Here is a 72089-nt window from a genome sequence, read left to right on the forward strand (position 1 = left end):
GGTGCTGCCATCTTCAGCTCTTCAAAAGAAAAAAGGACATCTGTCGCGTACACAGTTGAATAGTGAGAAGTGGCAGGCCAGTAGTCATTACGGATCAGGTCATCCACTCCAGGACTCCAAGTGGCTTCACATGCCTTGCATCTAATCTGAGGCAATCTGAGATCATATCGCCCTGGAAAAAGAAGGAAATATACACTCACAGTTAATTCTGACAGACGCAAACTGTGTCGTTCTGACAACTGATATGGGAACCTTTGACTAAGGATGGATCAGGAGGACACTTCTACAAACATTTTGTAAGGCACTCTATTGGAAGTCACACTTTTGTCAGGCAAATTAACTATCCCCATTCAAACAAAGGTTACTTGTTTTCGTCCACATAGGTGGGCCCAGCCAATCTAATCAACACACAACCTATAGACACCTCTGGATTTCCAGCCATGATAAAGACAATTTCTGGATATGTGTTCCACAATGTAACATGTACTGTATGAATGTAACATAATCATGATTCGTATATGTGCATAGTTGTGACAGAAAGTGAGAGGGAGTATATGCGAGGTGTGATCAGCAAATAGCTGTGGGTGAAATTCTGCAGCCACTTCTACAGAAGTGACCCCCACCCCACCCATAAAGTTCTTCTTACCATTCATTGTAACCACAACTATGGACTGTCCTGCGATGACACTGGACGATCCTCGTAGACAACCGCATATTGTCTTTGGCATCTCCAAAGGTACAAGACGCTCTGGAAAACAACAACAACAACAACAACAACAAATGGATGAGAATTAAAGAATAACATATTTATTTACTGGCAACTATTTTTAAACGAGATGTACTTGACGGCTTCATCGACCTATCAGAAAACAGTATTTAGTTTTTCAGGTGATAACTGGAATTAACAAGTCTGAGAATGTGACTTTCAAAAACTACAACTTATCACACTGGGTCATCGAATCCCTGTTGTGGAACACTTGACCTCGGTGGACCCTGACATCACACTGGCCACAGAGGAACGGGTGTGGTCGGCAGTTACAACAACAGATAACGGCTGGACTGTTTCCACAATGTTGGCAGATCCGAGCTGCCGCATGTTGTCGATCCACCATGGTGTTGACCAGGGGTCTCTCTTTCTCCCACCACCCTGATATGAGGCTCTTTCGGGTCGACCAGTCCGTTGAGGATTGAGGTGGTGTTTCATCTTCATGTATGTCCTCACCCAGTGAGCGTTTAAGCTCTTGAAGGAAGGACTCTGTTAAAACAATGCACAATATTGAAAAACAGTAGTTTATTATAACAAAAGAGAATGGCATTGAACAATGGCCATTTTATAGTAAATTAACATTCTGTTTTGAACCAGTGCAGTCAAAATAAAGAACGCACCTGCAGTAATGGAAGCAAAAACACTGGTCACTTCCCCACTGGTTTCCGGAGCCCTGACATGAGAGACACCAGTCCTCCGACTCTGGCTGTGACTGGGATCTGCTGTAGCAAAAAAGCTGTTGCTGTAGTAGGGAGAGAGGGAGAGGGAGAGGGGGGGGGGGGAGGGAGGGAGAGAGGGGAAAGACAGCAAGAGAGAGAGAGAGAGAGAGAGAGCACAATACAACAGTAGAGAGAGTAACAAGATACAAGACAAATGTGGCTTTTAAAAGTGCATTTTTAAGTAATAAGATGCTGCTAATAGGTATTAGGAAAGGACAGGGATTAAGGAACCTGCAGAGAAAGAGAAGAACAAATCAAAAAAGAACAGATCACCAAACTACATATTTCAATATGAATAACTACTAGGCTAAGAAGTTAAGTAAATGCTGCTCTTGTTCATTCATGCAATCACAATATCATAAAAAAGGTGACTTTAAAAAGAAGTCATTGTGTGAGCAAGGGTTCTATCATGATATTTTAATACAACAGGAATAACATGATCAGGGTACTTTGCCTTGCCAGACTTAAAACCGTTATATATATATATATATATAGCCCCTGCTATATAAACGTGTTACACATATATGTAACTTGTCGCAAATATCTGCCAATGCCAAAAGTACATGTCTAAATCAATATCAATAAACCAGCACCAAGAGCTCCGAGTTAGCTAATCTAGCTAGCTAGCAGGGGCTCTGGCTAGTTACTTTGCATCTCATTGTGATGCAACAAACAGTTGTATTATGTCACTCTCTTTCTAATACAGCTCTTACAGAGGGGTTCGAAATCAACAAATACAACAACAAGTTTTTTTGGCCATAACTTCTTCATTTTGGACGTGTAAATGCTTATTCATTTTCTTGCTTATTTGACTGTTGTAGGCTACTTTCCGTGGTGAAATGGTTTCTGGGATCATCGCACACAGTGACACATTGCACAAAATTGCGCCAAAATATGTCAATCAGAATGAAAAAGTACAGTCTTAATATTTTATATCCTTGCTCAAAAATTTGAACGAATCAGCATAAATATCTGAGTGAAGGAAACATGGGTATATGTAGCCATTACATTGAAACACATCACTTCCCAGAATGCATCCATCTCTTTGCCAAAGAATGTTATTTCACCTGGACAGGCTGGGGATGGCCATATTAAGCAATTTAAACATTTCTGCATATAAACTTTATAATCAGTATTGAGATGAAAGATCTATAAAAGTAGGCCATTCTTTTTTTCTGGACCAGACAATACAGAATTCTAGGACAGAGTCCTGGTGTTGTTTACCCATGGCGACGGTTGCTATGCGTCGCTGGTTGAAATGGATGAGAGACACAACCAAGTAAAGTAGTAGGCTCACTATTAGCCATTGTAAATTGAAATACCATCGACAATTATAAAATATCTCACCTAAATTAAGGCATGTTTTGCCTACTGCAAATATGCAGTCCTGTAACTCCTGTAATTATGTCATTTTAATGTAAACGTGTCAGTTTTAATGTAACACGTGTCACGACCTACTCATTGTCGTAATCATACTCTAGATCTAATATTATCACACGGAATAAATGTTGATGCCATTAAAATTCTGCAGCAGAGCGATGACATCTCAGATCATTATCTAATCTCGTGTAAATTACATTTAGCCAAGGCTGCAAAGCCGACTCCGTGTTACAAATATGTTAGACCTATCACTTCTGCCACTAAAGATTGCTTTATTAATAATCTTCCTCATCAGATCAGATCAAGCTGCTAGATCTGCTTATTTTTCAACCCTATTAGAAGAAAATAAACAAAACCCTAGGTATTTATTTGAAACAGTGGCTAAACTAACGAAAAAGAAAGCTTCAAGCCCAGAAGTTTCCAAGCAGCACAGCAGTAATGACTTTATGAACTTCTTCACTTATAAGATTGATAATATCAGGGACAAAATTATAACTATGCAACCGTCTACTACAGTATCGCATCAGGGAATGCATTGTAGTCTCCCGAAGGAAAAATTCGATTAATTTATTGCTATAGGAGAAGAGAAGGAGAAGAATTCGCTAAACTCATTAAATCATCTAAACCGACAACATGTATGTTAGACCCTATACCGACTAAGCTACTGAAAGAGATGCTTCCAGAGGTCATAGATCCTCTTCTTACAATCATTAATTCATCTTTGTCATTAGGATACGTACCAAAAACCTTTAAGCTGGCCATGATTAAACCGCTTGTTAAAAAAAATGCAACTTGATCTCGAATCTACCTTTTCTGTCAAAGATACTAGAAAAGGCGGTATCCTCACAACTATGTTCCTTTTTAGAAAGAAATGAAATCTGCGAGGATTTTCAGTCAGGATTTAGACCGTACCATAGTACCGAGACAGCTCTCATTAGAGTCACAAATGATTTGCTCTTATCATCCGATCGTGGTTGTATCTCTCTATTGGTGTTACTCGATCTCAGTGCTGCATTTGACACCATTGACCACAACATTCTTTTACATAGACTCGAAAATGATGTTGGCATTAGTGGAATTGCATTAGCATGGTTTAAATCATACTTATCCGACCGTTATCAGTTTGTAGCAGTAAATTAAGAGATGTCTCATTGATCACAAGTTCAGTATGGCGTACCACAAGGCACAGTACTAGGACTGTTGCTGTTCACTCTGTACATGCTACCCTTAGGAGATATCATTAGGAAACATGGCATTAGTTTTCACTGTTATGCTGATGATACTCAGCTCTATATTTCTTCACACCCCGACAAAACTTACCAATTCACAAAATTAACGGAATGCATATGTAATGGTCACCAGCTGGAGTGCCCTTGAGAGCCACCAGAGGGCACTCCACACCAGACTATTATGTTTCGCTCACAAACTACATTTCCCAGAACTCACTGCCCGGACTCATCATCACTGATTGCATTCACCTGTATCTCATTACCTTGTTAGTTTCAGCCTATTTATTCCATGTTCACTCATTCACTCACTGCGAAGTTTTGTTTTAGTGTCACACTGCAATTCCGAGCATTCTCCTGGTTTTCATGTCTCTTGGTTTTGGATTTCTTGCCCTGTTCCCTGGATTACTCTTTTGCCTCTGACCCCTGCCTGTTTTGTTTGTTTGTTTGTTTGTTTGTTTGTATGGACTGCCTGCCTGTGTTTGACCTTGCCTGTTCTTTGGATTACCCCTTAAATAAAGCTGCGTTTGGATCTTAACGTTCATGTCTCGGAGCAATTCGTGACAGCATACCTGATATAAAAAATTGGATGACTAGTAATTTCCTACTACTTAATTCTGAAAAAACAGAGATTCTAATTATTGGACAAAAAACTTCCACACGTAATAACCTAGAATACTGTCTAACACTTGATGGCTGCTCTGTCAAGTCTTCGTCGTCAGTTAGGAACCTGGATGTGCTCTTTGATATCAATCTTTCATTTGAAAGTCACGTGTCTAGTATCTGTAAAACCGCATTTTTCCATCTTAAAAATATATATCTAAATTACGTCACATGCTCTCATTGACAAATGCGGAACAATTAGTTAATTTCGTTCATGACATCAAGGTTAGATTATTGTAATGCTCTTATGGGTGGTTGCCCTGCACGCTTAATAAACAAATTACAGCTGGTCCAAAACGCAGCAGCTCGAGTTCTTACCAGAACCAGGAAGAATGACCATATTAGCCCCGTTCTGTCAACACTGCACTGGCTCCCTATTAAACATTGTATACATTTTTAAATATTGCTGATTACTTACAAAGCATTAAATGGTTTAGCTCCGCAGTACTTGAGCGAGCTCTTAACGCATTATAGTCCTTCACGTCTATTGCGATCTCAAAATTCCGGCCAGTTGATAATACCTAGAATATCAAAATCGATAATATGTATTTTAGTATTATATTAGACCCTATACCAGCTAAGCTATTGAAAGAGATGCTTCCAGAGGTCACAGATCCTCTTCTTAATATCATTAATTCATCTTTCTCACTAGGATATGTACCGAAAACTTTTAGGCTGGCTATGATTAAACCGCTTGTTATAAAACCGCAACTTGATCCTACAGAATTATTCAATTATAGGCCGATCTCGAATCTACCTTTTCTGTCAAAGATACTAGAAAAGGCAGTATCCTCACAACTATGTAACTTTTTATAAAGAAATGATATCTGTAAGGATTTCCAGTCTGGATTTAGACCGTACCATAGTACTGAGACAGCTCTCATTAGAGTCACAAATGATTTGCTTTTATCATCCGATCGTGGTTGTATCTCTCTATTGGTGTTACTCGATCTCAGTGCTGCATTTGATACTATTGACCACAACATTCTTTTAAATAGACTCGAAAATTATGTTGGCATTAGTGGAATTGCATTAGCATGGTTTAAATCATACTTATCCGACCGTTATCAGTTTGTAGCAGTAAATGAAGAGATGTCTCATCGATCACAAGTTCAGTATGGCGTACCACAAGGCTCAGTACTAGGACTGTTGCTGTTCACTCTGTACATGCTACCCTTAGGAGATATCATTAGGAAGCATGGCATTAGTTTTCACTGTTATGCTGATGATACTCAGCTCTATATTTCTTCGCGCCCCGACGAAACTTGCCAATTCAAGAAATTAACGGAATGCATAGCTGATATAAAAATTTGGATGACTAGTAATTTCCTACTTCTTAACTCTAAAAAAACAGAGATTCTAATTATTGGACAAAAAACTTCCACACGTAATAACCTAAAATACTGTCTAACACTTGATGGCTGCTCTGTCAAGTCTTCGTCGTCGGTTAGGAACCTGGATGTGCTCTTTGATACCAATCTTTCATTTGAAAGTCACGTGTCTAGTATCTGTAAAACCGCATTTTTCCATCTTAAAAATATATCTAAATTACGCCATATGCTCTCATTGACAAATGCGGAACAATTAGTTAATGCGTTCATGACCTCAAGGCTAGCTTATTGTAATGCTCTACTGGATGGTTGCCCTGCACGCTTAATAAACAAACCACAGCTAGTTCAAAACGCAGCAGCTCGAGTTCTTACTAGAAAAGACCAAACTGATATCAAAAAGATCACCAAACTACATATTTCAATATGAATAACTACTAGGCTAAGAAGTTAAGTAAATGCTGCTCTTGTTCATTCATGCAATCACAATATCATAAAAAAGGTGACTTTAAAAAGAAGTCATTGTGTGAGCAAGGGTTCTATCATGATATTTTAATACAACAGGAATAACATGATCAGGGTACTTTGCCTTGCCAGACTTAAAACCGTTATATTGCTTTATTAATTATCTTCCTCATCAGATCAGATCAAGCTGCTAGATCTGCTTATTTTTCAACCCTATTAGAAGAAAATAAACAAAACCCTAGGTATTTATTTGAAACAGTGGCTAAACTAACGAAAAATAAAGCTTCAAGCCCAGAAGTTTCCAAGCAGCACAGCAGTAATGACTTTATGAACTTCTTCACTTATAAGATTGATAATATCAGGGACAAAATTATAACTATGCAACCGTCTACTACAGTATCGCATCAGGGAATGCATTGTAGTCTCCCTAAGGAAAAATTCGATTAATTTTTTGCTATAGAAGAGAAGGAGAAGAATTCGCTAAACTCATTAAATCATCTAAACCGACAACATGTATGTTAGACCCTATACCGACTAAGCTACTGAAAGAGATGCTTCCAGAGGTCATAGATCCTCTTCTTACAATCATTAATTCATCTTTGTCATTAGGATACGTACCAAAAACCTTTAAGCTGGCTATTATTAAACCGCTTGTTAAAAAAAAAAGCAACTTGATCGTACAGAATTAGTCAATTACAGGCCGATCTCGAATCTACCTTTTCTGTCAAAGATACTAGAAAAGGCAGTATCCTCACAGCTATGTTCCTTTTTAGAAAGAAATGAAATCTGCGAGGATTTTCAGTCAGGATTTAGACCGTACCATAGTACCGAGACAGCTCTCATTAGAGTCACAAATGATTTGCTCTTATCATCCGATCGTGGTTGTATCTCTCTATTGGTGTTACTCGATCTCAGTGCTGCATTTGACACTATTGACCACAACATTCTTTTAAATAGACTCGAAAATGATGTTGGCATTAGTGGAATTGCATTAGCATGGTTTAAATCATACTTATCCGACCGTTATCAGTTTGTAGCAGTAAATTAAGAGATGTCTCATCGATCACAAGTTCAGAATGGCGTACCACAAGGCTCAGTACTAGGACTGTTGCTGGTCACTCTGTACATGCTACCCTTAGGAGATATCATTAGGATCATTAGCATGGAATTAGTTTTCACTGTTATGCTGATGATACTCAGCTCTATATTTCTTCACGCCCTGACAAAACTTACCAATTCACAAAATCAACGGAATGCATATGTAATGGACACCAGCTGGAGTGCCCTTGAGAGCCACCAGAGGGCACTCCACACCAGACGGCACTCCACACCAGACTATCATGTTTCACTCACAAACTACATTTCCCAGAACTCACTGCCCGGACTCATCATCACTGATTGCATTCACCTGTATCTCATTACCTTGTTAGTTTCAGCCTATTTATTCCATGTTCACTCATTCACTCACTGCGAAGTTTTGTTTTAGTGTCACACTGCAATTCCGAGCATTCTCCTGGTTTTCATGTCTCTTGGTTTTGGATTTCTTGCCCTGTTCCCTGGATTACTCTTTTGCCTCTGACCCCTGCCTGTTTTGTTTGTTTGTTTGTTTATTTGTTTGTATGGACTGCCTGCCTGTGTTTGACCTTGCCTGTTCTTTGGATTACCCCTTAAATAAAGCTGCGTTTGGATCTTAACGTTCATGTCTCGGAGCAATTCGTGACAGCATACCTGATATAAAAAATTGGATGACTAGTAATTTCCTACTACTTAATTCTGAAAAAACAGAGATTCTAATTATTGGACAAAAAACTTCCACACGTAATAACCTAGAATACTGTCTAATACTTGATGGCTGCTCTGTCAAGTCTTCGTCGTGTGTTAGGAACCTGGATGTGCTCTTTGATATCAATCTTTCATTTGAAAGTCACGTGTCTAGTATCTGTAAAACCGCATTTTTCCATCTTAAAAATATATATCTAAATTACGTCACATGCTCTCATTGACAAATGCGGAACAATTAGTTAATTTCGTTCATGACATAAAGGTTAGATTATTGTAATGCTCTACTGGGTGGTTGCCCTGCACGCTTAATAAACAAATTACAGCTGGTCCAAAACGCAGCAGCTCGAGTTCTTACCAGAACCAGGAAGTATGACCATATTAGCCCCGTTCTGTCAACACTGCACTGGCTCCCTATTAAACATTGTATACATTTTTAAATATTGCTGATTACTTACAAAGCATTAAATGGTTTAGCTCCGCAGTACTTGAGCGAGCTCTTAACGCATTATAATCCTTCACGTCTATTGCGATCTCAAAATTCCGGCCAGTTGATAATACCTAGAATATCAAAATCGATAACATGTATATTAGTCTTATATTAGACCCTATACCAGCTAAGCTATTGAAAGAGATGCTTCCAGAGGTCACAGATCCTCTTCTTAATATCATTAATTCATCTTTGTCACTAGGATATGTACCGAAAACTTTTAGGCTGGCTATGATTAAACCGCTTGTTATAAAACCGCAACTTGATCCTACAGAATTATTCAATTATAGGCCGATCTCGAATCTACCTTTTCTGTCAAAGATACTAGAAAAGGCAGTATCCTCACAACTATGTTCCTTTTTAGAAAGAAATGATATCTGTAAGGATTTCCAGTCTGGATTTAGACCGTACCATAGTACTGAGACAGCTCTCATTAGAGTCACAAAATGATTTGCTCTTATCATCCGATCGTGGTTGTATCTCTCTATTAGTGTTACTCGATCTCAGTGCTGCATTTGATACTGTTGACCACAACATTCTTTTAAATAGACTCGAAAATTATGTTGGCATTAGTGGAATTGCATTAGCATGGTTTAAAATCATACTTATCTGACTGTTATCAGTTTGTAGCAGTAAATGAAGAGATGTCTCATTGATCACAAGTTCAGTATGGCGTACCACAAGGCTCAGTACTAGGACTGTCGCTGTTCACTCTGTACATGCTACCCTTAGGAGATATCATTAGGAAGCATGGCATTAGTTTTCACTGTTATGCTGATGATACTCAGCTCTATATTTCTTCACGCCCCGACGAAACTTGCCAATTCAAGAAATTAATGGAATGCATAGCTGATATAAAAATTTGGATGACTAGTAATTTCCTACTTCTTAACTCTGAAAAAACAGAGATTCTAATTATTGGACAAAAAACGTCCTCACGTAATAACCTAGAATACTGTCTAACACTTGATGGCTGCTCTGTCAAGTCTTCGTCGTCGGTTAGGAACCTGGATGTGCTCTTTGATACCAATCTTTTTTATTTGAAAGTCACGTGTCTAGTATCTGTAAAACCGCATTTTTCCATCTTAAAAATATATCTAAATTACGCCATATGCTCTCATTGACAAATGCGGAACAATTAGTTAATGCGTTCATGACCTCAAGGCTAGCTTATTGTAATGCTCTACTGGATGGTTGCCCTGCACGCTTAATAAACAAACTACAGCTGGTCCAAAACGCAGCAGCTCGAGTTCTTACTAGAATAGACCAAACTGATATCAAAAAGATCACCAAACTACATATTTCAAAATGAATAACTACTAGGCTAAGAAGTTAAGTAAGTGCTGCTCTTGTTCATTCATGCAATCACAATATCATAAAAAAGGTGACTTTAAAAAGAAGTCATTGTGTGAGCAAGGGTTCTATCATGATATTTTAATACAACAGGAATAACATGATCAGGGTACTTTGCCTTGCCAGACTTAAAACCGTTATATTGCTTTATTAATTATCTTCCTCATCAGATCAGATCAAGCTGCTAGATCTGCTTATTTTTCAACCCTATTAGAAGAAAATAAACAAAACCCTAGGTATTTATTTGAAACAGTGGCTAAACTAACGAAAAATAAAGCTTCAAGCCCAGAAGTTTCCAAGCAGCACAGCAGTAATGACTTTATGAACTTCTTCACTTATAAGATTGATAATATCAGGGACAAAATTATAACTATGCAACCGTCTACTACAGTATCGCATCAGGGAATGCATTGTAGTCTCCCTAAGGAAAAATTCGATTAATTTATTGCTATAGGAGAAGAGAAGGAGAAGAATTCGCTAAACTCATTAAATCATCTAAACCGACAACATGTATGTTAGACCCTATACCGACTAAGCTACTGAAAGAGATGCTTCCAGAGGTCATAGATCCTCTTCTTACAATCATTAATTCATCTTTGTCATTAGGATACGTACCAAAAACCTTTAAGCTGGCTATTATTAAACCGCTTGTTAAAAAAAATGCAACTTGATCGTACAGAATTAGTCAATTACAGGCCGATCTCGAATCTACCTTTTCTGTCAAAGATACTAGAAAAGGCAGTATCCTCACAACTATGTTCCTTTTTAGAAAGAAATGAAATCTGCGAGGATTTTCAGTCAGGATTTAGACCGTACCATAGTACCGAGACAGCTCTCATTAGAGTCACAAATGATTTGCTCTTATCATCCGATCGTGGTTGTATCTCTCTATTGGTGTTACTCGATCTCAGTGCTGCATTTGACACTATTGACCACAACATTCTTTTAAATAGACTCGAAAATGATGTTGGCATTAGTGGAATTGCATTAGCATGGTTTAAATCATACTTATCCGACCGTTATCAGTTTGTAGCAGTAAATTAAGAGATGTCTCATCGATCACAAGTTCAGTATGGCGTACCACAAGGCTCAGTACTAGGACTGTTGCTGTTCACTCTGTACATGCTACCCTTAGGAGATATCATTAGGATCATTAGCATGGAATTAGTTTTCACTGTTATGCTGATGATACTCAGCTCTATATTTCTTCACGCCCTGACAAAACTTACCAATTCACAAAATTAACGGAATGCATATGTAATGGTCACCAGCTGGAGTGCCCTTGAGAGCCACCAGAGGGCACTCCACACCAGACGGCACTCCACACCAGACTATCATGTTTCACTCACAAACTACATTTCCCAGAACTCACTGCCCGGACTCATCATCACTGATTGCATTCACCTGTATCTCATTACCTTGTTAGTTTCAGACTATTTATTCCATGTTCACTCATTCACTCACTGCGAAGTTTTGTTTTAGTGTCACACTGCAATTCCGAGCATTCTCCTGGTTTTGGATTTCTTGCCCTGTTCCCTGGATTACTCTTTTGCCTCTGACCCCTGCCTGTTTTGTTTGTTTGTTTGTTTATTTGTTTGTATGGACTGCCTGCCTGTGTTTGACCTTGCCTGTTCTTTGGATTACCCCTTAAATAAAGCTGCGTTTGGATCTTAACGTTCATGTCTCGGAGCAATTCGTGACAGCATACCTGATATAAAAAATTGGATGACTAGTAATTTCCTACTACTTAATTCTGAAAAAACAGAGATTCTAATTATTGGACAAAAAACTTCCACACGTAATAACCTAGAATACTGTCTAACACTTGATGGCTGCTCTGTCAAGTCTTCGTCGTCAGTTAGGAAGCTGAGTGTGCTCTTTGATATCAATCTTTCATTTGAAAGTTACGTGTCTAGTATCTGTTAAACCGCATTTTTCCATCTTAACAATATATATATCTAAATTACGTCACATGCTCTCATTGACAAATGCGGAACAATTAGTTAATTTCGTTCATGACATCAAGGTTAGATTATTGTAATGCTCTTATGGGTGGTTGCCCTGCACGCTTAATAAACAAATTACAGCTGGTCCAAAACGCAGCAGCTCGAGTTCTTACCAGAACCAAGAAGTATGACCATATTAGCCCCGTTCTGTCAACACTGCACTGGCTCCCTATTAAACATTGTATACATTTTTAAATATTGCTGATTACTTATAATCCTTCACGTCAATTGCGATCTCAAAATTCCGGCCAGTTGATAATACCTAGAATATCAAAATCGATAACATGTATATTAGTCTTATATTAGACCCTATACCAGCTAAGCTATTGAAAGAGATGCTTCCAGAGGTCACAGATCCTCTTCTTAATATCATTAATTCATCTTTGTCACTAGGATATGTACCGAAAACTTTTAGGCTGGCTATGATGAAACCGCTTGTTATAAAACCGCAACTTGATCCTACAGAATTATTCAATTATAGGCCGATCTCGAATCTACCTTTTCTGTCAAAGATACTAGAAAAGGCAGTATCCTCACAACTACTGTATGTTCCTTTTTAGAAAGAAATGATATCTGTAAGGATTTCCAGTCTGGATTTAGACCGTACCATAGTACTGAGACAGCTCTCATTAGAGTCACAAAATGATTTGCTCTTATCATCCGATCGTGGTTGTATCTCTCTATTAGTGTTACTCGATCTCAGTGCTGCATTTGATACTATTGACCACAACATTCTTTTAAATAGACTCGAAAATTATGTTGGCATTAGTGGAATTGCATTAGCATGGTTTAAATCATACTTATCTGACTGTTATCAGTTTGTAGCAGTAAATTAAGAGATGTCTCATTGATCACAAGTTCAGTATGTTCACTCTGTACATGCTACCCTTAGGAGATATCATTAGGAAGCATGGCATTAGTTTTCACTGTTATGCTGATGATACTCAGCTCTATATTTCTTCACGCCCCGACGAAACTTGCCAATTCAAGAAATTAATGGAATGCATAGCTGATATAAAAATTTGGATGACTAGTAATTTCCTACTTCTTAACTCTGAAAAAACAGAGATTCTAATTATTGGACAAAAAACGTCCTCACGTAATAACCTAGAATACTGTCTAACACTTGATGGCTGCTCTGTCAAGTCTTCGTCGTCGGTTAGGAACCTGAGTGTGCTCTTTGATACCAATCTTTCATTTGAAAGTCACGTGTCTAGTATCTGTAAAACCGCATTTTTCCATCTTAAAAATATATCTAAATTACGCCATATGCTCTCATTGACAAATGCGGAACAATTAGTTCATGCGTTCATGACCTCAAGGCTAGATTATTGTAATGCTCTACTGGATGGTTGCCCTGCACGCTTAATAAACAAACTACAGCTAGTTCAAAACGCAGCAGCTAGAGTTCTTACTAGAACCAGGAAGTATGACCATATTAGCCCGGTTCTGTCAACACTGCATTGGCTGCCTATTAAAACATCGCATACATTTTAAAATATTGCTGATTACTTACAAAGCACTAAATGGTTTAGCTCCGCAGTACTTGAGCGAGCTCTTAACGCATTATAGTCCTTCACGTCTATTGCGATCTCAAAATTCCGGCCAGTTAACAATACCTAGAATATCAAAATCGACCGCTGGCGGTAGATCCTTTTCCTATTTAGCACCAAAACTTTAGAACAGTCTTCCTACCAATGTCCGGGAAGCAGACACACTCTGTCAGTTCAAAGCCAGATTAAAGACACATCTCTTTGACCTAGCATTCACATAATACATTATAGACTTCTATAATTCAATGTTAGGCTGCATAGATTAGATCAGCCGGAACCGGGAACACTTCCCATAAATCCTGATGTACTCGTTACATCATAAGAAGAATGGCATCTACGCTAATTTTAGTGTCTTTGTTTATCCCGAGGTTTTCCCGCAGCCTGCCGGATCCAGGCCATATCCAGATCTGACGAAGGATTTTCGCCTGGACCCGATGACAACGCAGTGCTGAAGTGCTAACTAGCCTCTCCCTATGGATGATCCCTTTACCTACAGATAAAGCGTTGTCGGGAAATTCGTTTCGCGTACCTACCCCGAAGTGACAAAATAAAATTAAATTCTGTATCAAAATTTATAAGGAAAGACCAGTACTTTGTTTAGGCTTGGTTTGTAGGGAATTACAAACCTGTGCACATATATTCAAACGCACATAACTATAGAACCAATTCTTAATGCGCATGTGAACACCATCTGTTTAAAGTCTGTGTAGAGAGAATGGTGTCATCTTAGCGGCTCCTAATTTAATAACAAATGATCGTTGCGACGGAAGCGAATCAATCAAAACTAACTTTAGCTGAAAAATAACTTTATTAAAGAACCGCTATACAGCCAAAAAAATATCTGTTACCATAAATTATACGTTTATCTCTGTAAAGCTGCTTTGAAACAATCTACATTGTTAAAAGCGCTATATAAATGAGGATGACTTTACTTGACATTGAATTATAGAAGTCTATAACCACTCCCCGCTGCTCTCCCCACGATGAGCAGCACCCTAGTTTGGTCAAAGAAAGAACTGACACACCCATCTCTGAGCACACAGAGTTCTCGGATGACAGTGCACACCGCTCACGAGCCTCGCCACTCTCGAGCCTCGCCACTCTCGTCCCCCTCTGTCGCCAGACCCCTGTCAGAGCACGCCCCCGTGGAACGCTGGTCCTTCCCTGGCCTCCTCTGGCAGGACGCGGCTAATGACCATGCCCCCGCACCGGGCCGCTATACCACCCACACCTGGGCCAGTCATTCCGCCTCGCTGCACCACCGAGGGTACGTCTGTGGTTTGCATGACCCCGCTGGTACAGTTTCTGGGAGCCTGGCTAGAGCTTCCCAGACTGTCCCGCTGGGTCGCGAGAACCATCAGGCTCGGCTACGCGATTCAGTTCGCGCGGTCTCCTCCCCGCTTCAGGCGAGTCCACTATGGTCGGTGGCAATGCCCCTGTCATGAGAGCGGAGGTCGCCACCCTACTGGCGAAGGGTGCGATCGAGATTGTCCCTCCAGCCGAAATGAAGTCCGGCTTCTACAGCCCCTACTTCATTGTACCCAAGAAATCCAATGGGTTACGACCAATCCTGGACCTGCGCGTCTTGAACTGCTCCCTTCACAGGCTGCCGTTCAAGATGCTCACGGCCAAATGCATCTTCGAATGTGTGTGCCGCCGGATTGGTTTGCAGCGATCGACCTGAAGGACGCCAACTTTCATGTCTCCATTCTACCTCGACACAGACCGTTCCTACGGTTTGCTTTCGAGGGGTGGGCATACCAGTACGCGGTTCTCCCATTCGGGCTAGCCCTGTCTCCTCGCGTCCCCTCCGGGAACACGGGGTTCGCATCCTGAACTCTCTCGCCGACTGGCTGATCCTAGCTCACTCTCGAGACCAGGTTTGCGAACACAGGGACCTAGTGCTCCGGCACCTAGCTTGTCTGGGCCTTCGGGTCAACTGGGAGAAGAGCAAACTCTGCTGAGTGCAGAGGATCTCTTTTCTCGGTATGGAAATCGACTCGGTCGCCACTTGCCTCCGTCAATTCGAGGGCAAGAGTGCGGTTCCACTGAAATGATTTCAGAGGCTCCTGGGGCATATGGCATCCGCAGCCGCAGTAACACCGCTCGGATTGCTTCATATGAGACCGCTTCAGCTTTGGTTTCGCGATCAAATCCCGAGGTGGGCATGCCAACACGGCACGCTCCAAGTTAAAGTGACTCCGACCTGCCGTCAGACCTTCACCCCGTGGACAAACCTCAGTTTTCTACAGGCCGGGGTGCCCTTAGAACGAGTTTATCGGCATGTTGTTGTATCAACAGATGCCTCCACCACGGGCTGGGACGCCATGTGCAATGGACATGCTGCCGCAGGCTCCTGGACAGGACCCTAGTGCCTTTGGCATGTCAATTGCCTCGAGTTGCTCCACTTCCGTGCGCTGCTCAGGGATCAGCACATACTAGTCCGATCAGACAATACCGCGACAGTAGCGTACATCAACCGACTAAGTGGTCTACGCTCCCGCTGTATGTCGCAACTCGCCCACCACCTCCTCATATGGAGTTAGAAGCATCTGAGGTCGCTTCGAGCCATTTATATCCTGGGAGACCTGAACCGTGCGGCCGACGAGCTGTCTCGGCTTCGGCCTCTCCCTGGAGAATGGAGACTCCATCCCCAGTCGGTTCAGCTGATTTGGGATCAGTTCGGGGACGCACAGGTAGATCTGTTTGCCTCCCACGACTCGTCCCACTGCGACCTGTTTTATTCCCTGACCGAGGGCACGCTTGGCACGGATGCACTGGTGCACAGCTGGCCGCGGGGCCTCCGCAAGTATGCGTTTCCCCCAGTGAGCCTTCTTGCGCAGACCCTGCACAAGATCAGGAGCAGGTAATTTTGGTTGCCCCGTTTTGGGACAACCGGACCTGGTTCCCCGAATTTGTACTCCTCGCGACAGCACCTCCCTGGCCAATCCCTCTGAGGAAGGACCTCCTTTCTCAGGGACGGGGCACCCTATGGCACCCTCGTCCCGATCTTTGGTACCTCCACGTGTGGCTCCTGGATGGGACGAGGCAGGTTTGAGTACCCTACCATCAGTGGTGGTGGCTACCATCACTTCCGCTAGAGCATCGTCCACGAGACATGCCTATGCGTTGAAGTGGAACCTCTTCGTCAACTGGTGGTCTTCCCGACATGAAGACCCCACGAAATGCCCGATCAGTGTCGTGCTTTCCTTCCTGCAAGAAGGGTTGGAGCGAAGGCTGTCTCCCTCCACCCAGAAAGTGTATGTTGCCGCCATTGCCGCACATCACGATACACTTGAAGATAAGTCTCTGGGAAAGCACGACCTGATCATCAGGTTCCTGAGAGGAGCAAGGAGACTGAATCCTCCTCACCGTCCTCTCGTTCCCTCTTGGGACCTCTCAGTGGTGCTAACTGCCCTGCAGAGTGCTCCCTTTGAGCCTCTGCAATCAGTGGAGCTTAAGTTCCTGTCAATTAAGACAGCGCTCCTGGTTGCATTGGCCTCCATCAAGAGGGTAGGGGACCTGCAGGCATTTTCGGTTGACGAAGCGTGCCTGGAATTTGGGCCAGCTAACTCTCACGTTATCCTGAGACCCCGGCCTGGAAATGTGCCCAAGGTTCCCACCACTCCCTTTCGAGATCAGGTGGTGAACCTACAAGCGCTGCCCTTGGAGGAGGCAGACCCAGCCTTGGCACTGCTCTGTCCAGTACGCGCCCTCCGTGCTTACGTAGACAGAACGCAGAGTTTCAGGACCTCAGACCAGCTCTTTGTCTGTTATGGTGGGAAGCTGAAGGGAAAGGCTCTCTCCAAGCAAAGGTTGTCTCACTGGATAGTGGACGCCATTGCTTTGGCATACCAGCAGCAAGGTCGACAGTGCCCCCTTAGTGTGAAGGCCCACTCCACTCGGAGTGTGGCCTCCTCTTGGGCTCTAGCGCATGGCGCCTCGCTAACAGACATCTGCAGAGCTGCAGGCTGGGCGACACCCAACACATTTGCGAGATTCTACAATCTCCGAGTGGAGCCAGTTTCTTCTCATGTACCCGCTTCAACCAGCCGGTACTAGATTCTGCTCAGGTGTCTTCACTTGCTCGCCATTCCTCTCCACGGACGGGATATGTGCGATATTCTCCTCAGGTGAGCCTCTCCACAGGCCCTGAGTTCCTCCAGCACTGTCGACGTCAACGCCAGAGTTATGTCACCGGAAGCTTTCGCGTTTGGCTAGGTGCCTCCATGTGCATGGTTCCCCCTCTGGGCGACCCCCACATGTGTATTTCCACTGCAAGCCTCTCTGAGCATGTGTCTTTCCCTCGGCAAGCCACCTTGCCAACCCTGGGGTTGAAATATTCCACCTGCGGCTGGACACCCCAGTGATACTCCATATGCAGCCACCCCGGGCCATATGTGTATTCTTAAGTCCCCCCCCCTTCGGGCTGGCACTGATTGCATATTTCTGCTGAGATATGCTTCCCAGTGTACCTTGGTATTCCTGTGTTAAGTAGGAGTCCTTCGTCCGTGCCAGTCTCATGACAGGGAGCTCAGACTTACGCAGGGCACTGGAAGACAGCCATGGTGGGGTGATTAGACTGGGAACCCCATTCGTCGTCACTGATGTAACTCATAGTGACCACGAAAGGGAACGTCTCGGTTACGTATGTAACCCTCGATATACAGAATACACATATGAGGCTGCATATGGAGAAACACTGGGGTGTCCAGCCCGCAGGGTGGAATGTTTCAACCCCAGGGGGGGCAAGGTGGCTTGCCAAGGTAAAGACACATGCTCGGAGAGGCTTACAGTGGAAATACACATGTGGGGGTCGCCCAGAGGGGGAACCATGCACATGGTGGCACCTAGCCAATCGCGAAAGCTGCCGGTGGCATAACTCTGGCATTGACGTCAACAGTGCTGGAGGAACTCAGGGCTTCTCGGGGAGGCTCACCTGAGGAGAATATCGCACGTATCCAGTCCGTGGGGTGGAATGGCGAGGAAGCGAAGACACCTGAGCCGATCCTAGTACCAGCTGGTTGAAGCGAGCACATGAGAGGACACTGGCTCCACTCGGGAGATTGTAGAATCTCGCAAATGTGTTGAATGTCGCCCAGCCTGCAGTTTTGCAGATGTCTGTTAGCGAGGCGCCATGCGCTAGAGCCCAAGAGAAGGCCACACTCCGGGTGGGGTGGGCCTTCACACCAAGGAGGCACGGTCGACCTTGCTGCTGGTATGCCAAAGCAACGGTGCCCACTATCCAATGAGACAACCTTTGCTTGGAGAGAGCCTTTCCCTTCAGCTTCCCACCATAACAGACAAAGAGCAGGTCTGTGGTCCTGAAACACTGCGTTCTGTCTACGTAAGCACGGAGGGCGCGTACTGGACAGAGCAGTGCCAAGGCTGGGTCTGCCTCCTCCAAGGGCAGCGCTTGCAGGTTCACCACCTGATCTCGAAAGGGAGTGGTGGGAACCTTGGGCACATATCCAGGCCGGGGTCTCAGGATCATGTGAGAGCAGGCCGGCCCGAATTCCAGGCACGCTTTGTCAACCGAAAATGCCTGCAGGTCCCCTACCCTCTTAATGGAAGCCAATGCAACCAGAAGCGCTGTCTTAATTGACAAGAACTTAAGCTCCACTGATTGCAGAGGCTCAAAGGGAGCACTCTGCAGGGCAGTTAAAACCACTGAGGGGTCCCAAGAGGGAACAAGAGGAGGGCGAGAAGGATTCAGTCTCCTCGCTCCTCTCAAGAACCTGATGACCAGGTCGTGCTTTCCCACGGACTTACCCTCGACTGGGTCGTGATGTGCGACGATAGCGGCAACATACACTTTCAGGGTGAAGGGAGACAGCCTTAGCTCCAACCCTTCTTGCAGGAAGGAAAGCACGGCACTGATCGAGCATTTTCTGGGGGCTTCTCGGCAAGAAGAGCACCAGGTGACGAAGAGGTTCCACTTCAACGCGTAGGCATGTCTCGTGGACGATGCTCTAGCGGAAGTGATGGTAGCCACCACCGCTGGTGGTAGGGTACTCAAACCTGCCTCGTCCCATCCAGGTGCCACACGTGGAGGTTCCAAAGATCGGGACAAGGGTGCCATAGGGTGCCCCGTCTCTGAGAAAGGAGGTCCTGAAATTGGCCAGGGAGGTGCTGTCGCGAGGAGTACAAATTCGGAGAACCAGGTCCGGTTGTGCCAATGAGGGGCAACCAAAATGACCTGCTCTTCGTCCTCCCTGATCTTGCACAGGGTCTGTGCAAGAAGGCTCAATGCATGTGGGGGAAACGCATACTTGCGGCACCAGTGTGTCCGTGCCGAGCGTGCCCTTGGTCAGGAAGTAAAACAGGTCGCAATGGGACGAGTCATGGGAGGCAAACAGGTCTACCTGCACGTCCCCGAATTGATCCCAAATCAGCTGAACCATCTGGGGATGGAGTCTTCATTCTCCAGGGAGAGGCTGAAGCCATGAGAGCTCGTCGGCTGCACAGTTCAGGTCTCCTGGGATATAAATGGCTCGAAGCGACCTCAGATGCTTCTGACTCCATAGGAGGAGGTGGCGAGTGAGTTGCGACATACGGCGGGAACGTAGACCACCTTGTGGGTTGATGTACGCTACTGTCGCGGTATTGTCTGATCGGACTAGTATGTGCTGGTTCTTGAGCAACGCATGGAAGTGGTGCAGAGCGAGACACACAGCCAGCAACTCGAGGCAATTGACATGCCAAAGGCGCTGGGGTCCTGTCCAGGAGCCCGCGGCAGCATGTCCATTGCACATGGCATCCCAGCCCGTGGTGGAGGCATCTGTTGAGACAACAACATGCCTGGAAACTCATTCTAAGGGCACTCCGGCCCGTAGAAAGCTGAGGTTCGACCACGGGGTGAAGGTCTGACGGCAGGTCAGTAACTGGTGTAACAGAGTAACTGGTACTCAAAGCGTGCTGTGTTGCCATGCCCACCTCGGGACTCGATCGCAAAGCTGAAGCGGTCTCATATGAAGCAGTCCGAGTGGCGTTACTGCGGCTGCCATATGCCCCAGGAGCCTCTGAAATAACTTCAGTGGAACCGTACTCTTGCCCTTGAACTGTCTCAGGCAAGTCAGCAGTGACTGCGTGCGCGCGCTCGCTCATAAGCTGCACGCACATGGCGACCGATTTTCTATACAGAGAAAAGAGATCCTCTGCACAAGGCAAAGTTTGCTCTTCTCCCGGTTGACCCGAAGGCCTCCGGGCTAGGTGCCGGAGCACTAGGTCCCTGTGTTCGCAAACCTAGTCTCGAGAGTGAGCTAGGATCAGCCAGTCGTCGAGATAAATCAGGATGCGAACCCCGTGTTGCCAAAGCGGAAAGAGGGCTGCCTCGACGACCTTCGTGAAGACGCGAGGAGACAGGGCTAGACCGAATGGGAGAACCACGTACTGATATGCCTGCCCCTCGAAAGCAAACCGTAGGAATGGTCTGTGTTGAGGAAGAAAGGAGACATGAAAGTAGGTGTCCTTCAGGTCGATCGCTGCAAACCAATCCTGTGGTCGCACACATTCGAGAATGCGTTTGGTCGTGAGCATCTTGAACGGAAGCCTGTGAAGGGTTTGGTTCAAGACGTGCAAGTCCAGGATTGGCCGTAACCCACTGGTTTTCTTCGGTACAATGAAGTAGGGGCTGTAGAACCCGGACTTCATTTTGGCTGGAGGGACAATCTCGACTGCACCTTTCGCCAGTAAGGTAGCGACCTCCGCACACATGACAGGGGCATTGCCACCCCACCATAGTGTAACGGACTCCCCGGAAGCAGGGAGGAGATCGTGCGAACTGAATCACATATCCGAGCCTGATGGTTCTCTCGACCCAGCGGGACAGGTCGGGAAGCTCTAGCCAGGCTCCCAAGAACTGAACCAGGGTCATGGGAACCACAGACGTACCCTCGGTGGGGCAGCGAAGCGGAATGACCGGCCCGGACGTGGGCGGCGTAGCGACCCGGTGTGGGGGCATGGTCATTTATTGCATCCTGAAAGAGGAGGCCAGGGAAGGACCAACGTTCCACGGGGACCTGCTCTGCCAGGGGTCAAGCGACAGAGGAAGACGAGAGTGGCGAGGCTCGTGAGCGGCGTGCACTGTCATCCGAGAACTCTGTGTGCTCAGAGATGGGTGTGTCAGTTCTTTCTTTAACCTCATTAGGGTGCTGCCCGCCGTGGGGAGAGCAGCGGGGAGTGGTTATAGACTTCTATAATTCAATGTTAGGCTGCAGAGATTAGTTCACTTCCCATACACTTCCCATAAATCCTGATGTACTAGTTACATCATAAAAAGAATGGCGTCTACGCTAATATTAGTCACTCTGTTTATCCCGAGGTTTACCGCAGTCTGCCGGATCCAGGGCGTATTCAGATCTGATGAAGGACCTGCGCCTGGACGCGATGACAACGCAGTCCTTAAGTGTCAACTAGTCTCTCCCCTGTGAAGGCCTCCCTCCCGTCCCTTTACCTCTCTACAGATAAAGCGTTGTCGGGATAATTCCGGTTCGCGTGGCTACGCGGAAGCGATAAAAATTCTGTTTTATAAATTTTAAGGCCAGACAAGTAGTTTGTTGAGGGTTGGTTTGTAGGGAAGGACTACACGCCTGCGCACATATATTCAAACACGCATACCTATAGACTGAACTCGTAATACGCATGTGCACGCCATCTGCGTTATCACAGGTTAGCGTTTTTTAATGTTTGCGCAGAAAGAACTTAAGAGTTTTCTGTTAAAACGGTGTCGTGTTAGCGACCCCTAAGTTCATAACTAATGATCGCTGCGACGGAAGTGAATCAATCAAAACTACCTTTAGATGGACAATAACTTTATTCTATAGCTGCTATAAAGCCAAAACAATCTCTGTTACTTTATTTTCATATTATCACTAAAGCCACTTTGGAACAATCTACATTGTTAAAAGCACTATATAAATGAAGATGACTTGACTTAACTTGACTCGACTTGTTATAAACATGAACCTCGTCTGAAAGGTAAAGGGGGAGGTGTTGTAATTTATTGTAATATTTTCAAAATTACTAAGAAGTCTAGTTTCAAATATAATTCTTTTGAAGTGTTGGTGCTTAATGTAACAATATATAGTGTAAATGATAAACTACGTTTGAGATTTGTGCTGGCTACTGTATACAGGCCACCAGGGCACCATACAGACTTTTTCAAAGAATTTGCTGATTTTCTATCAGAGTTAGTACTGGCAGCAGATAAAGACCTAATTGTTGGTGATTTAAATATACATGTAGATAACGAAAAAGATGCATTGGGATTGGCATTTCAAGATTTTAACTCTATTGGAGTTAGACAACACGTGTCACGACCTACTCATTGTCGTAATCATACTCTAGATCTAATATTATCACATGGAATCAATGTTGATGCCGTTGAAATTCTGCAGCAGAGCGATGACATCTCAGATCATTATCTAGTCTGGTGTAAACTTCATTTAGCCAAGGCTGCAAAGCCGACTCCGTGTTACAAATATGTTAGACCTATCACTTCTGCCACTAAAGTTTGCTTTATTAATTATCTTCCTGATCAGTTTAATCATCTCAGCATCCCAGATAGCTTAGAAGAACTCGATATTGCGACAGAAACTTTTAACTCTCTCTTTTCCAGCACTTAAGACACAATTGCTCTTTTGCGTTTAAAGAAGATTAAAGAAAATAGTCCAACGCCGTGGTACAACGAGCACACTCGGGCCCTTAAGAGAGCAGCCAGAAAAATGGAGCGCAACTGGAAGAAAACAAAACTAGAGGTATTTCGCATTTCATGGAGAGAGGGCACGATTGTATACAGAGAGGCCTTAAAAGCTGCTATATCTGCTTATTTTTCAACCCTATTAGAAGAAAATAAACAAAACCCTAGGTATTTATTTGAAACAGTGGCTAAACTAACGAAATATAAAGCTTCAAGCCCAGAAGTTTCCAAACAGTACAGCAGTAATGACTTTATGAACATCTTCACTTACAAGATTGATAACATCAGGGAGAAAATGATAACTATGCAACCGTCTACTACAGTATCGCATCAGGCAGTGCATTGTAGTCTCCGTAAGGAAAAAGTTCATTCATTCATTGCTATAGAAGAGGAAGAATTTGCTAAACTCATTAAATCATCTAAATCGACAACATGTATGTTAGACCCAATACCGACTAAGCTAGTGAAAGAGATGCTTCTAGAGGTCACAGATCCTCTTCTTAATATCATTAATTCATCTTTGTCATTAGGATATGTACCAAAAACTTTTAAGCTGGCCATGATTAAACCGCTTGTTAAAAAAAAATGCAACTTGATCGTACAGAATTAGTCAATTATAGGCCGATCTCGAAACTACCTTTTCTGTCAAAGATACTAGAAAAGGCGGTATCCTCACAACTATGTTCCTTTTTAGAAAGAAATGAAATCTGCGAGGATTTTCAGTCAGGATTTAGACCGTACCATAGTACTGAGACTGCTCTCGTTAGAGTCACAAATGATTTGCTCTTATCATCCGATCGTGGTTGTATCTCTCTATTAGTGTTACTCGATCTCAGTGCTGCATTTGACACTATTGACCACAACATTATTTTAAATAGACTCGAAAATGATGTTGGCATTAGTGTAATTGCATTAGCATGGTTTAAATCATACTTATCCGACCGTTATCAGTTTGTAGCAGTAAATGAAGAGATGTCTCATCGATCACAAGTTCAGTATGGCGTACCACAAGACTCAGTACTAGGACTGTTGCTGTTCACTCTGTACGTGCTACCCTTGGGAGATATCATTAGGAAGCATGGAATTAGTTTTCACTGTTATGCTGATGATACTCAGCTTTATATTTCTTCACACCCTGACGAAACTTAGCAATGCACAAAATTAACAGAATGCATATCCGATATAAAAAATTGGATGACTAGTCATTTCCTACTACTTAATTCTGAAAAAACAGAGATTCTAATTATTGGACAAAAAACTTCCACACGTAATAACCTAGAATACTGTCTAATACTTGATGGCTGCTCTGTTAAGTCTTCGTCGTCGGTTAGGAACCTGGGTGTGCTCTTTGATACTAATCTTTCATTTGAAAGTCACGTGTCTAGTATCTGTAAAACCGCATTTTTCCATCTTAAAAATATATATCTAAATTATGTCATATGCTCTCATTGACAAATGCAGAACAATTAGTTCATGCGTTCATGACATCAAGGCTAGATTATTGTAATGCTCTTATGGGTGGTTGCCCTGTACGCTTAATAAACAAACTACAGCTAGTCCAAAACGCAGCAGCTCGAGTTCTTACCAGAACCAGGAAGTATGACCATATTAGCCCGGTTCTGTCAACACTGCACTGGCTCCCTATTAAACATTGTATACATTTTTAAATATTGCTGATTACTTACAAAGCACTAAATGGTTTTGCTCCGCAGTACTTGAGCGAGCTCTTAACGCATTATAGTCCTTCACGTCTATTGCGATCTCAAAATTCCGGCCAGTTGATAATACCTAGAATATCAAAATCGACTGCTGGCGGTAGATCCTTCTCCTATTTAGCACCAAAACTTTGGAACAGTCTTCCTAACATTGTCTGGGAAGAACTCTTGTCAGTTCAAAGCTAGACTAAAAACACATCTCTTTGACCTAGCATACACATAACACATTATCGACTTCTATAATTCAATGTTAGGCTGCATAGATTAGGTCAGCCGGAACCGGGAACACTTCCCATAAATCCTGATGTACTAGTTACAGTACATCATAAGAAGAATGGCGTCTACGCTATTATTAGCCACTCTGTTTAACCAGGGCACCATACAGACTTTATCAAAGAATTTGTACTGAGTTAGTACTGGCTGCAGATAAAGTCATAATTGTTGGTGATTTTAATATACATGTAGATAACGAAAAAGATGCATTAGGATTGGCATTTCAAGATTTTAACTCTATTGGAGTTAGACAACACGTGTCAGGACCTACTCATATCGTAATCATACTCTAGATCTAATATTATCACATGGAATCAATGTTGATGCCGTTGAAATTCTGCAGCAGAGCGATGACATCTCACTTCATTTAGCCAAGGCTGCAAAGCCGACTCCGTGTTACAAATATGTTAGACCTATCACTTCTGCCACTAAAGATTGCTTTATTAATAATCTTCCTGATCAGTTTCATCATCTCAGCATCCCAGATAGCTTAGAAGAAGAACTCGATATTGCGACAGAAACGTTTAACTCTCTCTTTTCCAGCACTTTAGACACAGTTGCTCTTTTGCGTTTAAAGAAGATTAAAGAAAATAGTCCAACGCCGTGGTACAACGAGCACACTCGGGCCCTTAAGAGAGCAGCCAGAAAAATGGAGCACAACTGGAAGAAAACAAAACTAGAGGTATTTCGCATTTCATGGAGAGAGAGCTCGATTACATACAGAGAGGCTTTAAAAGCTGCTAGATCTGCTTATTTTTCAACCCTATTAGAAGAAAATAAACAAAATCCTAGGTATTTATTTGAAACAGTGGCTAAACTAATGAAATATAAAGCTTCAAGCCCAGAAGTTTCCAAACAGTACAGCAGTAATGACTTTATGAACTTCTTCACTTATAAGATTGATAATATCAGGGAGAAAATAATAACTATGTAACCGTCTACTACAGTATCGCATCAGGCAGTGCATTGTAGTCTCCGTAAGGAAAAAGTTGATTCATTCATTGCTATAGAAGAGGAAGAATTTGCTAAACTCGTTAAATCATCTAAATCGACAACATAGTATGTTAGACCCTATACCAGCTAAGCTATTGAAAGAGATGCTTCCAGAGGTCATAGATCCTCTTCTTAAAATCATTAATTCATCTTTGTCATTAGGATACGTAACAAAAACCTTTAAGCTGGCTATTATTAAACCGCTTGTTAAAAAAAATGCAACTTGATCGTACAGAATTAGTCAATTACAATATCCAAGACTGTTCCAGAGTTCCGGTGCTAAATAGGAGAAGGATCTACCACCAGCAGTCGATTTTGATATTCTAGGTATTATCAACTGGCCAGAGTTTTGAGTTTGCAATAGACGCAAAGGACTATAACGCGTTAAGAGCTCGCTCAAGTACTGACTAGACTAGTCAGCAGACTAGATGGTGAAGCAATTCTTGTAATGGTCTGTTTCCACCCAGTCTCTCTTTCATCAGTAAGTTATGATATTTATAGTAGGACCAGAATATTAAAGTGGCCTCCAGTCAGTTTAGTACTGTTCAATAGCTGCATTGTTAGCCTAAACATAATTCAGAATAAAAAAAAATATGACAGTACTTTTCAAAAAAATTAAAATGACATGTGAAGGCCAAGTACGGTAACCCACACCCCCATACCCATGGACACTGACTCTCTAACCATTAGCCCACGACTGCCCTAATGGACTAGAATGATTGCAAATGTAGTTTCTGGCTCTGTTGTGCTACTATACGTCTGACCTCAATAATAGACGGGACAGCCCGCCTGCCTTCATTCTGGCATTGAACCACTCATGCTGTAAGATCTGCTCTAACGTCGGGCGTTTCGCTGGACGGAGATTCAGACACTGGCTAAACAGATCACGGCATGCTGTTCAAGTTTGGAGGAGAGAGAAGGTTAGTCAAGACCTTGTTACACACCAAAGCTGACATGTGAGAAAATGTCTTCTGAAATATGTGATGAATATAAGCTATATGTAAATGTAAGGTATATGGAGACATTAGCGTAAAAATTTGATTTCATTCCTCTAGTAAACATTCATGGGTGTTTTTGACTTTTTTTTTCTGTTAAACAACATTTGGTCAAAGACTTTGTGCATTTATGAATGTCTATTCTCTCACCGCTGGATAAGACAACATTCCAAACAGGACAGGCTTTTACTATGTCCCTTGTATGACGAAATGGCATACATCCTTTCACCATCAAATGCAGCACAATGCCTAGAGCCCAGACGTTTGTTGGGACGGCGTGGTATATGGGGTCTTTGAAGACCTCTGGTGGGCAGAAATCTTTTGCTCCTGTAAGCAAGACATTTCATTACCAATACATTTCCACAAAAAAAACAAAACTAAAAAAAACATAATACAAAATGCCAGCTCACCACAATATGCAGCACTGATGTAGCCGTCTTCATCCAGTAGGTGAGCGAGGCCAAAGTCAATCAACTTGAGCTCCATACTGCGTGTGTTCACCAGGATATTGTCTATATGGACGTCATTATGAAACACGCCATGGTCTATGCAGTGTTGCACTGCCAGGACTAACTGGCGCATTAAGCCACATGCGACCTCTTCACTCAGTGTGTCACAATCACTGATGACCTCTCGCAAGACTGTGCACGGTTGAGGGAACTCCAAAACGAGTGAGATTAAATTGGGCCGATCAAACCACTCATACATTTCTATTACGTAGGGGCTTACTGGAGGACGCCTCAACAGTAGCATCACCGCCACTTCTGAAACCAGAGGTCTGGAACAACCAGGCTAGAGAAAAAGAGAACAAGACAGCAAAAGGTTAGTTGGCTATAGATTTAAAGAACACATGTAGTTAGTATTTAAATTACTTTACATTGCTTTTTTTTTATTTTAGTTATAAATATGGATATTTTTCTTACAAAAGCGCATGGCTTCGCTTCAGAAGGCCTTTATTAACCCCCTGGAGCCGTATGGAGCACTTTTATGATGGATGGATACGCTTTTTTGGGCTTCAAACTAAAAAAAATGGTACCATTCACTCCCATTATAAAGCTTGGAAGAGCCAGGAATTTTTTTTTTATATAACTCCGATTGTGTTTTGCTGAAAGGATAAAGTCATAAACACCTAGGAATGCTTGAGGGTGAGTAAATTATGGGATCATTTTTGGGTGAACCAACACTTTAAAGGCACACTATGTAATTTTTCGCAGCTTGATGACGCCTTGATTTCGCAGAATCATGGGAGTTGTTGTCTTCACCTCTACAGCCGGCGGAGAATACGACGCGACTAAAATGGTAAATATGCTACTTGCGGTAATTCAAGAAAACGAGATTTAAACAAAAAGACTGTGTAGAGCTGTATAACAATGATTAGTTTTCTGTCGATGACTGTATCCAAACAGCTGCTCACCTGACTAATAAAACACATCATATATTAAAGCGTCTTTGGTGTTTCCGTGGTTTCTACAGGATAAAACCGGAAATCGAGGGAAACGCGGGGTATGATGGCATTGACAGATGACGCACAGGCACTGTCCGTGTCCCGGTTAAAACTGCTTATTTCTCTGGATTTAAACATTCTTAGAGTCATTTGGGATGATGTAAGTACACAAATCAACAAAATATATAACATTGTTCTAGTGGTTTTTGTATATTTTAATCCAAAAATCTTACATAGTGTGCCTTTAAAGGAACAGTTCACTTCAAAATGAAAACTCTGTCATCGTTTACTCTCCCTCACGTTGTTTCAAACCTGTGTGAGTTTCTTTCTTCTGCTGAACACGAAAGAAGATATTTTGAAGAATGTTGGTAACCAGACAGTTGATGGACCCCATTGACTTCCATAGTTGTTGGCTTCCATAAATACTACTATGAAAGTCAATGGGGCCCATCAACCGTTTGGTTACCGACATTCTTCAAAATATCTTTTGTGCTCAGCAGAAAAAGAACAACAACTTGAGGGAGAGTAAATGATGACAGAATTTTCATTTTGAAGTGAAAGCCCCACTATGTAGGATTTCCGTTTTGGTCAAACAACGACCTCTAGAGTCGCTGTGGACTACTTGTATTTAACGTTACTGTCGTAAATACCACTCACGCAGAGCAGTCTCTTCACTCACGGCCTGATTCCCTCCCCCCTGTATACCCATAGATGTGTAGGCTATACCGGTCCCCGTTCAGTCGGATAGAAGCTGTAACGAGTGGAAATAAGGTGTGGCCCCTTTAAGAGCTGCGCGCGCCCTGTTTAACTGTCGGCAGTCTGTATTGTATGTGCGCCTCGAACACTCCGTAAGCGGGTTGTTTCTGTTTGACGCTCATTCTTGTCCTATTTTTGTCTATCAAGTAATGCTGTGGACGGTAGAACGTGTGACAGACAGTTACACGAGTTCGATTGGGGAATAAACACAACGCGTTACAAATCGTCGGACATCGAACAAGCACAGCTAGCCTCCGAAGATGTCTACTAATCCATCAACAAGAACGCCAGGTGCTTGTCCGAGTGATATACAATATAAGCAATAGCCTACTTACAAGTCCAACAGCATGTGAGGACGTGTTGGGGGAAGTGAGGTAGCCTATGCCGTAAAGCAGTCGAATTTTGTAGTTCTTTTTGTGCTGCTCGGGTTACTACCCGAACCCCGAAGTTTAAAAGTACGATTAAAAACTATACAAACCCCGTCAGGCTATGGCAGACGCGTCATTCAACCTATTTTAAGTCGATGTACCATCACAAGGATTTTGGAAATATATTATGAAGGTTGAAAAGTTACTTAGTGTTACTTGAACTATTCCTTTACGTGCAATAAGCCATGAAAAAGAAGTCAATTTGGTACTCGCGATCTGTTTGAGAGGCGGCTTTATGAGAGCGGCACTTATAATATAGATCAGTGGTGCGTGTGCTTTTGGTGTGAGACTGTGAGCGCGAAACCTGTGGGAATGAGTAATATTATGCACAATACAAGCACTATTCAACCGGAGCGATTGAGACGAACGAGTGACAGGAGGCGGGTGTGTGTGTGTCAATTCGCTGTCGGAGAGAAGAGAGCGAGAAAGCACAGCTGGTATCGATGTATCGATACTGCAGAAAAGCAGCATTGGAACCATTTCAGAATCTATAGATACATTCATTTTTGCCAACACTATTTCACAAAGCACCTTTTAAACAGCTAAATATATTCTTTGAGTTTTGCCAACTTACAATTAAAAGATAACGCTCAGCATCCCTTTTGTGAACAGTTTTGATGGCAACCTACAAAACGAAAAAAGAAAAACATTATTAATTTTTTCCCAAATTCAAGTTTGGATTAATTGGACATGGAGAGCAAAATGTTCAGTAAGAGTGCGCGACCTCTTTCCCATATAATTTATGGATTCCCTTGAACACTTTGGCGTAGCTTCCCGTTCCCAAGATATCTTTCACCTCGTAGAAAGTGTTCAACAATCCTGAAAAACAGAAGAGGTTGCTGGTTCCGTCAATTGTATCATAATAACATCCAATATAAAATCAATTTAACGAATGTGTCTCTTATAAAACATGGCAAAAAGTAAACCATATACGCAGGGGTAATGTTTGCAGTTCTGTTTAGTTATAGGTGTCATCAGAATTACAAAGTAATAGTACTTAAAAAAATAAAACAGAAGACAAGAAACAGGGCAGAACAGACTCACCATTAGTTGGCTCACACTCAGAGGGACCTGGGACAGATGACGGCTCGGGATCAGACCAATGTGGAGTCGACTGTGCATAGACTCTGCTCCTCCTGCTGTCTCGTGTACGAACTTCATAATTGTAGAAAAACAAAGCGGAAAATATTAGAAACATGTCTGACCAGAGTCATCATTAAATCAAAATGGACAATTCTTATTTTTTTTTATGGAATATTGCATTTTTTATTATGAATGATTTATCCATTATTATTTATTTTTTGTAAGTAACCTTTAATTAGAGTGAATAGAGTTTGAATAGAGTTTATTTGAAAGTCACGTGTCTAGTATCTGTAAAACCGCATTTTTCCATCTTAAAAATATATCTAAATTACGCCATATGCTCTCATTGACAAATGCGGAACAATTAGTCCATGCGTTTATGACCTCAAGACTAGATTATTGTAATGCTCTTATGGGTGGTTGCCCTGCACGCTTAATAAACAAACTACAGCTAGTTCAAAACGCAGCAGCTCGAGTTCTTACTAGAACCAGGAAGTATGAGCATATTAGCCCGGTTCTGTCAACACTGCATTGGCTCCCTATTAAACACTGTATAAATTTTAAAATATTGCTGATTACTTACAAAGCACTAAATGGTTTAGCTCCGCAGTACTTGAGCGAGCTCTTAACGCATTATAGTCCTTCACGTCTATTGAGATCTCAAAATTCCGGCCAGTTGATAATACCTAGAATATCAAAATCGACTGCTGGCGGTAGATCCTTTTCCTATTTAGCACCAAAACTTTGGAACAGCCTTCCTACCATTGTCCGGGAAGCAGACACACATAGCGTTCACATAATACATTATAGACTTCTATAATTCAATATTAGGCGGCATAGATTAGGTCAGCTGGAACCGGGAACACTTCCCATAAATCCTGATGTACTCGTTACATCATGAGAAGAATGGCATCTACGCTAATTTTAGTGTCTTTGTTTATCCCAAGGTTTTCCCGCAGCCTGCCGGATCCAGGCCGTTTCCAGATCTGATGAAGGACCTGCGCCTGGACCCGATGTCAACGCAGTGCTGAAGTGCTAACTAGCCTCTCCCTATGGAGGATCCCTCTACCACTCTACAGATAAAGCGTCGTCGGGAAAACTCAATTTGCGTATCTACCCCGAATTGATAAAATGAAATAAAATTCTGAATCAAAACTATAAGGAAACACCAGTAATTTGTTTAGGCTTGGTTTGTAGGGAATTCCAAACCTGCACACATATATTCAAACGCACATAACTATAGAACCAATTCTTAATGCGCATCTGAACGCCATCAGCGTTTCTCACAGGTTCGCGTTTAAAGTCTGTGTAGAGAGAAAGGTGTCGTCTTGGCGGCCCCTAATTTAATAACAAATGATCGTTGCGACGGAAGCGAATCAATCAAAACTAACTTTAGCTGGAAAATAACTTTATTAAAGAACCGCTATAAAGCCAAAACAATCTTACGTTAAATTATACATTTATCTCTGTAAAGCTGCTTTGAGACAATCTACATTGTTAAAAGCGCTATATAAATGAAGATGACTTGACTTGACTTTAAATAGAGTGGTGCAGGTGTGCACCAATATGCAATGCATGTGAGAACATTCAGCAGAATGACACATGAAATCATGTGCACAACTACATTCTGCCTTCCGTACTGCATAAATGGTGATCACACCAGACTGACCTGCTTTAGGGAGTAAAACAGAGCAGATTCCCTTGAACGCCTTGCTGAAGCCTCCCAATCCCAGGATATTTTTCACCTTGTAGAAAGCGTTCCCAGATCCTGAAAAACAGAAGAGGTTGTTGCTGGTTCCTTCAGTTGTCTCATAATAAAATTCGGTACTATACGGTTATCCGGACCACACGTAAATGTACTATACGGTTAACCTAACCCTAACCAAATAGGTGTGGTCCGGATAACCGTATACAGGGTGGGCCATTTATATGGATACACCGTTAATAACATGGGAATGGTTGGTGATATTAAAGTCCTGTTTGTGGCACATTAGTATATGTGATGGTCACCACCCATCTTGAGGAGTTTGCCCCCTCACAATATACTAATGTGCCACAAACAGGACTTTAATATCACCAACCATTCCCATGTTATTACGGTGTATCCATATAAATGGCCCACCCTAGTTCCTAAAATTCTCATTTAACGAATGTGTCTCTTATAAAACTTAGCAACAAGTAAACTATATACGCAGGGTTAATGTTTGCAGTTATGTTTAGTTAGGTGTCATCAGAATTACAAAGTAATAGTATAAAATAAATAAAACAGATGATAAGAAACAGGGCAGAACTGACAGCAGATCTTAAAAGGTCAATGATTGTCTGTCTAGCACTAAAGCACGTTTACAATGAAAAACAGCAGCACCACTTCGTTTCTTCGTTGCAATAAGGAATTAAAGTATTTCCCAACATTGCATTGTTTTAAATGAGCCAGAATAATATCATTTATAAAGTTAATTTTGTTAATTAAACTCGCACCTCTTCGGCGTGTCTGCTCACTATCTTCAGGAGAAGCTGTTGTTGAGTCGGTTCTACACTCGTTTTCGAACCAGTTTCTCGTAGTTTTCCGTGTGGACATGTTATTGCTGCCGGATTATGTTTGAGAAGACTGGATATGGTGTGTTTCTGTCCGCAGACGATCGTATCTCTAAGCAAACTCGCTCAAAGCAAACTCGCTCTTAACACTGCTGTGTGACGTCACAGTAACACAGGCGCGTTCGAAAAATAAGCCTATATTAAAAGTGCGCATTTTAAAAGTTGAGTTGATTTTTCGTGGACACCGTGGCGCAATGATCTGAACTGGATTTGCCGTCAGCGTTTTTATGTCTTAAGTCTCCCTGTAGCAAACTGAAAATATGCGTTTTGTTTTTCCTACATGATTAAGTCATCTAAACTTAATCCTGCACAATTTATTTATTGTTAAAGGATGTTTATCCATATAAAATGAGTCATGTGTAAAATAAAGTAAATGTTTTCTCCATAAACTCCCTGAAAATACACTGCTGCAATCGCCATTTTGTCTCCGTGGACTCAATGTGAACGTAAAACTAATTACAAAACATATAAATGTAACGTTAAATGAACAACTCTTACTCATTGAAAGGTCAATTGTTGCTCTGCTGATTCTGTCATCTTCAGAAATATAAACTCAGTAAGATTAGCACTTGACTGCTCAGCACAGCATAGTTTTGAATGGTGATTTTCCTGTACAATAATCATGTTTTATGTTTGACCACACATCAATTTTATTATGCTGAAATTGTATTGTTTTCACAATTTTAATAAATTAATTTAATGGTTTTCTAAAATCATTTGAGTCTTTTAATCCATGTGTTTATCTCTTAAATGAGTTACACTTTAAAGTGGCCATTTCCCAAACTGGGGTTTGTGCATTTATGCAAATTAGAAATATGTAAAATGTAATCATTTTAAAGTAAAAGCAATCCATATTAGACCTCTTACTAAAAATATATTAAATATTTTGTTTGTGTCATGTGATGAGTAACTGAGATGAGAGAATTAAGAACATGCAAATGTGTTGATGAATTATTGAAATATTAATTTAAAATCTCAAGGCAAAATAATTTAAGTCAAAGTAGTTCAGCTGACAAAAAAATGTACTAATTCAGCTGTACTAATTGTGATTCCATCTAGTTGTAGGACTTATCATCAAATAATTCAATGGAATCCTTTAATGAACTGGTTGCGCCCTCAACACAGAGAGTCTTGTGTATTGTGAGAAGTTTTTCATCCCCAGATAGGATGCGCTCATCTTCATCGGATGGCCAGTTTGATGTATTTAGAGCGGCTGCAGCAGAAATAATTCTGTTGTCATCCAGCCTGCGCTCAGTGTTGTTGGCCAGGGAAACAAATACCTCTGCCTTGCGATGGACACTTATTCAATCGCGCATTTAAATACAGTTGTCAATCCAGAAACATAGCAGTGTACTCAGAGCAGCATGAAAAGAGTCTCAATGTATAATCACTAAGAGCTTAGAGCTCAAACATGACAATCTGGGACTCGGGTCAGGAATCAGACAGACTGGCTAAACCGACCGTCTGCTAGCTGTCTCACGTCACCAAGGTCAGATAAATCCCATCACATAGAGAATCTTTCACCCTAGATATCATCATATAGAGACTGTATCTGTTCCCCGAATTAGGACATACAAAAAACTTCCAAACCCATCTTAGAGTAAACATTTAATTGATGTTCAACAAATAAAAAACAGATATAATACAAATGAGCAAATGGTAAAGCTTGGGTTGCTGAATATTAGATCCCTTACTTCAAAAGCACTTATCGTTATTGATATGATTACAACCTAGATGTGCTGTGTTTGACAGAAACCTGGCTAAAACCAGACGATTACATTACTTTAAATGAGTCCACCCCGCAAGATTACTGTTATAAACATGAACCTCGTCTGAAAGGCAAAGGGGGAGGTGTTGCTGTAATTTATTGTAATATTTTTAGAATTACTAAGAAGTCTAGTTTCAAATATAATTATTTTAAAGTGTTGGTGCTTAATATAGCAATATATAGTGTAAATGATAAATCATGTTTGAGATTTGTGCTGGCTACTGTACAGGCCACCAGGGCACCATACAGACTTTATCAAAGAATTTGCTGATTTTCTATCAGAGTTAGTCCTGGCTGCAGATAAAGTCCTAATTGTTGGTGATTTTAATATACATGTAGATAACGAAAAAGATGCATTGGGATTGGCATTTAAAAATTTGAACTCTATTGGAGTTAGACAACACGTGTCAGGACCTACTCATTGTCGTAATCATACTCTAGATCTAATATTATCACACGGAATAAATGTTGATGCTGTTGAAATTCTGCAGCAGAGCGATGACATCTCAGATCATTATCTAGTCTTGTGTAAACTTCATTTAGCCAAGGCTGCAAAGCTGACTCCGTGTTTCAAATATGTTAGACCTATCACTTCTGCCACTAAAGATTGCTTTATTAATTATCTTCCTGATCAGTTTAATCATCTCAGCATCCCAGATAGCTTTGAAGAACTCGATATTGCGACAGAAACTTTTAACTCTCTCTTTTCCAGCACCGAAGACACAGTTGTTCTTTTGCGTTTAAAGAAGATTAAAGAAAATAGTCCAACGCCGTGGTACAACGAGCACACTCAGGCCCTTAAGAGAGCAGCCAGAAAAATGGAGCGCAACTGGAAGAAAACAAAACTAGAGGTATTTCGCATTTCATGGAGAGAGAGCTCGATTACATACAGAGAGGCTTTAAAAGCTGCTATATCTGCTTATTTTACAACCCTATTAGAAGAAAATAAACAAAACCCTAGGTATTTATTTGAAACAGTGGCTAAACTAACGAAATATAAAGCTTCAAGCCCAGAAGTTTCCAAACAGTACAGCAGTAATGACTTTATGAACTTCTTCATTATAAGATTGATAATATCAGGGAGAAAATTATAGCTATACAACCGTCTACTACAGTATCGCATCAGGCAGTGCATTGTAGTCTCCGTAAGGAAAAATTTGATTCATAAGAAGAATGGTGTCTACGCTAATATTAGTCTCTCTGTTTATCCCGAGGTTTACCGCAGTCTGCCGGATCCAGGGCGTATCCAGATCTGATGAAGGACCTGCGCCTGGACGCGACGACAACGCAGTCCTGAAGTGTCAGCTAGTCTCTCTCCTGTGAAGGCCTCCTTCCCTTCCCTTTACCTCTTTACCGATAAAGCATTGTCGGGATAATTCCGGTTCGCGTGGCTACGTGGAAGCGATAAAAATTCAGTATTATTCATTTTAAGGCCAGACAAGTAGTTTGTTGAGGGTTGGTTTGTAGGGAAGGACTACACGCCTGCGCACATATATTCAAACACGCATACCTATAGACTGAACTGGTAATACGCATGTGCACGCCATCAGCATTCTCACGGGTTCACGTTTTTGAAGTTTGGGCAGAAAGAACTTAAGAGTTTTCTGTTAAAACGGTGTCGTGTTAGCGGCCCCTAAGTTAATAACTAATGATCGCTGTGACGGAAGTGAATCAATCAAACTAACTTTAGCTGGACAATAACTTTATTCTAGAGCTCCTATAAAGCCAAAACACTTTACTTTAATTTCCTATTATCAATGTAAAGCTGCTTTGGAACAATCTACATTGTTAAAAGCGCTATATAAATGAAGATGACTTGACTTGACTAAGATTGTCAATCTCTAAAGCGCAAGCTCACTGAATTCTGTGTGTCTTAGCCCAGAAACTGCAAGGTTTTACAATGATAATCAACGGACGAGACAAAACGAAACAAAATTTTTAAAAGGTGACCACCACTGCGGAGAAGAGGAAAAGTTCAGGAACGACCTTCATGGCCACAACAGGGAGAACAGAAAGTTCAGTGATAGCCTCCTTGGCCGGGACAGGGGGAACACAAGGGAACTCTGGCATGGCGGCCATGATATGAGAAGGCTTTGGCGTGGTAGTGGGATCATGTGCTGGGTCCAAGGACCACAGTGAAGGAGGAAACGCTCATCGACAGAATCAACAAACCTCCCTCGAGGACCATAAATGGAAAAAGGAATCTTATTTTTTAACTGTTCATTGAGTCTGGCGTAAAAGAAGTAAATCAAAGCACTGTCAGGGTCATGTGTCTGATAAGCAAAGTCCAAAAACTCAATGGTATGGTCCTCGAGGAAACAATCATCCTGTACTGCGTTTCAGTCCACTTTTAGACACGCACTTGCGAACTTCACTAAGCACTTCCCCTCGGGGGAATCCCCGCCGCCATTTTGAAGTGCGTTCCACTTCGTGAAGTGATCGAGGGAAGTTTATATGGACAGACCCTCGTTCCCTTGATTTTGACCGAGGGAGCGAGTCTACTTCATATGTACACTTCAGGCACCTATATGTCCCACAATGCAGTACGATTGTGACATCACCACAGATCTCGTCTAATCACCACCACAACAAACAAATCTATGATATATTAATTATAATTTTTTTTAATTGAAAACAACCCAAACACCATATATTCATTTGGATGCTGCATTAAACAAATTCTTAAAGGGAAAACAAATGTAAATAATAAATCAACTACATAGCTGATTCCAAGTGATCAAGGGCTTAGGACGTTCCAGTTCAGCCCATTGCAGTTTCTGCCAGTAGTGGGCACTCGCAATGACGTACATCCGAGTGAACGAGACGAAGGGAAGTTAGCAAGTGAAGGGCATGACAATTTTGGACTGGAACGCAGCCCTGGGTGAGGAGGAGGAGGAGGAGGCATACTAAAAGAGTTTAACAAGGCACAGGTGAGACTGATTAGTTACTATAGGCAAACAGGAACTACAAATGAAAAGGGAAACACTGGAACAAGGGGAACAGAAAATACACTTCAAAATAAAAGTCTATGTGATAAAACCAAGAAACGCAGAACCAGGGAACATGGAACACCTAGGTCGTGAACCAGTATATTGTGTACATGAATTAAGGACCCTGGCTTTCTACACATTGGGACACTGATGACTCTATTTCCAGCGAACCACATCTTCTGAAATCACCAAAGGAACGCAAACGCAAGTAGCCCCCAGACTCTTAGTTGAACTGGTGCATTGATATAAAATGTAATAACCCTGCCTAAGAAACGATAGAATAGTTAAATTAATGATTGATGGTTCGTTCAGGTCACGTCTTATAAGTGCATATATTCTCACTCTTAAAACTCATTATTTCCTCACTTTCTTTATTTCTGCAACTCGTATGAATGTGTGGTTTGTGTTAGGTATTAGTTTTATGTGTTAATTAAGTCTCGTTTGTATTCAAAGAGAAGTGTTCTTGTGTTTTGTGCTTACGAATGTAATCTCTAAAACTGCTAATCTGTTACCGTGCTAATAAATCGTGTTTTCACTATAGTTTGAATATTATTCTGCTGCAGAGCTGATCGTCACGGCCCGTTCAAATGACATTGCACAAATTAATTAAATTAATTCATAATTCCCTTTGAGCTAAATTGACCTGTTTACCTCACAACATTTTAATTTTTATTCACAAATTTACCTTTGGAGATAATTGGCCCCAGGGCCTTTTCATAGACGTTTCAAGTCATAATCCGTCCCTGTAAATATATATATATTTATTGTTCTTTAGGCTAATATTTAATGTATTTTTGAGTTACTCCGTCAAGTTTTGATGACAGCCACCATTTAAAACAAATTAACTGGATTTGAAAATTAATTATGTAAGTATAAGTATTATAACTTTATTATTATAAAATGGACTGGGTTCATGTGTCAGTTTTAATTGTATTCTGGCAATTACAGTTACTAGTTACCAGTACAATAGATCACCCTCAGTGTAATCTGTCAAAGTGATGGACGGCCTTCAGATTTTTTAGAACATAAATTGAACATTAAAATGAGGATGGTTTCAAATATAATGCAATGAACAGTTTTTATCAATTACATTTTATTAACCAAATCAGATTAATATTTGGTGTGCACAATTAGTACATTTGCACACAGATAAGTTTGCAGGTAAGAGAGTTGAGAGTAAAACTGTCCTGAATATAACAAAATGATGAAATAAAAGTAATAGGCCTAATCAGTAAAATAATAAACAATGAAAGAAACCAATCATAACCCAAGTTCTTTGATAGACAGATATGAAAACCAATATATGGTCAGCAACCCCATGCCATTATATTGCTTTTTTTTTTCTTTTTTTTTCCAGGAAGTCAGTACATTTTACCATTCTTTACAGATTCACACACCAGTTTTCCTCGACTGTTTGTTTTGACTAATTATATCAATTCATAAACTGATTTTCGGCGGGCAAGTGAACTGACAGCTCACGTTGTTAATGATTTTGTGCTGACCGTCACAAGACTGTGAGGCATGTGATATTGATCAGGACTATTAAACACATCCAGCATTGTGCGGTGAATGTTCAATGTAATGTTTGTGTCATATTTGTTTTTCCTCCACAGGAGGCGCTTAGCGGCTCAGGAAGCCGAGTCCTCCATTGTGACGCATTCAAATCTCTGTAGGATTTTTTTTGTCCTGCTTAAAACATTTGAACATGACCACATATAATTGTTTAAATCTTGCAACATTAGTTATTGGTTTCTGGCACACAAATAAAAATCCGCCGCATCAATCTCTATAAAAGGATCTTTAAAAATTCTAGTTCTCTACTGTGATTGGTCCGCTCTGAACAGCGATGAGAAAAGTAACAGCTTTCCCGTGACCACGCTAACGTCTATATGTTGCTTCAGCAGGGGTGTAAACAATTTATTATTACCTAAATAAGGACAGAGAAACATAAATCGTATATGAATTGAAAATACACATTAAGTAGTTAAAATAGCAGAATAATTATTTAGTCCCATCGTACCGGACCAATTAGAGACAGCTTTCGGGCCGCTAAACCACGCCCACTTTCAATCCCGTGTCATGCGAATCGTCAATGTTTACGTTACACCACTCTTCCGTGATCCACAGACATGTAGGGCACAGTCCGCGCCGCAGAAATGGTTCACGTGTATAACTGCCACCCGTTCGCGTCGCAGCGCATCGTGCCGGCGGAGCAGGAGCCCGGGCTTGTGTGCTGCGGCGGCGGGGCGCTGTTCGTGGTGAGCGCCGGAGGCTGCAGGATCGAGGCGTACAGTCTCCGGGACCGGGAGGATGAGGAGGAGGGGGGGTGTCCGCTCATCTGCCGCTTCAACAGCGTGGGCTCGGTGCTCAGCATCCGACACAGCACTGTGGGTCAGTCACTCACTGCACTGCAACATCATTAGTGTGTTATCTCTAGTCTTTTTACAGTACCGTGGTCCCCTGTGGAATAGAAGTACACTTTGTAGCATGATTTTAAAAAGAGAGTACTCATTATAGAACACACTGAAAACTAATGACTCTGAAAAATTATTTGTTTATATTTCGCTTTTGGCTTAACATTTAATATTCAACAATATTATTGATCTGCCTGCATTGACACCATTATATGAGAACTGAACTGACATCACTGTTTTCTCCAGAGCGACTTATATAAATTAACCTAAATTAATAACTTTTTTACAACAGAAATGAACCATCACTGAACTTACTTAAGCTGGACTGTGATGCTATTTTCTTCTAGAAACAAACTTTGTTGCATTATTTTCCTGTTATCTCTGTAAAGCTGCTTTGGAAACACTCTGTATTGTAAAAAGCGCTGTATAAATAAAGGTGACTTGACTTTAGCTGAACTTAAGGGTGCTTTTGTGAGCCACTTAAGTAGAAGAATGGTTGATTAAAGTGTATACTGCTAAATGTACTGACAAGAATTTATGATACACTAAAATATACTTTCATGTTATTAGGGATGCATGATATACATTTCAGCGTTATCGGCCCGACAAGAAGATTTGGCCGATATATTACAGCCGATAAATAATGTATTATTTCCTTCAGCTGAGACACTTCGGATGCGCACTGTTCGCCATGATGGTTATGAACTGCTTGAAATATGATTGGAATCACTTCAAAAAGGAAAATACAGTTCAGTGCAACATGTGAAGTGCAAGTCTGTCATATAGCCTAAGCTACTGTACGTAAAATTATGAGAACACAGTAATTGGGATATGGCATGAGACTTTTGTTTTTGTAATCAGGCTCTCAAAAATTACATACAATGTTGGATTTAGATTTATCTGCCAATATATTGGTTATCAGCTTTTTAAATATTAAGAATTATCGGTTATTATCGGTATCGGCCAAAATGTTCATATGGGTGCAAGTCAAAATGTAGTTTTTATTGAAAGTTGTATACACACATTTGTCATGATGAAGTTGTAGTTTAGTACATTTAAAATATGTTGACTTTAAAGTTCTTTACATGTGCTTTAGCATGTTAGTCAACACATCAAAATAAGTGTTCATCTTTACCACGGGACAAACAGTTACTAAAACGTGATTTCAAGTAAAAGCTTAATGTGACATTATTACAAAATGCACTTTTTAAAAGTGTACTTAAGTGTGTTAAGTTGCATTTTATTTTTTTAACATTACAATGCCTCTTAAGTGCAGTTGTTTAAAACTTTAAGATTTGAAGTTCAATGCAATTGCACATTAAATTAAATTAAGTGCACTTCTTTTTCACAAGGGGCGCCATGATGGTAATAGATGTTACTGATTATTCGTTCATTTCAAATAATACCACTGGAAAACTATCACATTACAATATTAAAAACGTGTGTGATTACCATGGTACAGATAATGTCCAAATAAAGGTGGTTCTTTATAGTTCTCTTTTCTACAGTAAGTCTGCAGTCATGTATGTTTTTTGTTCTCAGGGGACTATCTAGTCACTATTGAAGAGAAGAACAAGGCCACTTATCTCAGGGCCTACACTAACTGGAGGTACCAGGCTGTCGAGAAGACTCGCGTCGGGGTGCGTCTGTTGGGTCACCTCCTGCGGGGCTCGTCCTTCCGCGGTGCTCCCAAAGAGCAGATGGAGATCATCGAAATCCCTCTGTTTGAGCCGCCGCTCTGTATGGCATGCTGCAGTGTTACCGGTGAGAACACAAACACAATCAACTCGCTTTAGCATGGAGTTCCAGTGTCCATACTACGATGCTCTATATATTAGGGCTTGGTATTGACACAAATTTCACAATTCGATTCGATTTCGATTCGATTCAGTATTGATTATTTTTTATATCAGGTTCAAAACATTGCAAATTTTCTCAAGGAAAACATCTAACTAATGCTGTAAACTATGGGAGTCAGTGGTAGCCTATAGGCTTCATTAGCGTACTATCATATTGAAGGTAAAAATTTACTGATTTGTATACAAACACTTAAAATACACTTTTATTTATTTTTATAATAATAAAGTTATATGAAATTATATAAAAATTTAAATGGTGGCTGTCATAAAAAACTTTCCAGATTTATTCAAACATGCATTAAATATTGAAAAACATTAAAAATTATAATGAATATGTGATATGGTGCATATATTTAACAAAATGCTCCTCTCTAGAGTTAATTTTTCTAGCTGACTGACGAGTTTATGGTCCCTGGATATGGTTTTTCTGAGGTAAATGTGACATTACATGACATTGTTTACTAACGTTTTTCCACGGTTGAAACACTGATTGAGCAAATTCCATGTGACACGATACGGACTTCGATAAGTTGTACTCTATCTTTTAACACACTTTCAGACGCTCATTCATGTTTATTTCGCGCTGTAACTGGTGTTATTGAGGCGGAAGAGAAGATCATGTGCTTCTTGAGCTGAGCCAGAGCGATCTCACGCCACAGCGACAAAACGGTAATTATGTTCTTGAATTTGGTAAGAAAATGGACGTAATTTGAAATCTGAGACTTTGTTTCATATCAATAGTAACAAAGCACAAAGATTATTGCGATTTATTGGATGGGATGCGCGCAACAATGTTACATTCATTCATCAACTGAAAACAGGACAACTAATTGATTCTTGGGATTTAAGAATCGATATCGTTTCGTAAAAATGAGAATCGATCAAAATTGAGAAATCAATATTTTTTTTACCCAGCCCTACTATATATCCATAGCCTAAACACCTGGGTTTAACACTTCAGACAAGTATAACATTACAAATACATTGAAGAAGTTCAGACAAATGGGACGTCCCCCAAACTCACACCATTGGTTAAGCCAGAAGTCAACATGTCAGGCTGCTTATGGACTCTCAAGCTGCGTCCCAATTCAGAGGCTGCGTCCTTCCAAGGTCGGACTGAGCTTAGTAACGTTTGTGCTGGACTAGTTATATTCAACTGTCTGAAAACTAAACAGGATTCACAACCTGCCTAAATATGTTCACCATGGTCCATTTCTGTATATAATAAAGAGTATAAATTATATATAAACAGCTTTTAAAAGAAATCGAACCATTTAAAAATAAAATAAATAAAAAACATTTGTATGGTTAGATATTCGACACTAAGGATTCAACGCTAAGGATTTTTTTTTACTGTCCCAGTTGGGCCAGTGGTTAACATTTTGACTGGCCCCACAACAAAAAAGTAATAAATAATTCAAATAAAACAGGCCTAGTTATTGCTTTCATTGTTTTTGGCCCATAACCTTAATAAATAAGGCTATGACACCAAAAACTACTGGCCTAAAGGCCCGTTCTCATCAAGAACGATAACTATACAGATAACCAGGGTCTAAAACTAACTTTTTGCCACACCTGCCAATGGCTGGTGACTTAAGAAAATGTACCTTTATTTATTAAAAAAAAATAATAAATTGCGGCTATACAGGCAAAAACAGGCAATAATGACACCAACATTTTAGATACCGGTGAAAATTCACAATTCTCTAGCTATTCCAATTTCGATACTACAGCTAAAACTACTAGCCATACTAATATACATTCTTATACATTACATTATATATAATATACGTACATAGAGCACAAATAAATACAATATAACCTCCTGTTTATCAGGCTGCTGTCTCTTTAAGAGGGAATGCGCGGATCCAATATAAGACATAACCGACTATGTTTACTGGGCTAATGAAGCGTGCTTCAGATGCGCACACAAAACTTTCCTCACAGCAAGAGTAATGAAATTACCCTTTTGTGTCGTCTTGTCACTGAGCATCGTTCACATTCATGCATTGTTAGAATTCATGATAATGTTACCAGCCAACTGGTGAGTGACACCTTTTCATACCGTTTCATTATCGTTATCTTTATAGTTATCATTCTTGGTGTGAACGGGCCTGTCAGTAATAAAATAAGATCAAATAATAAAATTACGATAGCAATAGCACAAATAAATACAGTAGAACAAAGCATAGAAATTAAATAAGCATTGCTTTTCGTGTTTTTCAGGGTGTAACAGTAGTTTTCAGGTACAGAAGTTGAATAATCAAATGTAAAATAACACTATATAGTCTTCTCTGCATAAATTACACATAGATTAATCCTTATTAAAGGTATAAAAGTTCCTCAGTGAATGAGTGAGTGAATTTTTTCTTTGTTCTTTGTTGTTTAACATTAAAAACAGCAGCAGGGTTATTAGGCTGCTGTCTCTTTAAGAGCTGCACAGATCCAATATACTGATACACATGCGCTTTATTTCTCTGCTGTTTATGTTCACGTAAGACATAACAGACTATGTTTACGAGGATACACTGAAACTGGCATTTTGACAATTTTGTCTATCAAGCCAAACAGCCCCTATATAAAAATACACTACATCCTTATGCATCGCTTTCTGCCAGGACTTTTATGTGCTTTTCTCAAATCACTGAAGTGACGTCGATGTCCGGGTTAGCGGTAGCATTAGCCGTCAGCCAAGTGTTATTTAAATAAACTCCTGATGTACTTACAAACTTTCCAATGCCTCGTTTTATGAGTACAGAACCGGTTTGTACTACTGTAGAAGTTTGGCACCATTCTGGGCATTATTAGTGGGGTAATTTACCAGATACATCCTTGGATCCATTAGCGCCTGCACTAAACCATTCGGCTGATGTCTCTAAATAAGCTCTAACTTTAAAAATGTTCAACCAAGGGGAAAAAGGCTTCTGGAGGGTGTTTGGCTCGAGGTCATGGTGCAAAGGACCCTAGGCTGATTTTACTCCGAACCATCCCTTTAAAAACGTGTGCAAATAACGTGTGCACATGATGTCCCGAGTGTCGTTTTTGCTGGTTCCCCATTGTGCAGTCTTTATTGTCGAGCCCTGACCCAACAATACTTACAATAAGGAGTGTAATCTGGCATTTTCTCAAAAAATAAAAAAACAAATTCAATCATCACCAGTGCCCAATGACTCTTGGGATGGGCTAGGCTGCGAAGGATCCATTCGTTCAATCCTCCCAGGAAAAGAAGGATGCATTTGTAGGCCACATTCGAAGAAGGCTTAGAATTGGGACGTTTGCCACGCCGCTGTGATGCGTTCGGCCTTCGGAGGATCGGGACTCAGCTTATGTTTACATACACAAGGGAGTTGACTTACCAATGGTTTACTCCCAGTCCACTCTGCACATTTACCTGAGATGCATGTAACTGAGTCCTCTGTTGCTTTAGGTGATCTTCTAGTGGGCTGTGCCAAGAGTTTGGTGGTCTTCAGTCTGAAGCGGCAGACGCTGAGCGAGCAGTTCTCTGTGCTGGACTTCGAGAGGGTCCTCATCCTTCACATCCAGGGCTGGAGCCCGTCTCAGGTGGCCTTCTGTGCTGGATACGTGGCCCTTCAAACGGAGCTGGAGGTCCTGGTGGTGAAGCTCACCCCGCTGCAGAAGAGCAGCCAGGACAACACAGCAGAGCAACACTCACTGCTGCCAGAAGATATCATGACTGAACCCAGCTTAGATGAAGATGCAGGTATTATCAGAGCTAGTATGAACAGTTCCCCCCTCTCTCCTCTCCCATTGTTTCCTTTCTCTTCACTGTACTATCTAATAAAGTCTTAAGAAAAATGGCAAAAAACTACTTAAATTAAATGTACTTCTCATATGCATCATAAACCTAACCCTCATCCTTCCTGTAACAGGGCAATTCCGCGCAAAACTGTCACATCCATAACGCCAACTAAATACCATGGCATTGTGTTGGCGTTATGGATGTGACAGTTTTGCGTGGAATTGCCCAACACATCTTTCCCTCGCGGGTCAAAATGACCCGAAGCCCTAAAATTATACTCATGATATTTCATGACTCTTGCCACTAGACGGCCTTATAGACCTTATGTAGACCCGCCCCTTTTCAACGCTGCGCTCGTTGTCTTTTGACTTCCAGTCTGTATTTTCACAGTGATCTTGCCTATTTGTAAATGAACGGCTCGTTTTAAAATCTTCCCGGTCTACTGGAATTTGTTAAGACATCTGCTTTAAACATTACAATCCTCATGCTAACTTTCGTTAACTTTACATTAAAGGGATAGTTCACTTTGAAATTAATTTTTGATATGTTTTAGCTTACCTCAAGGGCATCCAAGATGTAGGTGTCTTTGTTTCCGCAGTAGTTTCAATTTTGATATTTTTAGGTCAAACCGTTCTTGTCTGTCAGTCATATAATGCAGGTCTGTGGTCACTGTCTCAAAACACAAGCACAGAGTCAATGTGTACTTATGATGGGGAATTGTTTCATTTGGACGATGGGGAATTGTTTTAATTTGGACTCTGTGCTTGTGTTTTGAGACAGTGACCATAGACCTGCATTATATGACTGACAGACAAGAACGGTTTGACCTAAAAATATCAAAATTGAAACTACTGCGGAAACAAAGACACCTACATCTTGGATGCCCTTGAGGTAAGCTAAAACATATCAAAAATTAATTTCAAAGTGAACTATCCCTTTAAGTAAATCCACTTCAAAAGCCAATTACTCCTGGACAGCGATTCCATAGAGATATACAGAGCGACCGCAAAAACGGAAGTTCAAAGACAATATTCTAAAGATGGCGGCGCCCTCGTTTCTCTGGTGCATAAGGTCTATAGCTCTATATGGAGCAAATAAGCTGTTCCGCTGGGTCCTAAAGCCAGTTCATTCAGTATGCGTTCAGATACACATGTAGACATTATAAAAGAATTTTTTGGTAAAGTTTTAGCAATTTTAGTTAGAATTTTGAGCATTTTTAGGTTTTTCTATGAAAATTTTCCATTCATTCCTATGGGGGTCAAATTGACCCGTGATGGAAGGATTTGTTACTTTTTTAAATTTCAACCACAAAACTCCTCGAGTCCATTACATTTTCTTTTTGTGTATTCGTGGTTCAAGTGTGACAAAAGTCCTGGGGTCCTCCGATGAACCCTACTTTCTTTCTCTTTTTTTTTTTCACAAATATTTTCTGGGTCAAAATGAGTCGAGGGAAGGATGAGTTAAAGCCCAAAGTATGTTTTGCATAAAAAAAAACAAGGAAATACACTTTGGGCTTATCTAGACAGTAGAAGACACTGTCACAGAAGATCTCTACGATCTACTTTGGCTTGCAATTCTTTTGGGAAACGAGTTGCAACAAGTGTTATTTCCAACCTTTTTATATATATATTGTTTTCTAGAGATGAAAAAAGATGGATTCAGCCCTCTCCATGAGCAAGAGGACTTCTTTCTGTTCCCGAAGCATCAGGAGATGTTGGGTAATGAAGCCCAGGAGTGTGGCATCTCTCTGGTCCTGGAGTGGACTGGTATGGAGGCGGAGAGCCGAGGAGACATGAGCGTGGTTTACATCTTATTCAGGTATAATGAAGAGCTGCTTTCTGAATGTGGTGTGTGTGTGTGTACGTGTGTGTGTTTGTCAGACGTCACCTCTCTTGTTTGCCCTGTCTAGGAGGTTTGCGCCTGATTTCTTCCAAGGTTGCAGTGTTGAGGAGACACATTTGCATTCCCTACAGCTCCACCCCATGTTTACTGGTAAGTTGTTGGCGAGCGCAACTGGCTTTTAAAGGGAATAGAATATGAGACTCTGATTGGTTTATTCCACGTTACGCCCAAAACACACCCATTACTCATTAAGAGAATAGTGGCAACACTTTTAGACCTTGCACCGGGAGCGCCGACCATTTTTCCCGTCGTTAAACTAGCAAAAGTGGATTCTGACATGTACTAAGTGCCCTTGCGCTTTAGACCATGTGCTTAGATCCTTAAAATAGGGCCCATAGTGTGCTTCGTTCACTCACACCTCTCTCTGGTAAACAGGTAAACAGGAAGAAGCCTCCATCTCCACAGTTGGGGAACCTACTTGTATGTTTGTTTTCTTCTCGTTGCCGAACATCGGCTACATGTACAGTGTGAAGAACGCCGTGGAGCTCGTGTCTACCTACCAGTACCCAGAAAAGACCCACCAGGCTGTGCTTAGTGACCAGTTCCTCTACATCATCACCAGGTAGGGCGGATACATTCCCGCTGTTCACTGTTCACATACGGCTCTTCTTGACTGATAAACTAAGGTTAATAATTGCTGTCTTTGTGTGCTGTGACACAGTACATGGTGAGATGAGCAGGTTTTTCACGCTCTTATTTTGTCTTATTATGTATTGTTCCATAGCTCACTGTGATTGGTCAAACGTTGGCGTTTATATTTATATATTTGTACTAAAGAGCAGTATACACAACATTAATTTCTCAGTGTAATGGAAGTAATGACAGATCTTTTCTACCATATTGTGATATACATCTGAGCAAAACGGATTATCGATTGGAACTTGGTTCAATTTATCTGTTGTTGATTGGATGAAGGCAAATCTTAAAGTCACTATGAAGTCAAAACTGATTTTTTTTTTTCAAGAAGTCACTATGAAGTCAAAACTGATCTTTATCTGTGCACATCATTATTATTTTAAGTACATGTTCCTGGTAATCTTGAATGAGAATAACTTCCTCTTGCAGCATCTCTTCTCTTCTCTGATGATGAGGGCGGGGCTATAACCTGTCAATCACATGAGATCAGCCAAAAGCAAACACAGCCATCCAATCAATTCCCCACAGACAATATAAAGCCCCGCCCACATTTGTTCTTGTTCGTGATGCGTTTCACTCAGATATACGACACAATAGGGAAGAAAAGACCAGCGCAAATTAAATCTCATGAAGTTTTTCTCTTGTAAAAATGAGGAGGGTTTATGCAGACAAAATGATTAGAGAAGTCCGGCATACGTTAATAGAGAGAAGTCTGTCCTGTCACCGAAAGATGAAGTTATGACATTTTAAATGTAAAATTACAAGGCCCAAAAAAAAGAGTCGTTCATAATATCATGCATCTAGAAAATAGATGAGGTGAATTTCCATTTCATGCCGACTTTTGGCATAAAACAGAGAAGTTGGTCTTAATTATTTGTGGTTATGTTTACTGTAGGAATGCTCTCCAGTGTTTCACCGTCAGGTGCAGTGCGGTAGCGGCTCGGGTCGATGACCCATACATCGACACCACCATGAAGGTAACACAAGTCTATTTTCTCTTTTTTTCCCTGACAATCTTCAAACTCAGTGCTACTATTAAACCCCTCACTTGCACCGTTTGTGCTTCGAACTTGAATGATACATCATGTGGCTTGTGTGCTATTACTTTACGTCAGATTTTCAACTGCCAGATCAGACAAAATGGCTAAAAATATCCCGTAAACCTACTCAGAAGCAGGGACTTTAAAGGGTTAGTTCACCCAAAAATGAAAATTCTGTCAGTAATTACTCACCCTCATGTTGTTTCAACCATGTAAGTCTTTCGTTCATCTTCGGATCACAAATTAAGATATTTTTGATGAAATCTGACAGCTGTCTCACTCCTCCATAGGCTTTCAGAGGGACCGAAACTCGTCGGCCCAGAATAGTTATTAAAAACATTGTTAAAATAGTCCAAGTGACTACAGTGGCTATACATTAAGTTTATCATGCGACGACAATACTTTTTGTGCGGAAAAACAACAAAAATATCGACTTTATCCAACTATTAGTGTTCTTCAATGTGGGCCTCTGACGAGAGTTCACGGGAGCGCCAGGACGCATGCGCGAGAACTGAGATTACGGCGTTCTTCTTCTACTACTAACTTACTTGTTACTGGCTGCTCACTCCTTGGCTGCTCACTCCTTGGGAGTATTACCGCCATCTACTGTACTATTAACTATTCTGGGCCGGCGAGTTTCGGTCCCTCTGAAAGCCTATGGAGGAGTGAGACAGCTCTCAGATTTCATCAAAAATATCTTAATTTGTGATCCGAAGATGAACTAAAGACTTACATGGTTGGAACAACATGAGGGTGAGTAATTACTGACAGAATTTTCATTTTTGGGTGAACTAACCCTTTAAGCCATATCTCGACAGTGTGGTCACATTACATAAAATTCCCAATTGCACGGATTCCTATTGAAATGACTGGATTTCGCCTTTAATCCGAGTCCGGTAATGTGACCGCATCTTTATGAGCCGCGGAAACACATGGCAAGACGCCAAAGCCACTTTTCCACCTTCGGGCCAAACCAATCTCATTGCATAATAATTTGATTCTGTGCCGGTCCGACCCAGCCAGTACGGATACGGTTTATTTTTCTGCTGTGGGACTGATAATGGAGCTCTTTGCATTGTAATACAAATGTGTCAGTCGTTGCCTTGGTGACGCAAAAGTTTACAGACGGTATGAGATGTAAATAACGACCAAATGGAGAATGATCAGATATTTCTAACTTCTATAGAGGTTTTGCATTGATGTCACTTTCCCGCCGGATCACGCTCCCTCAGCCGGACTGAGTGGCAGAAAAGCTGCTGTGTGACTGGAGTTAACAGGGGAAACTGAAAACGCCAGTAAAACAAACGATTATCAGTTTAAATTAAAGGTTGGACTCGAATATAGTGTTCCTCACAACTTACCAAAGATCCAGTGATCCAGTGATATTGACAATCGTGTTTCCAGACATTTATATGTGCCTGATTTCGACGCCGGGGAAATAAATAAAGCAAATTTGCCTGTGAACGTTTTATATAAACACAATATAGGTCAAATCCATGTGATCACTTATATCAATGTTATATATATATATATATATATATATATATATATATATATATATATCGTCATATCATCCAGCCCTAAAACTTCTATAGTTTTTTTGTCAGTGTTTATTTAAAAACGTCCAATTATGCAGAATATAAGATGGTAAATATTGAATTGAGGAGCTGTCAATACAATATATAACAATACAATATAGGGTATAATCTTACTCCAAAATTCAACATATCGAGACAAAATGATAACTGCAAATCCACCTTTCACTGCCTGGATCCTGTGGTTTCCGTGAATTACAGCGATCCATTGTCTTCTCTGTTCTGTAGTTTTTGGTAGTCTGTAAAAATATACCTCAGATTTCTTGTCAAATCTAGTTCTCAATGCTCTTTCCTGTTTTAGATGTGTGTTTTTCACGGCATTCACGCTGAAAACAACCAATGCTGTCGCTCAGTGTTTCTGCCACTCAGTGTGTGTGACCGCAGTCACTCCGGCCGACCGTGACGTCACGCTCATACCCTCTATTAACTTGTGTTTACGCCGCTCAAATAGTGCGCTTGGCCAGATACAGAGAGAACCTGGTAGGCAGGGAATAGACGTGTGCACGCATTCTACCAGAACACATAGAGCCAACTGAGAAGCGAGAACGGTTTGTAATCGTGCCGAAACAAGCTCAAGTTAAAGTTTAAAGGGATAGTTCACTTTGAAATTAATTTTTTATATGTTTTAGCTTACCTCAAGGGCATCCAAGATGTAGGTGTCTTTGTTTCCGCAGTAGTTTCAATTTTGATATTTTTAGGTCAAACCGTTCTTGTCTGTCAGTCATATAATGCATGTCGATGGTCACTGTCTCAAAACACAAGCACAGAGTCCAAATTAAAACAATTCCCCATCGTCCAAATTAAACAATTCCCCATCATAAGTACACATTGATGGCCTAAGACACGAAACGAGCGCTTTGTGTGAGAAAACGAACAGTATTTATATCGTTGTTATCTCTTGAAAACAGCACACGTCCAAATGATCTGACGGCGCGGGCGGGTATAGATATATACATAGATGTCGCCTTGGCTACTGCAGTTCATTGGAACGAAACCGTAGCAAAGCGACATCTAGTGTATATATCTATGCGGGTATAGATGTATACACTAGATGTCGCCTTCGCTACTGCAGTTCATTGGAACGAATCCGTAGCCAAGGCGACATCTATGTATACATCTATACTCGCCCGCGCCGCCCGATCATTTGGACGTGTGCTGTTTTCAAGAGCTAAAAACTATATAAATACTGTTCGTTTTCTCACACAAACCGCTCGTTTCGTGTCTTAGGCCATCAATGTGTACTTATGATGGGGAATTGTTTCATTTGGACGATGGGGAATTGTTTTAATTTGGACTCTGTGCTTGTGTTTTGAGACAGTGACCATCGACATGCATTATATGACTGACAGACAAGAACGGTTTGACCTAAAAATATCAAAATTGAAACTACTGCGGAAACAAAGACACCTACATCTTGGATGCCCTTGAGGTAAGCTAAAACATATCAAAAATTAATTTCAAAGTGAACTATCCCTTTAACTGCTCACCGTTTCTTAGAACCAACTGTGGTAAAGCGACTCTCGAATCAAGGCCATGCAAACCACTCATATTGACTTCAGCACTAGTTGTCTGAACATGTGAGCGCTGTCCCATCAGGCCTGTCCACCCTCCACGATGGAGGTGTGCGCTCTGCGGATCCAGCTCTTCATCGGACTCAAGGTTCTCTGTCAGGATGGGAATCATGTTGTTCTCCTGACAGCAGCAGACGTGGACAGCAAAGAGGACATCGAGAGATCAGCCCGCAAAAACACGTACGTGTGCTTGTTCACGATCACGCTTATATCCTGAGTACACATTTCCGAGTGCATGAACTTACGTTTTGACTGCCTGATTCTTTCAGTATGACGTTGCTGTTTGGTTTGTAGATGAATGGTAGTGCACTGAGTAAACACGGCCTGTAACTCTTATTGTAGTGAATCGAGGGAACTCAGGGCCCTGACAGGCATTTTAGTAGCTGTAGGTCTAGAGCCGTCCTCAACGCCGACTCTGGAAAGCCTTCTGTCCAGGTCCTTCCTGTAAGTTAGCGAGTAGCATGATCCTAACAGTGGGCCGCTCTGAAACGAGCCCTAAAACTCCTCCTAACCCACTGTGAGTGTTACCTGCATGCAGTCCTTCATAACATCTCAGTTTTGTTCAGACGTGACTTCATCATAAATGAGACAAGAACCTCTCAGTATGGTTCATGACTTCCTCTTATGTAGAGAACACTTTAACACTATATAGCTGAATTTAACCAACCACAGCTGTACTAATCCCACAACCCCTTTCAGTCTGGCAAATTAACAAGTAATTCGTTGTCCCTCCATTTAAAGGGGTCATGACATTAGAAATCAAAATGTGCCTTGATCTTTTGATATAGAAGTGGTCTTTATACTATTAAAACACCCTGCAAGATTTATATAGCTTAAAACATCCTCCTCATTATAAACAAATCATTTATTTAATAAAGCTCCAAAAACGGCTTGTTTTGATATTGCGGGATCTGTGGCGCAACACACGAAAATTCATTTGCATATGATTTCCTCCAGAGAAAGACATCGACGAATAGTGATACATCATCGCAGCATAGACTCCGCCCACTGGCGTCACTTAACGGCTGACTGATGTGTCTACGCTGGATGTGAGCGTTGCGTCAAAAGCAAATAAAACCTATTATAATCACTGACGCTGTCTACACTGATGCAGTATACAGATGCGCGTTCAGTTTTGAGACTTGGTTTATTTTAATGGCGTCCCGGTTCACATCAGAGGATTATATGTTTGTTCGGAACATTTTGTTTTGTAATCGAGGCAAAGTGTAATGGAGAGTTCGCAAAGAAAGCAGCGACTATATTGGATCTGACAGCAGGTGCATTACAAACCATAATTAAATGATTTCATAATGCTTTGTCTGCAAATGGCGGTTTTAAATGTTTACCTTTTCAGTTGGTAAACATGGTGAAGTTTTTTTGTGGGCGGAGCTTAGGTGGAGGCAGAACGATCCCTCTGGCCGCTTCACTAACGTTAGTGTGCAAGTTTTGTTAGCTTGTTTTTGACAAGGTCACTCACTGTCCAGGACCGCGATTGTTATTTGCAAAAGTTAATTTTAACGGACATCCCAGATTGGCTGACCCGGCATACACGCTCATTCAATGGATGGACGATCTGACAGGATTAACGTCAACGCTACCTCCGGTTGAGTGGCCTGACTTCTACACCTACCCGATAGAGAAACCGAGAGTAAAGAGAAACTGAGGGCAAATACATATTTAGATGCCTATAACTGTACTAAACGGTCACGTACAAGACTTGTGTGGTAGCCTACGATCCGCAGTTCTGCCTAGCCAGCGCCACGGCCAGACAGAAGACGACAATGTAAAGAGTGACATTACGGTGCAATTTTAATGATGTAAATATTTTCTAGAAATAAAAATTCCAGATACAGCATATTCATTTGATTACACTTTCTTACCAGGTTCTTCAAAAAGTCTAGACACAATCAATCACAACAATGTATACAATCATGGATGATGCACAAATAATCACAATAATTTAGAAAACATTATGCGATAAAATTTCTAATTGGAGCCTATACTTGCACCCAACAACACAACAAGATGACATTTAATAACAATAATAATAATTTAAGCTCCTTCTCATGTAGCCGAATCTGTGTTGGTTTGTATTGGCCGCCTCCAGTTTTCCGTTTGTTTTGCCTCCAGCTAACGCCGTGACGTAACTGTGACGTCGACGCAAAAGTGGTCTATATGGATATTGTTCTCAAAACACTTACTCGCGTGCAATAGCCAGTGAGCGTTGAGACTGTTTCCTATGCAGTGACGTTAGCCAATCATAACAGTGGCCATTTACTGACTAGCCTTGAAGGAGCCGCGCCTTAAAAACTGATCATTTCAGACAGAGGCTCAGAATGAAGGTTGAAAAGAATTGTTTTTCCGCATATATATATAAATATATGTGTGTGTATAAACATTATAAGTGAAGCTTGAGGAACATATATATATATATATATATATATATAAAATGCATCATGACCCCTTTAAGTGTGTTTTATTGGTATTATTTGTTTAATGACCTAGAATACTGACAAAAGGTGCAGTCACATTAGTGAAAATCTCATTGAAATTCATTAAACTTCTGTGGGCAAAACTGGTCTATTGTCAATAGTAAAGTATGAGGCACAGTTTACCAGAAATCACTTTTAAACCAAGCGGCTTTCTGTTGGTCAATGCGGCACATTTGCATGACCGACTGCGAAGTGAGCATAGAAAAATCTTTAGTCCTTACACATAATTCCAGATGGTTGTTGATTCCTATTGACCAAAAACAATAGTAAATGTGGCGGCACCTTAACTAAAGGAAACGCAAGCAGTAAATGCACCTGTGCAGGTAGGACCTTTGACTGTTATCATTGTCTTCTCTGTTCCTCAGATCCAGGAAGATCTCCATCTCCAAACCCACAGAGCCGACGGACAGCGGTCACGGCTGGAACCTCTACGTCATCACTTCTGTGTCCACACTGCAGCTCTACAGAGAAATAGTACTGGAGCTTCACATATTGATTCGATTGTCACAAACTCTTTTAGAGCCAGGCTATTGTTGAGGCGTTTATATCTCATTCTTACACTTTGACAGGAAGAGACTGACGTGTAAAGCGTCCAACAGCAGTTATGAATGGGCATATCTGAAATCGATTATGCTAATCGTTCACTGCCACTAATGGCACAGAAATTACACATGGGCACATATGTCAGTCGTGGGCTAATGGTTTGCGAGTCGGACTGGTAACTCAAAGGTTTAACCCTTGAGCAAGGCACCTAACCCCCAATCGCTCCCCGGGTGCCACAGCTTAAAGGCTGCCCTGGGTGTGTGTGTGTGTCACGGTTTGCAGTGTGTGTGTGTGTTCACTACTTGAATGGGTTAAATGCAGAGGACAAATTACGAGTATGGGTTACCATACTTCACTTCACCTCACTCACATGCAGAAAATCCTTTATTAAGGCTAATTAGCTTACATCAAACCAAATTAAAGGTGCAGTGTGTGAAATATATATATTTTTTTTTAATCGTCGCTGAACACTTGATATTTGAAATCAACCCAAACAAAGACATCAGCCAATACTGCTGATTGGGTTACTCTCTCTCCTCCCCCATCATGAGTGGACAGGCTCCCACTGCTGATTAAATAAATAATTAAATAAGTAAATAATAATAATAAAACTCAATAATTTAAGTCATTTCATATTCTAACAGTAAATGTTGGGCATCACTGTGTTTGTCAAAAAAGAAAAGAAATCGTTAAATGTTCATTTGGTTTATATTTTAAAAGATTAATTAAAGTGTTAATGTTTTATGTTATTAATACTTTTGGATTGAATCATAAATCCAGAAAAATGTTAAAAGACGACTTTTTGAATTTTGTTAAAGTTTTATGAATTCCATTCATTAGACATGTTTTTTGATTATTAACATTAAATTAAACAATTAAAACAGAATTAAAAAAATAAAATAAAAACAGGAAATTTAGGGAAAATAAGCTGAATTTGAAAAAAAAAAACAAAAAAAATTCAAAGGGCCCTAAAAATGTCCTTTTTATTACTTGAATAAATTGGTGTTAAATTGTATGAGTTTCATGATTTCAATTAATCATATATGCTTTTTATCAGTAAAATTGTATTTATTAAATAAAACTGAATCCAGAATCTAAATTTCATAGGGTCCATGTTTCCCACATGCCGGTTGTAAACGTTCCTCCTTGTTTCCATCAGGTGGAATACAGCCGGAGATACGAGCAGTCGAGCCCGTCGTCTCAGAGCTGCATTCACCTGCTGAGTGAAGGTCACCTGCTCCTGCGCACAGCCCTGCTCCTGGACCCCGAGGCTGACCCCGACCCCGACCCCGAGCCTGCGGAGAGAAGAGCGCAGCTGCAGCAGGCCTTCCAGGAGAGCTGCGCTCACTTAGGAGACTGCTTCAGCAGGTCAGCCGCGCGCTCTCATGGGGTCAGGCTTTATCTGTGTCAGACTCTGACCTCATGTTTCATTCGCAGGTTTGATAAGAAGGACTATCATCTGGCTCTTCCGTACTATAAGATGTCAGGCCTCACTGTGACTGATGTCATTAAGAGGAATATGTCCATGAGCAGCTCCTCGAACGGTTACGGCAAAGGATTTCTCTTCTTCCTGAAGCATTCGATCTACGAGGAGAACATGGAGGAGCTTAGCAAGGTACTGAAGGAAACACCTGTGTCTCACACATGGACTTTTTTGATATAGTGGTCATCAAATATTTGCTAAAACGCAATTCACGTATTGCAAATGTTACGCAAATGCATATATAGAAATGTAATCATCTAAAAATGGCCTAAGAATCATCTGATACGGGGGCTTTCAAACAGGGAGAAGCATTTCTAATTTTTATTTTTGTTTACAAACTGTTAAAGTTTGAATTTGATATGATTACAGTTTTATTCTGCTGGGACTGAAATCAATCATTTTATTTTATTCTATTGATAACCAAGTTTTTAACAGTCATATAAAAACATTATTTTATTATTTTATTTTATTTTAAAGGGTCATTTCACCCATTTGAACATTGTTTTTTATTTAAAGTGGGTCATATATGTTGTCGAAATGTAAAAGAAATTTTGAATTTGGTGCCTTTGTGACCGAGAAAAGACAAAAAATAACTTCAGGACGCATTTGTATGAAAGACAACAACTCCCACAATGCACCACATTGCACAGCTCCGCAAGCCACTCCCACTAATCCAGAAAGCGCATATCTGCCTATAAGAGAAATCACTCTTCCGTCTACAAGGCTAGCTACCACCAGAGCTTGAAATTCATTTCACATTCACACAAAATGTCTAGTTAGTTGGCGAACTCATTACTCCTCGTTTGTATTTCTTTCGAAAAGGTGAATTATTGCATGGTACCTGGATGTTCAGTCAGAACATATGCGGTGCGAAACTAGGATAGTTCTCAACACAAACGTCCGTGTCCTCGTCTGATTCAGAGATTTCGTCCAGGAGAAATTGTCATCGTTGAAAATCTTTGCCACAGACGGACTCTATCTCTGTGTTCGTAGCGGTTCGTAGTTGCATAGTGAGATCACCGGCGCCACCAGTCCGCCCTAACTCGAGCCAGTCCGGGCTCCTCGTCCACGGCAGGCAGGTCTTCTGCCTCGGTGGCTCTTCGCTATAATGCGGCTTGTAAAGGTAGCCACAAACACCTGATTCAAGCATCAGACTTCCGAAATCCTCTTCCTCTAGTCTATATCGAGTACTCTCCTCCGCTATTGTCATTACTTTACATCTGTCTCCACAGCGCCTGTTAGCTTAGCTTCAAACAAGATGGAGGATATTGCTTTCAGTTTCAGAGAGTAAAGTCCCACCCACTGATCTGTAATAGGTCTGTAGCGTGAGCGGGTCCCGCCCCCTGGGAAAGATGAGGAACTAGTGCTTGTAGTCTCAACAGAAATCCCCCCCTCTGACACTTCCTCCGACAATGACGCAAAATGACGATTTTTGCGTCATTGTAGGAGGAAGTGTAAAAGGTAAATAACGGATTTCTCCCGTCTCAGGGGAAAATGAGAGAATGTTGCACAACCATTCAATAGTATGACTGGGTTTCTAACAATGCAAAGCTTAATGCAAAAGGGTGAAGTGTCCCTTTTAAGGTTTATACAACTATAACTATATATACAACTATCATTATTCTAACAATAGGTAGAAAAACATACACTGTCAACTAAATGCAAAGTTTACGGATACATTTTAATTATCTTTAGTATAACGAAAGATATGGCTCACTACAGAACTTTCAGAATTGTTGCAGTTAAGAAATAAAGCTTGGTCTAAAAGCCAGGCAAACTGGACTATGTAGTGACTGGCTTACATTTAAACAACTCAGAAACAAGTGCACCATCTCTGTGAAAAAGTTACTATTTAAATACAATTTCTAGTAGTCAAGGTGATCCGACTAAATTTTGGAAAGCCGTAAAATACCTCAAACGAAGTTGCCACTCCTCTCTGCCTAATACGATTACATTTCATTCTAAAACTGTAAATGACAAAATTGAAATATGTGATGCGTTTAACCAACATTTTGTTACGGCTGGTAATTTGTTTGAGGGTGGAACTTGTAATGATTGTGGTGCTCCCAGAAAGGTCTGATTGTGTAGCTAGAACCAAGTTAAGAGAAACAGCTCTCTCTTCCAATAATTTGTCAGGTGAAGTTGTGAACCCATCTTTTTCATTTCCTTAGGTTAGCTCCGAGGAAGTTTTCAAAGCTCTTTTAACTATTGATATAAAAACTGCTACTGGAGCAGATGATCTTAATCCCTGTCTTTTGCATCTTGCTGCAACTATTATTGCTGAGCCACTTGCCCACATTTTTAATGTATCCTTGTTAACAGGAATAATTCCTACGGTTTGGAAGACGGCCCTGGTACGTCCACTTCTTAAATGTGGTGATCCCAGAGATTTAAACATATTATAGACCCATTTCAAGGCTTTCATGTCTTGTGAAAATATTTCAGAAAATAGTAAATCTGCAGTTGCGCTCCTTTTTAGACGAACATTGCATTTTGAAAACATATCAGTCAGGTTTCAGACCTGGTCATAACACCACTTCTGCTTTTACTCGGGTACTGGAGTGGTATGGATAAAAAGAAGCATTGTGCAGCCCTGTTTATAGATCTATCTAAGGCCTTCGACACACTGTGGATCATTCTTTACTCCTAAATAGACTGTCATCAATTGGACTAGACTTGGCGGCCTGCAGATGGTTTCAAAATGATCTGACAAATAGAGCACAGTGTGTTTCCACTGATGGTGTCAAATCAGGTTTTCTTGAGCTTTTGAAGGGCGTCCCACAGGGATCGATTTTAGGTCCAGTTCTTTTTTCTATTTATATCAACAATATTGGTTCAGCTATAAAAAATTGTCAACTCCACCTCTATGCTGATGATACGGTTATTTATGCTATTGCCCCTACAGCTGACCAGGCCCATTCTGAGCTACAATCTGCCTTTACAGCTACACAGAAGGTCTTTGTTGAATTGAAACTGGTAGTTAACGTAGGCAAAACCAAGTATATGCTTTTTTCAAATAAACAACAGAAAACAGGTGATGATTTATGTTTTTCCACATTGGATGGTGGAATCTATTGACCGTGTTTATGTTTATAAATATTTGGGGATTTGGATTGATGACAGGCTCTCCTTTAAAACGCATGTTGATGAGTTGGTAAAGAAACTAAGAGTGTCATGATTCTGCCTTGTGTTTTAGTAGTTCTCTAGTCTTGTGGCAGGATCATGACAGACCCATGTTTTGTGTACAAGCGCTTGGTCATTAGTTTGGCCATGTGCTTGTGTTGTCTCGTTTCCCAGCCCCGCCCTCCTTGTTACCCTCATTTAGTAATTATCTCCTCCTAATTATCACCTGTTTCCCTCATTAGTTTGTCCCTATTTAATCCCCTTGTGTTTGCTATCCTTTGTCGGTTCATTGTGAAATGTTTATCTATGCTTGTTGTTGCTGTGAATACCTTGTCTAGAGTTTTTGTTAGTGAAGTTTATTGTCTTTATATAGTTAAGCCTTGTCAGTCTAGTCACCCGTTACCTGTGTTGTTTTGCCCCCTTGTGGGTTTTGTTTTCTGTTTTATATAAATAAATCCCGTTTGTATTGTGTACTGTCTGCGCTTGGGTTCATCTTGTTGCACGCCCGTGACAAAGAGTTAGAGTGGGTTTCTTTTATAGAAATAAATCTAGTTTGACTCTAAATACTAGAAAACAAATAGTTGAATCCACTTTTTTACCTATCATTGATTATGGAGACACAATCTATATGCATGCCTCTGCTTCTGTTCTAAAACCTCTCGATGCTGTATATCATAGTGCCATTCGTTTTATTACAGGGGACAGGTTTAGTACCCATCACTGCACACTTTATCAGAAAGCAAATTGGCTGCCCTTAAAATCTCGTAGAGAAATGCATTTTGCACTTTTTGTGTACAAAGCTCTTTTGCACAAACTACCATTTTATATTAATGCACTTTTAGCTGTTAGAAGGTCTGGTTATCAGACCAGAGCTCATGGATGGCTATTACCACAGATCCCAAAGATCTCCTCTGAATTGGGTAGATCTGCTTTCAGTTTTTCTGCCCCTCACACTTGGAATGAATTTCAATGTACTTTTAAACTGGATGATCTGATGCCTTTACGCCATTTTAGACGTCTGCTTAAAGGAACACTCCACCGTTTTTTGAAATAGGGCTTATTCACCTTCTTTCCTACAGTTAGATAGGTGGGCAAATGCATTTTTGTCTCAGTGCATGCATTGTTTTAGTTTGACAGGGTCGGCCCTAGCTTAGCTTAGCATAATGAATGGAATCCTTTGTTGCCAGCTAGCATGTCCTGAGTAAAAGTGATATAAAAAAAAAAAAACCCACCTAATTATTTCTTGTGGCCTGCGTTTTCACAACAAGTACAAATAGTGATGCAGATTAACACTAGCCGATTTCCTAGGCAGATATTGACTTGGGACTATATTAGGGGGAAGCACAGGCAAAGCACTGCTACTTGGGCTCAGAGATATCACGCCCAAGTAGCAGTGCTTCGCCTGTGCTTCCCCCTAATATAGTCCTTAATATATAAGTCAATATCTGCCTAGGAAATCGCCTAGTGTTAATCTGCATCGCTATTTGTACTCGTTGTGAATACGCAGGCCACAAGAAGTAATTAGGTGGGGTTTTTTTTTATGTTTTGTGGTGATCAAAATACTGCCACAAATGCTGTCGACTCGATTCTGCTCAACTTGTACTGCACCTGGAATATTTAATTAATTAATTATTTAATTTAGGGGATAATTTACAGTCACATTAAACTTCCTGCTCCGTCATGGCCTGCAGATTTGCATAGCACAAACACATTTGACCAATAGTGGATCTAAAATGCACAGATTGACCTCTTGGTTGAACTCAAAAGAACGCACAAATTTAACAGCAGTTTTGTAATTATTATTAGAATGCATTTATTTACCTTTTAATTCAGTTTCATGAATTTATTTATTGGTTAAGAATAATGAAATTACACAAAGTCTTTGTGACAACATTGCAATCCTCTTTTAAAACTGAGTATAATTGTTATTATGTAACGGTTATGTCAAATGATGACATTGTTGTAACACTCATCCTGTGTGGTGTGTGTGTGTGTTGCAGGACATGGCTGATAAAGTCCTGGAGATCTTTAGTGTGGCTGAACCTGCTCAGCTTCCTCATGTTGTGAGCAGCCCGTCCATGCTGAAGGCGGACCCTGACGGGGCCATTGCCCTCCTGAGACAGCTGGAGGCCCCCGGGGCCCCGTCCATCACCCTGTCCCTGTGTATCGCCTCCCTGGCCCTGCGGGAGGGGGACCTGCACACTTACAGCCAGCAGATGGACCGCCACGCTGAGGTATTCCAGCAGGAATTCATCAAGTGATGTAGGAATATGGCTGCTTTTTTGGGCTTAAAAGGTGTTCAAATTGAGGGCAGGCTGGAGGGGTCCCTGACCTCCCATACAGCGAGTCCCATGGGGGTCCCCATAATGTTTCATTAAAACTAGCTTACTATAAACATAAAACTAGACTTTTATATAACAATTATTGCGCTGACACTATGCAGCATTGTTAGTTATTTGTCCCAGATCTGTACGTAATCCCTCTGAAAACTCTAAACACACTCAAGGACTGCACACACTGTTTTCTGAAGGAATAAACAGACCGCGACGCTGGCAGAGTGGATCTTTACTGTCACTTCCAGGCACTGCTGTTGTGCGGATGGGCGGCCGGAGCGCGTTAAGGGTTTTCTGTTAGAACGGTGTCGTGTTAGCAACTAAGTTTATAACTAATGATCTTTGCGACGGAAGTTAATCAATCAAAACTAACTTAAGCTGGACAATAACTTTATTCTAGAGCTGCTATAAAGCCAAAACAATCTCTGTTACTTTAATGTCCTGTTATCTCTGTAAAGCTGCTTTGAAACGATTCATATTGTTAAAAGCGCTGTATAAATGAAGGTGACTTGACTTCACAGTAATGGAAAGCAGGCCGGAAATGTTTGGTTTTATGGTTAATTTGCCCTAAAAAAATCAAGATATATGGGCGCAAAAAACACATCAGAACAAGTTTGCTAAATTCAGAACTGCATACGTTACGACTTTATCAAACTATTTTTTTCCATAGAAAGATATGGTAAAAGTAGTAGGAGTACTCGAGTAGTATCCTAGTGTGCAGTTCGGATAGTGTTGTAGTACTTGAGACTACTCTGCCGTCGAGTAATGATACTCATTAAATATGCCCCTCGATCTGAGCTGCACCAATCACATCGGGTTATCTGATATAGGCGGGCCAGAGGCGAGATGACGACAGCGCTGTGAAGTCGAAGTCATTAGTAAACATTGCAAGATGGCTATGGATGAACACCAGTTGTTTGAAACGGCTTTGGCCGCTACAATGAACGAGTTAGACTTGGCTTTTTACCTAAAAGAGGAACAGAAGACGCCGCTCGAATCCTTCCTTTGCAAGAAGGGCCGGACACGGCAAGAGCCTAATCTACCAGTTAGAATCTCCACTGGTAGCTAAGCATATGGGGCTTGTTGTGATTGGTCGTAGTGTTATCCAATTGCGTGCAGTGAGATTTTCAAATGCATGCTTGAAAAGCTGGCCGATTTTCATTAGTCGATGCCAGACCATTAATCTTTCAGATTTGGGTCTGGATTTCCAGGTGTTGTAAAGTTTTTCTTTCTTCAAAGCAGACCAGGAGACGTTGGGGATCACGTTCAAACAAAGTTATTCTTTATTGAGGACTTCGCGTTGACGTGGCTGCAGGAATCCAACATAATCTAACTAAGGGAACTTTACATGGTATCTTATAGGCATTTTAGGAGGAGGGACTTTTGAAGGTGGAGACAAATTCAAACAAAGCATGTAACAGGTTTAGGTAACACCCTAGACTGAGGGTCTGGCCAATCCTAATTCAATCAGCATAAGGCTCCAAGAGCCATTTGGGTCCGAAAGCCATTTGCAGAACAAAAGGTGAGATTCTCGGTGAGTCATTCGTGTGCTAATCCCATCAGTCTGAGTGAAACTGGGGCTTCAAGAGCCATTTAAGACAATAAGGAGAGAACAGGAATTGCAACTTTGCTGAGATCTTAACCTTAAAGGAACACTCCACCGTTTTTTGAAATAGGGCTTATTCACTTTCTTTCCTACATTTAGATAGGTGGGCAAATGCATTTTTGTCTCAGTGCATGCATTGTTTTAGTTTGACAGGGTCGGCGCTAGCTTAGCTTAGCATAATGAATGGAATCCTTTGTTGCCAGCTAGCATGTCCTGAGTAAAAGTGATATAAAAAAAAAAAAAAAAAAACCTAATTACTTCTTGTGGCCTGCGTATTCACAACAAATACAAATAGCGATGCAGATTAACACTAGGCGATTTCCAAGGCAGATATTGACTTATATATTAAGGACTATATTAGGGGGAAGCACAGGCGAAGCACTGCTACTTGGGCGTGATATCTCTGAGCCCAAGTAGCAGTGCTTCGCCTGTGCTTCCCCCTAATATAGTCCCATGTCAATATCTGCATAGGAAATCGCCTAGTGTTAATCTGCATCGCTATTTGTACTTGTTGTGAATACGCAGGCCACAAGAAGTAATTAGGTGGGTTTTTATTTATTTTTTATATCACTTTTACTCAGGACAATGCATGCACTGAGACAAAAATGCATTTGCCCACCTATCTAAATGTAGGAAAGAAGGTGAATAAGCCCTATTTTAAAAAACGGTGGAGTGTTCCTTTAAAAGCTAAAATCAGTATTCTTCACCGTGATGTTATGTAAGGAAGCATATCTGAAATAGATTCTTAAATTTGTAACCCTTCACAGGCTAACTTGAGACTGGTCTCGAGACCATTTTTTGAAAGTCTTGTCTCATTCTCAATGCACTCTGGTCTGGGTCTTGACTTGGTCCCAGTTTAGGTGGTCTTGACTACAACACTTTGTTCCGAATTCATCAATAGTGGTGTTTGCTTCCTGAATGAATCCACATTTGAACAAATTAGTTGAGCGAATGATTCAATCACTCATTCATAAAATAACAGGCTTTGTTCTTGAATGAATCAGTTCTTTTGAACAAATCAATTGATTAAATGACTCGCTCTTGCCGACACCTAGCCGCAGTTTTAGTTTCATGTTTAAAAACATTGTTTTCCCATCATTTCTATATTTAAAATTGTGTTAAATATAAACGTTGAATGAAATGTTAATCTCACACAGTTTATGTAATTGTAATTGAAGTTTAATTGCCTTTGTCACTCTAAAAGACAGAGAAAACTCACTGCTTTTAACTGAATCACTTTTGTATATTTAATAAGAATCAATTTATTTTTAATTCATACAGTGAAGACTATGCAGTGTTTTATTTTTACACTTGATTATTACATTTCTAAAGTATTTCTTACTACAGGTTAAATAAATGCTGCTTTGTTATTTTTAATTGTGAAAAAAAAAACAGAAATAACAAAAACGGCTATATCGCCATATAAACCCACATATATAAGCCCACCCCATGGTGTTCTGTTTGTTTCTCCTGACCGTGTGAGTGACTTTGTTACTGAATCACGTGTTAATTCTCTGCCGTCTGCAGATGCTGCAGGTGTACGGCTTCATCGAAGAGCCCAAACTACTGCTCCACGGCAGAGGGAAGGAGGTGATGCCCACCACGCTGGCCCGGCACCTGCGCGACACACACAAGGGGCTGCTGGTGGCGGCGGTCGTAGCGCTGCACGAGAACAGCAAGATGCGACTGGAGGAGGCCGACCTCTTCTTCCAGGTACACACAGAGAGTCAGAGAGTGTTTCTGTCCGTGTCATTCTCATAGCCGTGTGTGTTAATCTCTCTCTCTCAGGAGCTGTGTAAGGATGGCGTTGAGGTTGAGAGCGGTCCTCAGTTACTGGTGGACTTCTGGGAGGCTCTGTTAGTAGCGTCCTCTCGTGAATCCATCATCCAAGAGCTGCTCTTCCGTCTCACGTCTGTCTATATCGACCGCGTCACGTGCAGAGATCGCTCCGGCTTCAAAGCCCTCAAAACGGCAGAGGATCTGGTGAGCAAGATAACCTTCCTATCAAAATGTTACACGTTTCTAGGTTATTAATAGAGTGCTCAAACTGGGGTCCAAGGATCCCCTGTGGGCCACAAGAGAGTTTAGAGAAAACCAGTGTAACAAACATACATATAAATTGATAATAAAACATAAGATATAAGGAATAATAAGGGTCCTAGAACGGACCCCTGGGGAACACCACAGAGTAATCTCGCTTTATTAGAATAGAAACCCCTAACACAAACAAACTGTCTTCTATTGGAAGCTTAATTTGTATTTAGTGTCATGAAAACCATATTTATACAGATTGTGTATTTATACTACCCGGGGTGCATAAACAGTGCGCAAAACGCTCACCGCCAATAGAAAACTATTTAAAAAGGGCGCATCTCACTGCAAAAAACGCGTTCTGTGTGATCGGGGCCTTTGGCTTCCCAGGTCTATGAGCCCAATCCAACTCTTTGAACTTTCTATTCATCAAAAAATTCTGAAACAAATGTATAACGGTCGCCCGATAAATATTGAGCCGTAAAAAACTGTTTACAATATTGGTAATGATAAGAACCAGAGGCCAAATATTAATAAGGCCAAATATTAAAGATTGATTAGACGTTTAAATTAAATGTTGTTTGGCCAATATTAAACAAGGAGTTGATTATTATTATTATTATTATTATTATTATTATTATGTATTTTAAGTCATTTTAAAGCCTATTGTTCACTTAGGTCAATTTTTATCACCACAATTTTTATTTATTTATCAGATTACTTAATTAATCGTCAAAATAATTTGACAAATTACTCAATTACAAAAATAATTGTTACTGACAGCCCTTGATTAGGTAAAACATTTCAAAATCCACCTTCACTGTTTTGCATTTTGTGACTTTCAGTCGAATAAAAGACTCTTTTTCCAGTCATATATTTCATCATTGAAGATTTTTTTGTCAACAGTGTTAAAATCTCGTCTCGTTCTCGTGAACTCAATATCGTGTGTCGTCTCGTGTATCGTCACACCCCTAATAAAACATAATTTCCCAACAACAAAACTGTGACCAGTGACCTAGTAATTTTGGAAAAGCACAGGTGAGCGAAAAAGTTAATGTTACAACAGCAATAATTGAGCAGCAAATCATCATATTACAATGATTTCTTGTGACACTGAAGACTGGAGTAATGATGCAGAAAATTCAGCTTTGTTCACACGAATATATTACAGTTTACAGTAAATAAAAATAAAATAAAAATTATCTTTTAAATTGTAATAATTCACAACATTACTGTTTTTACTGTATTTTGATCAAATAAATGCAGCCTTGGTGAGTTGAATAGACTTAATTAAAAAAAATTTAAAACAATTAATTATTCCTTTGACCGATTAGTGTATGTTATACTTTCTTTTGCTGATTTTTCTTTGTTTTATTGTGCATAATGGTGCAGAAAATGTTGGCTTGGCAAACACCACTAATTAAGATAACACAGTTAGCCTGTAAGTGACATTAGGTCTGAAGAGACTGTCTGATGTGTCTTCTAAAAAGCCTGCGTAAATGACAATTACTGTAGCTTGGAAGTGGTATTTAAAGACTTTAATTTTCCTCATCGAATGTTTCTTCATATCCAGATAAACTCCTGTTCTCATTATGGGATGTTGTATCCGTGGGTGAGCATCCTGACGCCTGTCCAGTTCAACATCACCCAGGACCACCAGGAGGACCTACACAAACTTCAGGTGTGTACTCTCTCTTTTTGGCAAGCAACACCATTAAATAACACACATTAACATCCAGGAGCTCTATGAAGTGCAGCCAGAAGAGCTGAAGTAAAGGAGTTTGGAAATAAATTGCTGTAGGATTCACTTTGAAACCGTTTTCACCCAGAAATTGCTTGTAAATTTAACAAATAATTACAAAGAAACAAGTAACACTGAATTGAACTGGAAATTTTGACGGGTATAGAAAGAAATGGGATTTGAAATAGAAAATAGAAATGGGATTTCCTTGTAAAACAATCCAGTAATCTTTGTTTTATTCATTGAAAAATCATTTTTACAGTGTACACGAACCTCAGCTCGGCAAATAATTTCAGTAACACTGTAACTAAAGTTAACTAATGAACCTTACTGTAATGTGTTAACTAACATGAACTAACCATGAGCAATACATTTGTTACAGTATTAGTTAATCTTTGTTAACGTTAGTTAGTTAATAAAAAATACAGCTGTTCATTGTTTGTTCATGTTAGTTCATTAGTAGTGCATTAACTAATGTTAGCAAGTCTTTAAGTAAGTTCAGTGATGGTTCATTTCTGGTGTAAAAAAGTTATTAATTTAGTTCATATATATATATATACATATATAGCCACTCTGGAGAAAACTGTGATGTCATCGTCCAGCTCAGTTCAGTTCTCATATAATGGTGTCAATGCAGGCAGATCAATATTATTGTTAAATATTAAATTAAATATAAAATGTAATGTCCCCAACTAAGCAAGCCAAAAGCCAATGGCAACAAAGGTGAAAAAAGGCGATAAAGGCGACAGTGGCAGGAACCAAAACTCCATCAGTGACAGAATGGAGAAATAAACCTTGGGGGAACCCAGACTCAGTCACTCAGTTCTCCTCTGGCCAACGAGCCAACAGTGTATGATTATGATCCAGGCAGCATTACAGGTCAGAAGTCAGATATGTATGTATTAATGTATTAGTAATTGTTTCAATTCACATTAACAAAGATTAATAAATGCTGTATAAGTGCAGTTCATTATTGGTTCATGCTAATTAATAATGTTAACTAATGAACCTTATTCCAGGTTCTAGGTAATTTCTTACATGCACTTTGTCACGGCTTTAAAAGGACGATTCACCCAAAAATGACAATTCTGACGTCATTTAGTTTCAGAGATTTGTTTCAGATTCTGGCATGTTTTCTCCCATAGTTCAGTTTGTTCAGGTATGTATGAACACAGCAGTCACGCTCAGATTCGCACCAAACACAATCGTTCCGATGTGGTCTCATCCGAATGGAAAATTAACTCTGGATGTGATGGAAAAGCAATCCAACCCAACGGAACAATGAAACGGATAACCGAATTCTGTATCATAATTCATAATGGGAAAGGCATTGTGTAAAAAAGCAACAGTGAGCATATTAGTTATCGCAGCTGAAAACCAAAGAGAGCCTCTTCATGTTAAAGATGATTGCTCTCTCTCTCTCTCTCTCTCTCTCTCTCTCTCTCTCTCTCTCTCTCTCTCTCTCTCTCTCTCTCTCTCTCTCTCTCTCTCTCTCTCTCTCTCTCTCTCTCTCTCTCTCTCTCTCTCTCTCGTTCCCCTCAGTCTCTGCTGTGCGGGCCGACGCTGGAGGTGTCCTCCATTCTGCCTCTGCTGGAGCAGCTGTCGGAGTCTGACGCCACCGGCCTCAGCGTTCATGTGCTCTGCGCCACCAGACTGGGCCAGCACCACAGCTCCATCGACAGGCTTCTGGACCGATGCCCACGAGCCATCATCCCCTACGCCAACCACGAGCTGCAGAACGACAAACTGGTAACGAGCTCGACCGCTCGAGCGATAAGACTTCGACACGCTTGCCTTGATTTGTCATAACTGAACATTGCATTCTCATAAAAATGGATAAAAATTGCCATTTTGAATGGATTCACAAACTGTTTTTCACTGCTACTTTCCTAAAATATCTGTCCAAACTTGACTGAAATCGATTCAAATCATATTCAGACTAAAGACATGTTCACATGAAGGACGAAAACTTGATAACGATAAACATGCAGTTTTAAAAATCCTTCTAAATGTAAAAGAACAGAAGTCCACACCACAACGGCACAAAGGAACGTATCGTAGGAATCACTTTCAGCTGATGAACGATAAAACCATAGACAGCCAATCAGAATCCACCTGACTTTAAAGAGCTCGAGCATTTAAAGCTGCAGACGACAAAACCGCAGCACTTGTAATAAACAGAATATTATCATGCGCTGCTGTGGATGCTAATACTGTTATCGTTATCTCGGTAACGCTTTACAATAAGGTTCATCAGTTTACATTAGTTAACAACATTAGTTAGCATGAACTAATAATGACCTGCACTTATACAGCATTTATAAATCTTTGGTAATGTTAATTTCAACATTTACTAATACTTAATTAAAATCTTGTTAACATTAGTTAATCCACCGTGAACTAACATGAACAATCAATGAACAGCTGTATTTTTATTAACTAATGTTAACAAAGATTAACAAATGCTGTATTGCTCATGGTTAGTTCATGTTAGTTAATACATTAGCTAATGCTAACTAATGAACCTTATTGTAAAGAGTTAGCGTTATCTTTATACAGGGTACCCGCGGGGTCTTAAAAGCATTGAAAAAGTCTTAAATTTGATAATCTCAAATTAAGGCCTTAAAAGCCTTGAATTTGGTATACAAAGTCTTGAATTTCGTTACAAAGGTCTTAATTTTTTTTTTGCCTTTTCTATGATTAAATTCATACCGTAACAAAATTAGCTGTTACTAATGTAGACTAATTAAAAATTAGTCGCGTAACGTTGAGTGCACCTCGCGCTTCACGTCATAGAAGAACGCGCGAAAGCGCGCGCACCCGTTACGATGGTTACTAATCAGAGCTTTTCTGTTAAAAGAGCATGTTTTCTACCCGGTCTTTTCAGTAGTATCTGGCCACAACCATCCACGCGCGCTCTCTCTACATTGTTGAAGAAGCGCGGATGATCTGAAAACACAGACAAGCTGGAGTTCAGCGATCTTCATTTGAGAATATCTGTCACGAGCCGCTTGCGCTGTTTGTGCGACTAAATCTGCGATCAAAATGCAGGCTGATATACAGCAGTGTTTTTAATGTTGATCATTATGCGAGCAAGAATGCAATGTTTCCCAACTATCCACACGATTTCAAATGTGACATTGATTTTATACAACAGTAAAAAAAAAAAGGGTAACATTAAGTGATGTACTAAATTTTAAACAGGCTTATTGCTCTATTTTGCAACAAAATCTGTGGCTTTGGCAAAGACAATGAGTTACCGCCACCTACTGGTGATTTTAATATCATATTTTTATTAATATTAAACGTTTTTTAACATTGAATATTTATTGAACATTGTTTTATTTAAAGCATTATTTATTTTTAAAAGTATTATAAAGGTGAAAAATGAAATGGAAAAATCTATTAAATGGGGCAAATATTGTCCCTTAATGGAAAGATGTGACTGCAGTCGTGGAAGAGAGGGGGTATGGCACTCTAAAAAATTGGAGA

The 72089-nt window shown here is 40.7% G+C and overlaps 2 protein-coding genes across 3 annotated transcripts in view; one reads left to right on the forward strand and one right to left on the reverse strand.

Annotated features, from left to right (window-relative positions):
* Nucleotides 1-1640: 1640 nt before the first annotated feature.
* Nucleotides 1641-33710, reverse strand: LOC311295534 (serine/threonine-protein kinase pim-2-like). The gene is made up of 8 exons (XM_084416982.1): nucleotides 33594-33710; nucleotides 32785-32883; nucleotides 31077-31187; nucleotides 30757-30851; nucleotides 30607-30657; nucleotides 27815-28196; nucleotides 27555-27731; nucleotides 1641-1716 (listed from the first exon to the last, which is right to left on the reverse strand). The coding sequence occupies exons 1-8, from the start codon at nucleotides 33691-33693 to the stop codon at nucleotides 1691-1693; spliced, it is 1041 nt and encodes a 346-aa protein (XP_084273108.1). The 5' UTR covers nucleotides 33694-33710; the 3' UTR covers nucleotides 1641-1690.
* A 6816-nt stretch (nucleotides 33711-40526) lies between these two features.
* hps3 (HPS3 biogenesis of lysosomal organelles complex 2 subunit 1) overlaps nucleotides 40527-72089 on the forward strand; it is a 33205-nt gene continuing 1642 nt past the window's right edge. The window contains exons 1-17 of one of the 2 annotated variants that reach the window (XM_084416558.1): nucleotides 40546-40859; nucleotides 42425-42646; nucleotides 46169-46462; nucleotides 48142-48319; nucleotides 48411-48493; nucleotides 48779-48965; nucleotides 49935-50016; nucleotides 53271-53425; nucleotides 53588-53689; nucleotides 56103-56211; nucleotides 57440-57648; nucleotides 57718-57895; nucleotides 62887-63120; nucleotides 66353-66538; nucleotides 66614-66808; nucleotides 68430-68537; nucleotides 70140-70346. In XM_084416558.1, coding sequence (XP_084272684.1) covers nucleotides 40625-40859; nucleotides 42425-42646; nucleotides 46169-46462; nucleotides 48142-48319; nucleotides 48411-48493; nucleotides 48779-48965; nucleotides 49935-50016; nucleotides 53271-53425; nucleotides 53588-53689; nucleotides 56103-56211; nucleotides 57440-57648; nucleotides 57718-57895; nucleotides 62887-63120; nucleotides 66353-66538; nucleotides 66614-66808; nucleotides 68430-68537; nucleotides 70140-70346 — 2964 coding nt within the window. In that variant the 5' untranslated portion in view covers nucleotides 40546-40624. Of the gene's footprint in view, nucleotides 40860-42424; nucleotides 42647-46168; nucleotides 46463-48141; nucleotides 48320-48410; nucleotides 48494-48778; nucleotides 48966-49934; nucleotides 50017-53270; nucleotides 53426-53587; nucleotides 53690-56102; nucleotides 56212-57439; nucleotides 57649-57717; nucleotides 57896-62886; nucleotides 63121-66352; nucleotides 66539-66613; nucleotides 66809-68429; nucleotides 68538-70139; nucleotides 70347-72089 lie in introns of both variants that reach the window. The other variant, XM_084416559.1, reaches the window with a different exon arrangement.

This window comes from Rutilus rutilus (genome assembly GCF_951802725.1).
Source record: "Rutilus rutilus genome assembly, chromosome: 8".
In the NCBI taxonomy this organism is placed as follows: Eukaryota; Metazoa; Chordata; class Actinopteri; order Cypriniformes; family Leuciscidae; genus Rutilus; species Rutilus rutilus.

Excerpts from the sequence above, each read along its gene's own strand:
- LOC311295534 (XM_084416982.1), bottom strand. The coding sequence starts at position 33,693 with ATGTCCACACGGAAAACTACGAGAAACTGGTTCGAAAACGAGTGTAGA. Across the intron at positions 30,658-30,756 it reads ATAAATTATATGGGAAAGAG|GTTGCCATCAAAACTGTTCA; the intron begins GTCGCGCACTCT and ends TTCGTTTTGTAG. Across the intron at positions 27,732-27,814 it reads CATCAGTGCTGCATATTGTG|GAGCAAAAGATTTCTGCCCA; the intron begins GTGAGCTGGCAT and ends TCTTGCTTACAG.